The sequence below is a fragment of the Schistocerca gregaria genome, chromosome X (assembly GCF_023897955.1).
Source record: "Schistocerca gregaria isolate iqSchGreg1 chromosome X, iqSchGreg1.2, whole genome shotgun sequence".
NCBI lineage: Eukaryota > Metazoa > Arthropoda > Insecta > Orthoptera > Acrididae > Schistocerca > Schistocerca gregaria.
The window spans coordinates 728,130,073-728,202,161 of record NC_064931.1 but is presented as its reverse complement, the minus strand read 5'-3'; the positions used below and the strand labels follow the sequence as shown (position 1 = coordinate 728,202,161).

The 72,089-nt window shown below is 41.9% G+C and overlaps 1 protein-coding gene across 4 annotated transcripts; it reads left to right on the top strand.

Annotated features, from left to right (window-relative positions):
- The first annotated feature begins 50,953 nt into the window (after nucleotides 1-50,953).
- LOC126297584 (thymosin beta) lies at nucleotides 50,954-62,733 on the top strand. 4 transcript variants are annotated; one of them, XM_049988551.1, is made up of 7 exons: nucleotides 54,670-54,764; nucleotides 55,786-55,934; nucleotides 56,209-56,322; nucleotides 58,104-58,217; nucleotides 58,561-58,674; nucleotides 61,644-61,757; nucleotides 61,845-62,733. In XM_049988551.1, the coding sequence occupies exons 1-7, from the start codon at nucleotides 54,685-54,687 to the stop codon at nucleotides 61,868-61,870; spliced, it is 711 nt and encodes a 236-aa protein (XP_049844508.1). In that variant the 5' UTR covers nucleotides 54,670-54,684; the 3' UTR covers nucleotides 61,871-62,733. The 4 variants fall into 4 exon arrangements, with proteins under 4 accessions (XP_049844511.1, XP_049844509.1, XP_049844508.1 ...); XM_049988554.1 differs by lacking the exons at nucleotides 54,670-54,764; nucleotides 56,209-56,322 and adding an exon at nucleotides 50,954-50,979; XM_049988552.1 differs by lacking the exon at nucleotides 56,209-56,322 and having other exon boundaries at nucleotides 54,632-54,764.
- The last annotated feature ends 9,356 nt before the right edge of the window (nucleotides 62,734-72,089 follow it).

Here is a 72,089-nt window from a genome sequence, read left to right as displayed (position 1 = left end):
TCACGCCCCCAGTGCCAGTTCAAACCTCTGTATGTCATGCAGTCACAATCCAAATGCTCGCACTTTCTTGAAACTAAACATAGGAAAAGTAATGTTATTTTGTACCGTCATTTCAGCCCTGCCAGGCGTGATTATATCATTAACGACGATTGTGTGTGTTGATGCAGGAACTGCAATACAGTGTCCTTCACTCATGCATGCATATCTGAAGGACGCTGTACTGTAATAATTAATGCAGTTCCTGCATCGACAAAGACACTGAATTAAATATGCAATAAGACGAAAAGAAATTACACTTTTGTTCAATGACAGTTATTACGCTGACCTCATCGCTACTTACGTTGGCAACCAATATGTAACGTTATTCCAACAAATATTGCCTATGTTCGTCAGTGAAAATGGACTTCATATGTCACCTCAGCTTTGAGTGAACGGAATGTAACCTGCATAACACTGTGTGCGTGTTGTATGTGTGTCAGTTTCTCTATCATTTAAGCCCTCAAAAGACCGTTACATAAAAACATAAAACTAGCATTTGGATAAGCTATCTGACTGCGTTTTTGAACAAGAATTTACAAGTGATACAGAATATGACTTGTGTAGAGGCATTTACTGGATTAGATGGCTCAAATGGCTCTGAGCACTATGGGACACAACATCTTAGGTCATCAGTCCCCTAGAACTTAGAACTACTTAAACCTAACCAACCTAAGGACACCACACAACACCCAGCCATCACGAGGCAGAGAAAATCCCTGACCCCGCCGGGAATCGAACCCGGGAACCCGGGCGTGGGAAGCGAGAACGCTACCGCACGACCACGAGATGCGGGCACTGGGTTCGAGTACATGACATGTTGTGGTGTGTCAGTGTCTCTGTTTTGGCTCTACGTTTTGCACTCACCTCTTTTTCCATGTGGTTTACAGCAATTCGCAGCAGCATGCAGCAGCAGCGGCTAAAGCTTTTTGTTACTAAGAATGGATTTAATAAGAAGGAGTTTGCTTGGGTCCTGTTTACCGCTAAATAACTGTGACAAGAGATTTCATAAATTAAGTCTATTTAAAACTTCAGACTCGTCATGACCAATAATAGGTGTGGACAATTACAATGACACAGGTATCAATAATAGCTGAGTGCCAGATTAACAAATTATTTCAATTTCAAAATTACATTAACATTTAATAACCACACCATTTATTTATTAATTAGATGTGGATATAATTATTATTATTTAGAGGATAAGGAGGCTTGGTTACATCTACATCTACATCTACATGACTACTCTGCAATTCACATTTAAGTGCTTGGCAGAGGGTTCATCGAACCACAATCATACTATCTCTCTACTATTCCACTCCCGAACAGCGAGCGGGAAAAACGAACACCTAAACCTGTCTGTTCGAGCTCTGATTTCTCTTATTTTATTTTGATGATCATTCCTACCTATGTAGGTTGGGCTCAACAAAATATTTTCGCATTCGGAAGAGAAAGTTGGTGACTGAAATTTCGTAAAAAGGTCACGCCGCGACGAAAAACGTCTATGCTTTAATGACTTCCATCCCAACTCCTGTATCATATCTGCCACACTCTCTCCCCTATAACGTGATAATACAAAACGAGCTGCCCTTTTTTGCACCCTTTCGATGTCCTCCGTCAATCCCACCTGGTAAGGATCCCACACCGCGCAGCAATATTCTAACAGAGGACGAACGAGTGTAGTGTAAGCTGTCTCTTTAGTGGACTTGTCGCATCTTCTAAGTGTCCTGCCAATGAAACGCAACCTTTGGCTCGCCTTCCCGACAATATTATCTATGTGGTCCTTCCAACTGAAGTTGTTCGTAATTTTAACACCCAGGTACTTAGTTGAATTGACAGCCTTGAGAATTGTACTATTTATCGAGTAATCGAATTCCAACGGATTTCTTTTGGAACTCATGTGGATCATCTCACACTTTTCGTTATTTAGCGTCAACTGCCACCTGACACACCATACAGCAATCTTTTCTAAATCGCTTTGCAACTGATACTGGTCTTCGGATGACCTTACTAGACGGTAAATTACAGCATCATCTGCGAACAGTCTAAGAGAACTGCTCAGATTGTCACCCAGGTCATTTATATAGATCAGGAACAGTAGAGGTCCCAGGACGCTTCCCTGGGGAACACCTGATATCACTTCAGTTTTACTCGATGATTTGCCGTCTATTACTACGAACTGCGACCTTCCTGATAGGAAATCACGAATCTAGTCGCACAACTGAGACGATACCCCATAGCTCTGCAGCTTGATTAGAAGTCGCTTATGAGGAACGGTGTCAAAAGCTTTCCGGAAATCTAGAAATACGGAATCAACTTGAGATCCCCTGTCGATAGCGGCCATTACTTCGTGCGAATAAAGAGCTAGCTGCGTTGCACAAGAGCGATGTTTTCTGAAGCCATGCTGATTACGTGCCAATAGATCGTTCCCTTCGAGGTGATTCATAATGTTTGAATACAGTATATGCTCCAAAACCCTACTGCAAACCGACGTCAATGATATAGGTCTGTAGTTAAATGGATTACTCCTACTACCCTTCTTGAACACTGGTGCGACCTGCGCAATTTTCCAATCTGTAGGTACAGATCTATCGGTGAGCGAGCGGTTGTATATGAGTGCTAAGTAGGGAGCTATAGTATCAGCGTAATCTGAAAGGAACCTAATCGGTATACAATCTGGACCTGAAGACTTACCCCTATCAAGCGATTTGAGTTGCTTCGCAACCCCTAAGGTATCTACTTCTAAGAAACTCATGCTAGCAGATGTTCGTGTTTCAAATTCTGGAATATTCCATTCGTCTTCCCTGGTGAAGGAATTTCGGAAAACTGCGTTCAATAACTCCGCTTTAGCGGCACAGTCGTCGATAACAGTACCATCGGCACTGCGCAGCGAAGGTATTGACTGCGTCTTGCCGCTTGTGTACTTTACATACGACCAGAATTTCTTCGGATTTTCTACCAAATTTTGGGACAATGTTTCGTTGTGGAACCTATTAAAGGCATCTCGCATCGAAGTACGTGCCAAATTTCGCGCGTCTGTCAATTTTAGCCCATCTTCGGGATTTCGCGTTCTTCTGAACATCGCATGCTTTTTCCGTTGCCTCTGTAACAGCGTTCGAACCTTCTTTGTGTACCACGGGGGATCCGTTCCATCTCTTACCAATTTATGAGGTATGAATATCTCAATTGCTGTTGCTACTATATCTTTGAATTTGAGCCACATCTCGTCTACATTCGCATAGTCAGTTCGGAAGGAATGGAAATTGTCTTTTAGGAAGGCTTCTAGTGGCACTTTATCCGCTTTTTTAAATAAAATTATTTTACGTTTGTTTCTGATGGATTTGGAAGAAATGGTATTGAGCCTAGCTACAATGACCTTGTGATCACTAATTCCTGTATCAGTCATGATGCTCTCTATCAGCTCTGGATTGTTTGTGGCTAAGAGGTCAAGTGTGTTTTCGCAACCATTTACAATTCGCGTGGGTTCGTGGACTAACTGCTCGAAATAATTTTCGGAGAAAGCATTTAGGACAATCTCGGAAGACATTTTCTGCCTACCACCGGTTTTGAACAAGTATTTTTGCCAACATACCGAGGGTAGGTTGAAGTCCCCACCAACTATAACCGTATGAGTGGGGTATTTATTTGTTACGAGACTCAAACTTTCTCTGAACTGTTCCGCAACTGTATCATCGGAGTCTGGGGGTCGGTAGAAGGAGCCAATTATTAACTTAATTCGGCTGTTAAGTATAACCTCCACCCACACCAATTCGCACGGAGTATCTACTTCGACTTCACTACAAGCAAAACATGGGGTTATTGCAAACTCGGACTAATGATCACGAGCGTAACCCCGCATCTGCTTTTGCGCTATGCTTGCGAATTTTACCTTGAATTCCATCTTCAAGCCTAGTTAAGCCATTTAAATCTCTCCTGGCTGTATAAATAAAATCAGGCCTTGAGTGTGGTAGCCGGCCAGTATGGCAGAGCGGTTCTAGGCGCTTCAGTCTGGAACCGCGCAACCACTACGGTCGCAGATTCGAATCCTGCCTCGGGCATGGATGTGTGTGACGTCCTTAGGTCAGTTAGGTTTAAGTAGTTCTAAGTTCTAGGGAACTGATGACCTCAGATGATAAGTCCCATAGTGATCAGAGCCATTTGAACCATTTTTGAGTGTGGTAAGACCTGCCATCACCGACGTCAGGGCAGCGTGACACGTCTTCTGTCTCCGAGCTCTTCACCAACAATACTACTTCCACTTAGATTAGATTAGATTATATTAGATTAGTTTTTCGTTCCATAGATCCGTGTTGAGGAGATCCTCGTGGATGTGGAACATGTCACCATTTATATATATATATATATATATATATATATATATATATATATATATATATATATATATATATTTTAAGCTGAAATAACTATACTAATAGTATAAATATATACAACACATCATTTGCTTCTATTAAAAAATTCGTAAATGGAGTAGAAGGAGTTGGCCACTAGTAAGTCTTTCAGGCTCCTTTTAAAGTGATCTCTATTTGTAACTAAATTTTTTATGTTTGCTGTTAAATTATTGAAGATGAGTGTTACTGAGTAGTGGACCCCTTTTTGAACTAAAGTAAGTGCTTTTAAGTTCTTGTGCAGATTATTTTTGTTCCTGGTATTGTATGTATGAACTGAGCTGTTTGTTGGAAAAAGAGATATGTTATTTAGGACAAATTTGATTAAGGAGTAAATATACTGAGAGGCAGTAGTTAATATACCCAGTTCTTTGAAGAGGTTTCTACAAGACGTCCGTGAGTTTACTCCACAAATAATACGTATTATACGCTTTTGGACTCTGAAAACTTTTGCTTGACTTGAAGAGTTACAACAAAATATTATACCATACGACATTATGGAATGAAAGTAGGCAAAGTATGCAAGCTTTTTCACTTTTATGTCACCTATGTCTGCTAACACTCGAATTGCAAATACAGATTTGTTAAGGCGTTTCTGCAGTTCTGTGGTGTGCTCCTCCCAATTGAATTTATTATCAAGTTGCAATCCCAGGAATTTAAGACAGACCTCGTCTCACAACAATGCTTAGAATTACACTCCCATGTTTCGCCCTGAGATTTTTACTATCGATATCTGAAGGCTTATTTATTTCCAATTTTACACAATGCAAAGAATAGCATTAAGTTGGCTACATTGTTTTCCATGTAATGGAGGGTTCTGACACACTTCTTACATGGTTTCCTGGACATTCAAAAGGCGGGGCATGGTTCTTAACAGGATGTGTGATCAAAACGGACGGCACTGCAAAATCTGCAATGCGCTCCCATGATGGCCACAACATAGTAAGGAGTTGTGGTAGGGGCTCCATAATACGTCTCCTCAACGCATCCCACACGTGCTTGATTGGATTTAAGTCGAGGGAACGCCAGGCCAGTCCATCGTGGAATATCCTCGCATTCTGGGAGCTCCTCCACCTGCTTTGTTTGATGCAGTCGCGCATTCTCATCCACAAAACCGGAAGGAAGGAAGCTTCGGCTTAACGTCTCGTCGACATCGAGGTCATTACGGACGGAGCACAAGCTCCACCACGAATGCAGGTCTCAGTACTACAAGATACGTCAACCGACAAAGTAATTTCAGAGTGAGGAGTAAACGTATCAGACTCCTCGTCATCCTGGATACGACGTCCCTTATGTTGCACTGCGGACACTGCCGACTTGGCGACAATTTCAAGACCGTGATGCGAGGGTAAAGGCGGAAAGCCTGGAGCAGTAAACTGGGCGTCCCTCTCTTGTTCCATTGCACCCGGGAAGACGTGGCACCAACCTCGTGAGCGACACAAACGATATCAGCTAACATCAATTTTCTATGCTGTTCAAATGAAGACTAGAATACAAGTACCCGCCGCGGGCAATTAGATCTGAAGTGGCCACTTTCAGCGCAGAAAATGCATGTCCCTACTTGCCCACTACACATGATGTGAATGCGGTAACCACAGACTTGTAGATGGGAAGGAATGTTACGTTTAACTACCTTTTCCACTGAACGGATTCCGCTATAACATTGCAACCGGTGTTGAACGAACCAACGTTTGCGTCGTATACCCCTCACATCACCATAAGAGGGCAACACCTCCTTAAAGGGATCACACCCTGCCTATTTAACCCATGTTAATTAGGCAAGTATTTCACCCATTTCTGAATAAAACTATTTGATGCAGGACCTTAATATTTTTACTGTATGTTACATGATGCTAATAGAGTCAATTGTACTAAAATCTACTTTATCCATCTTATAGTTTTTAAGAAATACTTTTTTAAATTTATCAACAAAAATATTAAGTTTTTTCTTCAGATAATATTTTTTTGTGAAATTCCTTCTGGGGGAATATTAATAAATGTAGTATCAGAGGTGGCTTTTTATGTTATGCAGAGTCTCTGAAAATTTCATTCATTTATCTATGATAGTTTTTGATATAATGGTGTATATGTGCTGAAAATTTTAGTTAGCGGGAAATTGACTTTAAAGAAAAAGCAGTTAATTAAAACTGTCCTGGTGCATATGATGGCCTTTCTTTGGCTTCTAGCAGGTCTTCCAGTTTCTTTTTCACCTTCCTGGATGTTTGTCTTGCTTTCTTGGCCATATTAGTTGCAGACCTGTCTCCATCAACTATCCTCATTTTATCACAATGTTGCAGCCCAGTGATCATATTTTCATCAGGATTAATTCCCAGATTTTTCAGTATCAGACACTTTCCAATATTACCACAAGTGAATGTAATAACAGCATCATGAACTCCTAGTTTCATTGTACGCATGCCTACAAATACAGTTTTAGGAAGGAGGTTCCAAATGATGATGTTTAAACATTCATTTGGGTTCTGTGTCAGGATGAGCCAAGTCTCTGAAAATAGGTTTAATTGCTGTAATAACAGCAACAGGAGGAGAATGCTGGCGAGACTAAGATTCTCTAGTTGCCTGAGCCCCATTGTATTTGCACCACGAATTTTCTTCTGATGGACACAGTCCATTACATGGTTTATCATCAGTAGAGGACTTATTTAAGAATATGGCTCAAACATCTCTCTACATTGCCTCCAGATTGTCTTTTTCTCCTAATTGCTTGTCCATAGTATACCTGCAAGTTTTCTATTTCAGTTTTAGTTAACCGACCCTGTCTGGTCAACAATTTTCTATCTTCTAATTTTTTTCCTCTCATATCAACAGTTAGTTTTCTCAGCCTTGTTCCCAAACGTTTTTGAACATGGCCTACACATTCTATTTTTGCTAATAATGGCATCTCCATATGGCCTAGAGTTGACAGTGGGTGGGTTGACAGTGGGTGACAGAAAAGTGGGCGCGGCACATAAACACACGTGGTAAGAAAATGCTCTTTAAATGCCCTAAAAAAACTTTTTTCAGCAAAATCCTTTTCAGAGTGCTTAAATAAAACCTTAATCTATCGAAATATGATGAAAATCGAAAATCGATTTTTTCGACCTGAACCACGATGTGGTCCCCTTAAGTAAACTTCCAGCGGGAGACTGAACACTCGGACATTGATATAACCCAGTTTCTCGTTCGTGAGAGGCACCATACTTATGGAAACATCGCAATGCTTAAAGGGAACTTGAGAACCATAACGCAAAACAACCTATCTACTTGTAGTGGATAAAAAAGCTTTACGACAAAGACATAGTTATCGGGATCAAAACAGGCTGTATGAACCTGATTAGATGTTACATGAATTGTATCAACGACCCAACCATGAATCTCCAAAGGCCTGGCCTACACGGAACACGTCGATTTATAGAAACTAAAGCTGACTGTACCTTGGCTTGGAGTACACTTGGAACCCTAAGCGGACATTGTGAGCGAACTAAGCTGCTGCTAACGGACACACACAATAATTAATGCTACGGACGAAACAACGATGCGATATACACGACGACACAAGCAAGACTGAGGAAAGCTGCCCAGGTGAGCGCGACGGTGCGGTGAGACGATAAACTAACAACTTTCCCGTTCAGCGCTCTAGGCAGAACACCGCTAGAAGACTGGAACCAACATGTGTGAGATAGTTCAGCTGTAGGTTTTGATGACAGAGTTTTCGAGTATCAAAATATGCTACATAAATGAATGTATCTTTTTATTTTATTGTCATAGAAGCTAAAATCTTTCACACGGCTAGGAGACTGTACACCTGATACTGTGACATAAATTTCATTTTGATATCTCTACCAGTTCCTGAGAAAAAGTTATGTTAACAGTCGGATAGACAACCAAGTGATCCTAAAAGAGCTCCGTTTTTACCTATTGAGATACGGAAGGCTAAAAAAAGTGTCACAAATTCCTACAGTAAGTAGTGGTCAAAACTAGAAGAAAATTTCCTGTAATTGTAGGTTCAGTAGCCAATACCTGTTGAGATATGAGCGGATTTACTTCTGACAAGTAATGTCTAGTATTCGAGTATCACAAGAGGTGGCATAGCAAGTTACCAAGTTACCAAAATACGCACAAATGGGCAGATGCAAATCCTCGAGAAACCATGGAGATAAGGCATCGGTTTAGCTTCAGTATTTGGGCAGGAATTGTGGTTGCCATACTCAGAGAGTCATACTCTTTACTAAACAGGGAAACAGATGCTGTGTAGCAGGGATTTCTGGGCGATGAGTTACCAGCGCTACTGGAGAACGTCACCCTTGAAGAAAAACAACGACTGTGGTTTATGCACGTCGGAGAGAACGCCCCATTTGCTACGGATCATTCGACAGTACCTCACCGCAATGTTTCATGGGAGATAGAAATGTCAAGGGTTTCCGGTAGCATTGCATTTCCGTTCCCCGTACCTATATCCGTTGGCTTTCTGGCTATGGGGACATTTAAAGGCATTGGTGTATACTCGACCCGCCGACAACGTGCAAACGCTACAGGAGCGAGTGACCAGTGCATGATACGCAATCCGAATATAGCCAGCTGAATCTGAAAGAGTGCATCACTCACAGCAAAAAAGGCCTGAAGGATGTTTCAGGACGCGTGGAACCACATGCAGCACTGCCTATAGAGCCTACTTATACGTAACAGACAGATGGGAACGAGAGGACAGATTGGTCCATATCTCAACAAGTACTGGTTTCCGGACATGCCGTTATGGAAACGTTTTAAACACTCTATGTACAAGGATTACTATGGATTGATATGTAATGAGACGAACAAGTGAAATCATAATTAGGGAAAACGAATGGAAGACTTAGATTTATTGGGAGTAAAGTAAAAAAAGGAACTCCATGATCTGGCTCAGAAGACGCCGCGTTGTCGACTGGCGGCTGTGTCGTCTTCTGCCATATGGCGTCGTTTGGGTATCGAGGGGCAAGGAGTCACCACGCCGCTTTTAGCCTTCCATACCTTGTAGCCGCTACTTCTTAATCAAGTAGCTCCTAAACTGGCTTCAAGAGAGTGAGCATTCCCCATCGTAGTCCTCTAATCAAGGAAATATCCCTGGAAGTACCGGGAAATCAAACCTGTGTCTTCTACACTGCAGGCAGACATGTTGGTGTCTTAGATGTGGAGGCGAGCAGATTTACTGGGAGAATTCTCGGAAATTTGGAGGCATCTGTAAAGGAAATCGGATACAAGATGCTGGTGCGACCAGTTCTATAGCTCTGCTCTAGCGTTTGGCGTCCTTATCAAGACAGACGTCGAACCAATTGAGAGACACCTTACACGAATGGTAACAATCTACTCGTATATTCAAGCTTAACAGAAGTGCTCAAGACCCACACAAAAGCTTAACGGAAGTTCTCAAGGAACTTGGTTCAAATGGCTCTGAGCACTATGGGACTCAACTGCTGTGGTCATTAGTCCCCTAGAACTTAGAACTACTTAAACCTAACTAACCTAAGGACATCACACACATCCATGCCCGAGGCAGGATTCGAACCTGCGACCGTAGCAGTCGCATCAAGGAACTTAAATGCAAATCTCTGGAAGAATGCCGACCTCGTTCCCACTAATCCATGCTGCTTAAACTTAGAGAGTCGATGTACCCCGCCAGTCCAAAAAGATTTGAGACTGAATTAATACAAAATGGAAAACGTTAAAATGGAGGTTCAGTTGTTCCACATCGTCCTCTGCCACTGGAGTACAGCGCATAGAACGTTCATTCACCGATGTGAATCTTCAGAAAACTCCTTCTTTGGTACGGTCTTCAAATCGCGCGTCACATTGGTTTGAATCCCAGGTATGTAGTCGACAATTTCTTCACTTTGTCGTTTTGTGGTAGTTTCGTATTGAGGAGTTTCGTCGCCCGTGACGATTTTTTCCATAAAGGAATTGTCCGTGTTTTACATTTCAGAAAAGTCGTGGCTGGCGTTCACGCGTCGTTGTTTTTGCTCGAGATTTAAGGCGTCGCAGAACATACTCTTCACAAACTTTTCTCTCATTCAGAACATCCTACAGAATGTCTTGAACACTTGACTTAGACCATTACGATTTGTAACACAGCAACGAGGACACATTACGACCAACTGTCCACAACTTAAACTTCCGTTAGTGGCACACACCTCACATGTGCACGAATTTGCACTAGAGGGCAGTGCTCCCGCGGAGGTGGTACGTACCACTTCAGAAGCGTAGCACACCTAGTCACCTATTCTGAGTCAATGACATATTTGTTCACATTAGAATTCAATACAGCTCAACGAATTTCTTTGTGTAGGGTACCATAGCCACATGTTTGTTAATAGACATTTTGAAGGTTTCCACTTCGTCGGTATACACTTTATTAACCCTAGAATACTAAATCATCGTCAAACTTTCGATTGCAGTTGGTACCAATTCGCGGTTCCCGACAATCTGGTATTGTCAGTGTAGGATGTAAAACAGGACATTTTGTACTTATTTTGTATGTGACGTACCATTGGAGACCTTATAACTGTAACTAACTAGTGCATAAACTATAAAATTATGACTTTCTTCGAATAAAATATGGAATAGTAAAATGAACGATGGTTTAATAACAGTGTAACATTTGCCCCTCCCTCCCCCCCTTTTTAGTGTTCTATGGTTAAAGCTCACACGGTTGGCCGATATCGGCCTTACAGATCATATTCAAGTGCAGTAGACTTAAATATACTGGTATATCATCCGATTATTAAACGGTGAACATAGCAGATCTGAGAGTGAGAACATTCTCGCAAGCGTCAAAATTAAACGCAGAATGTTTAAAGTACAGTACAGTACTAGTCAGTTTTATCTACATCTACATCATACTGCTCAAGCGACCTGATTGTGCGTGGTGGAGGATACTTTTTGTACCACTAATTGGACTCTCCAAAGACCTGGCCTGCACGGAACGCGCCAATTATAGAAACTAAAGCTGAACGAGTGGGTAGACTGATTGTCGGTAAGTCTTTGTACTGACTCTAATTTCCCAAATTTTCTCCTCATAGTCATTACGCGAGGCGTATGTAGTGGGATGTAAGATGTTGCCAGACTCTTCCCGGAAATTGCTCTCTCGAAATTTCAGTAGTCAATCCCTCCGTGATGCGCAACGCGTTTCTTGTAATGTCTGCCGATGTAGTTTGTTGAGCATCTCCGTAACGCTCTTGTGCCGACTAAACGATACCGTGACGAAACTTACCGCTCTTCGTTGGATCCTCTCTATCTTTTCTATCTGTCCTGTCTGGTATGGATTCCAGATAGATGAACAACACTCAAGAATGGGTCGAAAAAGCTCCTTATAAGCCACTTCCTTCGTGGATGAGCTACATTTCCTTAAGATTATTGCTATGAATTTTAGTCTGGCATCTGCTTTTTCCACTATTTGTTTTATATGGCCATTTCACTTAAGGTAGCTCCAGATAGTTACTCCTAGACATTTTGTGGCATATACTGTTTCCAGCGGTTTGTCAACAGTGTAGCTATACGGTAGTGAGTTTCTTTTCCCATGTTTATTATTACTGTACTCAGTAAACATTTTGGTTTTAGTCTTGACGAATGTTCGTTACGTGCTCGCTCTCGGATCTGCAACCCCCACTGTTTAATTATCAGATAACAATGAAATAGCACAATTTTAGAGACTTTAGTGGTCTCGTACATATATGATTTTATGCACCGGGTGATCAAAAAGTCAGTATAAATTTGAAAACTGAATAAATCACGGAATAATGTAGATAGAGAGGTACAAATTGACACACATGCTTGGAATGGCATGGGGTTTTATTAGAACCAACATAACAAAGTAAGACAAAGCAAAGATTATGTTCTTAACAGGAAATGCTCAATATGTCCACCATCATTCCTCAACAATAGCTGTAGTCGAAGAATAATGTTGTGAACAGCACTGTAAAGCATGTCCGGAGTTATGGTGAGTTATTGGTGTCGGATGTTGTCTTTCAGCATCCCTAGAGATGTTGGTCGATCACGATGTACTTGCGACTTCAGGTAACCACAAAGCCAATAATCGCACGGACTGAGGTCTGGGGACCTGGGAGGCCAGGCATGACTAAAGTGGCGGCTGAGCACACGATCATCACCAAACGACGCGCGCAGGAGATCTTTCACGCGTCTAGCAATATGGGGCGGAGCGACATCTTGCACAAACATCGTACGTTCCAGAATGTGTTTATCAGCCAGGCTGGGGATGATTCCATTCTGTAACATATCGACGTACCTCTCACCCGTCAAGGTAGCGGTTACAAAACCAGAAACACGCATTTCCTCGAAGAAAAAAGGCCCGATAACGGTAGATGTGGTAAATCCACCCCATACCGTGACTTTCTCGTCGTGCAATGGAGTTTCCACGACAGTTCTAGGACTTTCGGTAGCCCAAATTCTGCAGTTGTGGGCGTTGACAGACCCTCGGAGGGTGAAATGAGCTTCGTCGGTCCACAACACGTTACTCAACCAGTCGTCATCTTCCACCATGTTTTGAAACGCCCACACCGCAAATGCCCTCCGCTTCAGTAAATAGCCAGGTAACAGTTCATGATACCGATGGATATTGTACGGATAGCATCGGAGGGTACGCCTCAGTGCCAGTGTATGGAATGCCGGTGCGACGTGCGACTGCACGAGCGCTGACTTGCCCGTGCATAGACGAACCCGCTACAGTCTACATTTCTTCCTGAACTGTCTCAGCAGCATTACGCCTTGTGCTCGGTCGGCCACTACGGGGTCTATCGTCTAAACAACGAGTGGCTTCGAACTTCGAAATCATTCTCGCCAAAGCTGCATTTGTCAACGGACCTTTACCCGTTCGAATCCCCTTCCTATGGCGATAGGATCGTAACGCTGAACTAGCACATTCTCCATTCTGATAACACAGCTTCACTAAAAGCGCCTTTTCAGGTAACGTCAACATGCTGCGACTGCTGGCGCATCTGAATCTCTCTCTCATTACACCTCCTTTTATACACGCATGCGCAGTCACTGACGTTTTGCTGTACAGCGCCATCTGTCAGACATTTTGTGAACTTTTTTTGTGCTAATAAAACCGCATGTCATTTCAAGCACGTGTGTCAGTTTTTACCTTTCTATCTACATTATTCCGTGATTTATTAAGTTTTCAAATTTATACTGACTTTTTGATCACCCGGTATGTAGACTGAAGCGGCTAGCGAAAATTCGTTCCAAGGCCGTGTATATATTACACTGCATTGACATCTACTCCTATTGAAATGGCCTGTAAGGCCAAAATCGACCGGTCATGTGATTTTTAATAAAGTGACTATTTGTCAACAACAGCCAAGGAGGGTGTCTTCAAAATGTCTTTTAGCGATAAAGTTTAGTATTTATACACAATCTGTTGCTTCCTACTTTATCCACGGGCTTACAAAGCGCCCAAACGCTTCAAAATTATTTTTACAGCTTAAAATTTATAAAGCACCTCAGAGGTGCAGCGCGACTGTAGATAGCAGAAAAACGGGTGCCCCTATCGGAGGGTTAACAGTAATTGCTCACAAGTGACTGTTCGAATGAACATCTGTTGTTTACAGCTCTGAGTTCAATCTGCCACTGTAGTGTAGTGCGCTGACATATGCTGATAAATAAAATCAGACTCGGAACTTTTTAGACGGAAGGTGAAGGGGGAAGAGCCTGGAACATCTGATACTTATGCCGCATTTCGTAATTAGGGATCATGAGAATAAGTTAGGATATTGAAGCATATAGAACAGACATTTTCCCTCCCTTCATACGTGAATAGGATAACTCTGATAGTCGCTAATATTGCTAGCAACTACTCCCCGTCATGTGCTGCACAGTGGCTTGTATGATACATAGGTAGACGTAAATTAGACTTCAGTCCAGAAACTTCATTAAATATTCAACGAGGTGGGTACACTGCAAGACGTACATTACGTAACTACTCATTAATACTTTTACTCCCCTGTACATGTCAGCTGCATGTGTTATTTGTGCCGTCCTAACCGTCGGTTTTTCACCAGGTGCTTTCTTTTTAGTTCTTCTCGAAGTTTTCGTGGCTCAGCAGCTGCCATAATCTACATGCACTCCTTACGTTCTATATCCTCGGGCTACGGTCTGCTTCGCGAAAAGTTTTCTGCATCTGTGTTCGTAGTATACCCTGCAGGTAGTCCGATACTACACCTCGGATAACATACCAACTCTTTACTTCTCTCTGTAATATTTCAGGCAGCCTACGTATACATGATGATACTCAACACATTCCATTAAAAAAATTGCCCCTAAGTACTTCGATTAATTTTCTATCATTCTCTTTTTTGCATCATTCTCGCGCATATATAGAAAATAATTTCGCTCACGTTATAGTCAGTCAACCTTACTAAAAATTCTGTTTTTTTTACATTAAATAGGCAGACAGAATAGATTAACGTTTAAATACATTTATTAGGCTGTTTGGTAACTAAAAGTCTCCACAGAAAAGGTTTCACTAGACTCAAAGTTACACGCAGAGAGGAGTATTCTAGGAGACGTTAGGATGTATCTGCCAATTGTTGTTGGATGTGTACTTCAGTAATAGATTTGTGTCACATACTACCTTAAGAAAAACGCCGTAGAGCATTAGAAGAATTGTAACGAATAGTTAGAACAGGAATGAATACTAATTGTCGCCTTCTGGAACTTATCTTGGTTGTCGATATCCCTTTTGTTAAAAGATTGTTCCGTAGATTATAAGTCCTGACTTTTAATGTTTCAGCCCGCTCCCCGGTAAATATAGGCAAATGCAAAATGTGTTTGCAGTGCGTTTTGTTAATATTTCGGTAGCTACAATTGTGACAAGAAAGAAGAATACGCGCGGTTAACAACGTGACTGGGACTCGAACCCGAAAAGCTAGCTATCGCTGGATTAAGGCGGCTGCTCGCAATAAGCACGATATAATGCCAGGTTTTCAGTTGTCCCTATAGTTTATTACGATGCATATTGAGTATATCTGAAAGGTATGTACTGGTGACATTTCATGTCACTGCATCTTCTGTGATTTCATCCTCATCGTTCCACTCACTTCATTTCTGTGTATGTAATTCATTCCACAAATGAATATTTTCCGTAGATGGGCGCAGAGCCACCGATACAGGAACATTTGATAGCCGAAATAATGGCTGGTTACTGTAAATCCTTTCACGGTAACATAGAAAGATTTTTTGCAGAAATAACAGTTGTTATCATATAGCGATTATCTTCTTAATTTACAGAGGTCCTGTCAAAACAAAATAAAGTAAGTTTCAATAAACCTAACAGACCAGTTTTTGTCGACATCTCAACCTACGCGAAACCTTTATACGCTATGTTTACACGTCAGAGGTGGCTGAACTCCACGCCTGAAGGAAACAGCCCGTTGTTTCGAGATACATGAACGATAATCGTCATTAATGAACGAATAATTGCACACGTGCTTCTGTAGCGCACGCCTCAACTGTGTGAGTCACGTCCCTAGAATAGAGTGCGTGCCAATTTCCTAAACCGGTTCTGATGCCAACGCGAAGATTACAAGGACAGCTAGTTACACTGGAAAACGTCTTCTGCTGCCTTGTAGAGCAAAGTCTACCGTTTGTGGAGCAGTTTCACTCGCGTTTTGCGGAACTATATGAAGCAGACTGCACTTGCCGCAGAGAAACTAGACAGATGTGGCGCCAAAGGAGCAATCTAGCGCCTTATAAGAGAAACTAGGACACTTGCATTGGAGAAACGGTACACGCCGATGTGCGCGCCAGATGCCTTTCACTCGGGCGCTATTTCGTCCTAAAGCCAAATGTCAACGAAAACGGAAATATGTTATCTCTCTGCAGGTCAAGCACGCCCCAAGTGGAATGGAAACTGTTTGCAAGGACATAAACTGCTGTGTTCGGTGACCCCTGTAGCTGACAGGTGTGTACAATCGTGACAGCTGTGTTGAAGAGGAATGAGTAGTTCTGCACATAGAAAGGTAGTAGCGGCCAGTGCCAGCATAAAAGATATTTCCAACTTAAATAAAACAAAGCCTAATCCATTCATTAGTCATGCCGAATCTTTCCTACTGTGATGTAATACAGCAGAGCACAAAACAGCGAACTCTCCAGAAGTCTTGAGTTATCAGCCCAGCTGACACATAGTCATCAAAATTCCAGTTTTCGTCATACGTACACATTTCTTGTTGTTTCTCTCTATCTCATTTTCTAATCTTACCCTGTTATTCCCCGAATCTATAAGCAGGGGATCAAATGGATAAAAAGGCGAGGTCTAGTAGAAATCCTTGGGTAATACAAGAGGTACTGAATTCAACTGATGAGAGGGGAAAATATAAACATGCGGTGAATGAAAAAGGCGAAAGGTAACACAAACGTCTAAAAAAATGAGATTGACCACAAGTGCAAAATGGCTAAACGGGAATGGCTAGACGACAATTGTACTGCTTAAAAAAGCATATATAACTGGTGGAAAGATTGATACTGCTTACAGGAAAATTAAAGAGGCCTTTGGAGAAGAGAGAAACAGCGGCTCGAATATCAAGAACTGAGACGGAGAACCGGTCTTAAGCAAGGAACGGAAAGATGAAAGGTGGAAGGAGTATATAGAGGGTTTATAAAAGGGAGACGTATTTGAGGGCAGTATTATAGAACTGGAAGAGGACGTACGTAGATGAAAGTTACTTGAGGGCAATATTATAGAAATGGAAGAGGACGTAGATGAAGCTGAGAGGGGACATATGATACTGGGAGAAGAATTCGACAGAGCTGTGAAAGACCTAAGTCGAAACAAGGATCCGGGAGTACACAACATTCCGCTAGAACTACTGATAGCCTTGGGAGACTCAGTCCTGACAAAACTCTTCCATCTGGTGAGCAAGACGTATGAGACAGGCGGAGTACCCTCAGACTTCAAGAAAAATGTAACAATTCCAATTCCCTAGAAAGTAAATGCTTACAAGCGTGAATTTACCGAACTATCAGTTTAATAAATCACGGTTGCAAAATATTAACACAAATTTCTTACAGAAGAGTGGAAAAATTGGTAAAGCCCGACCTCTGGGAAGACCGGTTTGGATTACAGAAAAATGTAGGAGCATGCGAGGAATACTGAGCCTACGACTTCTCTTAGAAGATACGAGTACGTTAAGGAAATGCAATCCTACATTTATAGCATTAGAGACTTAGAGAAAGCTTTTGACTATGTTAACTGGAGTACTCTGTTTTACATTCTGAGGTAGCAGGGGTAAAATACAGGGAGCGGAAGGTTATTTAGAAATTCTGCTGTACTTTCGCGAAAGAAACCGATTAATATGGCAACAAGGAGTCCTACATATTACTCAGAACTTGTCACTAACAACGTTTCTCTGAAGAAAAATAAACGTGGTGTTAAAATTAGGGGAAAATAAATCGCTAATTCTGTTGAAATTTCCGCGATACCCCAGTTATTTTTAATAACGAATGATATGGACTGGAACTGGGAAACGGATTTTATTTATATTTCTCAATAATCTAAGAAATATGAAAACAACTGACAGTACATAATGTGCTATCTTTACTTTCCTATACCTGTACAGAATTAAAGATTATACTTCTTCACCACAAATTTTTAGTTTGTCAAAGATATTGGTAACCTGTGTACACCTTTGAAATTCTTTGATCAATATCAGTTCACATCTCTCATTATTAAACACACTTTGTGCTGCAGGATTCCATTAAAGTTTCAACAGAACTAACGATTTATTTTCGACAGACTTCTTATTCCCTTTATTTTTCTTCAGAGAGATGTTATCAGTGCCGATTTTTTAGTAATACCTTAAGTTCCCTTGTTTCCACGTTCAGATCTGCTTCTTTCGCCAAAACACAGCAGAGTTTGTAAATATTCATGTCACTAACATTCTAATGTAGCAACTGATGGAAAGACAAGTCAATAGTTTATGAACATGCCCACTCTCACTATAACAATAAAATGAAATTTCTTCACACATGTTGTTCCAAACCCACAGTAATTCTCGTTTCATCAGATATCGACGGTGCTTTACTATCACATCATTTCATTGAAAAAATCTGTAGTCGTTTGAATATCGCTATAGATATGCAAGCTTCGCACATTAAAGATATGGCAAAATACTCTGTTTTTTGCGTGCTATCATTTGTCAAAATCTTGTTTCGATATATGAAACGGTTTACGAGAAACGAGGACTTCTGTGAATATTTTGTTCTGACTTTTTCGCTGGAGCGCGAGTTCAGAACGAAGCGCTTTATATATGATCCATTTTCTCAAGACTGGAAATATATATCAATATCCTTCAAAGTTTAAAGAAAAATTCAATATCTTAGGTACATTTCATATGCAGCAACATGTGACCTAACATGCACTGAACGAAAACTCATAGCGACCTCTATTTCTCACTGCAAACTTTCCAAAATTCTTGCCGTAGTTTACTTAATCCTAAAAAAAACGCAATAAATAGGACCATTAAGTAAATTATAGGCAGTTCACCATGAAGCTGACGAGTAAGGCTATAAGATGAGCGTAAATAATATTTTTGAACAAATGGTTTCTTTACGGTCGTTTGAGAAAGAATGGATTTGCCTCACCTGCACGAAAAAAATGTCGATAATGAGTAACAAATATATATGATTACGTTCTGCTACCCTCATCATCTCCGCTAATACACTGGTGTGCAAAACTTAAGGACGAAAGTAATTGTTCATAATGTGTCACTGCCAAGTACCGTAGCTCGATGAAACTTGGACTACATATATAAAGAAATGCTACACTATGGTACGAATGGTAGCTGGAAGAAATACACAAAAGGGAGAACAGAAATGATACTTTTATTCAAAAACAATAATTACAGTCACGTCACAGCGATTTACGATGGTCTGTGGACATTACAATAGGTAAGACATGGTTCTTAATAGTGTATGCGATCACCGCAGACTTCGAAGTATGCTCTGCAACGTGTTCACATGCTGACCACAAACTGGTAAAATTTCCTTGTGGTAGGACAGTCCATTCCTCCAGCAGTGTGGCTGATGCCTTGTGAACATGAAGAAATAGTCTCCCCAATGCATCCCACACGTCGCTCGACAGTATGTAACACGTGGGGGGGGGGGGGGGGGGGGGGGGAAGGGGAGGGGGGGGGGAGAATGGGCAGGTCAGTCCATTCACCACATAGCCTCACGTTCCAAGAATTCCTACACTGTGCTGTTCTGCACGGTCGCACCTGTCATTGATAAAAATGAAGTCAGGGTCGAATGCAGCCCTGAAAAGACGCACATGGGGACGGAGTACAGTGATACAGTAACGTTGACCAGTGTTGAGATCGTGTCCAAAGGTTTGGAGGTCAGTACAACCATGCAACATCATGTCTCCTCACACCATAAGACATGGAGCACCAAAATGTTCCTGGGTGCATTGTGTGTTCCCACCTCTTGTCATATGAGGTGACGTCTAGAATCACTACTCATACTGAATCTTCTCTCATCCGAGAAGAGCATGCGACCCTACTCCTTGTTGGTCCAGATCTTATGCTCGCCGGCCGCTGTGACCGAGCGGTTCTAGGCGCTTCAGTCCGGAACCGCGAGTCTGCTACGGTTGCAGGTTCGAATCCAGCCTCGGGCATGGATGTGTGTGATGTTCTTAGGTTAGTTATTTTCTAAATGGTTCAAATGGCTCTAAGCACTATGGGACTTAACATTTGAGGTCATTAGTCCCCTAGACTTAGAACTACTTAAACCTAACTAACCTTAGGACACCACACACATCCATGCCCGAGGCAGGATTCGAATCTGCGACCGTAGCAGCAGCGCGGTTCTGGACTGAAGCGCCCAGAACCTCTCGGCTACAGTGGCCGGCCGGTTAGTTAGGTTTAAATAGTTCTAAGTCTAGGGGACTGATGACCTCAGACGTTAAGTCCCATAGTGCTTAGAGCCATTTGAACCATTGGAACCTTATACTCTTGGCACCATCAACGATTGTACCACCAATGTACAGGTGACCTCTGAACACAAGGTACTGGTTTTCAAAGCGACCATCCACATGCAGCCACCATACCACTGTAGAGCGTGAGATCGTGTGGCTTGCAGCCCTGTTAAAAGTGGTTGCAACTGCATCTGATGCTAGGTGTGAGTCGCTTTATGATTATTGCGCTATGCATCAGTCACTGCTGTAGTTGACCATTGTCGGCCACCTCCTCTCCTTCGGGCAGCAGTGCCTGTGGTTCGGAACACTCCTCACGCATGGGAAACAATGCCGTGAGAGGTACCAAACTCCTGTATTACGCTCGTCACACTTTGTCCTTCTTCCAGTTTCCTGCTGATTCTTCCTCATTCGAAGACATCCAAATGTTGTCTCCAGGCCATACTTTAATGAAGAACACGACCACCCTGCACCGTAACTGTTTGCTGATTGAAACACACGGTCTTTTCACGTTCCTCGTGCTGAAGGACTAGAGCCATTTGGCGCTATAGTCAACCCATGAGACGCCCAGCTTTCTGTTCACAACTGGGAGACCTCTGACATCGTGCTCCCGCACTTTCATTCATTTCACCAAGTAGTTTATATGTTATAGTACTTGATCTGGCTCATCCTTAAATTTTGCAGAGCCATGTACCTACATGGTGGCTGCATTGAGAAGGCGAGCTGCATTGCTCCTGCACGTTTCGATGTATTCACCCTTTGAGATTTCTTATGTTGCTGGGAGAACGCTTTTTCAGCTATTGTTAATATACAACATTTGCAGCAGCGTATGCTACTTGAAAACTCTAAAATGGGCAGTTATACCATATCTGCATCGGGTATAAAAGAAGCATACACTGGGCTCCAAAGACAGTTTATAGATAGCGCTTGTGCCATCACCATAGATACCATCGAAAAAAATTAATAAGGTTATGATACTTGATGCTAAATCTTATAACCGCAGAGCAGTAACATTATTTGTTAATGTAAGTGGTGGTAACGAGTGTAATCTGCAGGTTCTGAACAGTGAATCATCTTTCAGTATTTTGAAATCATCCATTAAGTCACTGCTAATAGAGAATGATGACTAAGCCAAGTCGTCCTGAATGTTCTGGAACAAATTCTTTCCGAATTCGTCACAATGCTGCAGCTGGAAGACTGCGGATTCGATGAGGAGGAGGAGAGTGTTAATGCTTATTATTTGTTCGAGGTGCTTAAATCCAACACTGTGTCCAAGTTGCTTCTTAAAATTAATAGAAAAGTACAGAAGAGCGCCATAATTTGAACGCAACTATTATTTGTTTCCTAAACAAGTGACGCCCTTTTCATGTGATATTTAATATGGATTTGATAAGTTATTTAAGGATTTTAGAGTGATATGTTTATTTCTCAGTATGATTATTGTCATAATTATTTTGATTTTAGTGGGGAATATCAAATTGATGGACCTCGTCCAATTAAACTGCACTGTCAGGGTTTTAAAAGGGGACAAATGTAATAATTTTGACAGGGTGGTATATGTGTTTTTCTTTCTAAAATCCTTAGCAAAAAATTCACAGTCATTATGTCATAGTCACTGGGAGTATAATAGAACTGGGACTTCTTTGTTTGTATAAATCTCTGAAATTATCTTACTGACCGAGCTAAAATGGCTGCACACCTTCATATTTTTAAATCACGTCAGACGTATAAAACAACAGGCTAGTGTGTGTGGGAGGCGGAGGTGAGGTGGGGGGGGGAGTGGGGTAATAAAACTTTTTTGTAACAAATATTATTATTTTATTACATATTTTTATTATCTGTACAAGTCATTATCCACAGCAATATTTTGTGAATAATAGTTTTTATACACTTTATATTCACCGTTCGCCGATGACATCGTAATTCTGTCAGAGACAGCAAAGGACTTGGAAGAGCAGTTGAACGGAATGGATAGTGTCTTGAAAGGAGGATATAAGATGACCATCAACAAAAGCAAAACGAGGATAATGGAATGTAGTCGAATTAAGTCGGGTGATGCTGAGGGAATTAGATTAGGAAATGAGACACTTAAAGTAGTAAAGGAGTTTTGCTATTTGGGGAGCAAAATAACTGATGATGGCCGAAGTAGAGAGGATATAAAATGTAGACTGGCAATGGCAAGGAAAGCGTTTCTGACGAAGAGAAGTTTGTTAACATCGATTATAGATTTAAGTGTCAGGAAGTCATTTCTGAAAGTATTTGTACGGAATGTAGCCATGTATGGAAGTGAACCATGGACGATAAATAGTTTGAACAAGAAGAGAATAGAAGCTTTCGAAATGTGTTGCTACAGAAGAATGCTGAAGATTAGATGGGTAGATCACATAACTAATGAGGAAGAATTGAATAGGATTGGAGAGAAGAGAAGTTTGTGGCACAACTTGACCAGAAGAAGGGATCGGTTGGTAGGACATGTTCTGAGTCATCAAGGGATCACCAATTTAGTATTGGAGGGCAGCGTGGGGGGTAAAAATCGTAGAGGGAGACCAAGAGATGACTACACTAAGCAGATTCAGAAGGATGTAGGTTGCAGTAGGTACTGGGAGATGAAGAAGCTTGCACAGGATAGAGTAGCATGGAGAGCTACATCAAACCAGTTTCAGGACTGAAGACCACAACAACAACATTCACCGTCAAACTGATGGGAGCAACAATGTTCTTAGATCTTAAAAGTACACATTTTCCTTGTTTGGATTTAATATGTGTTGGAGTAATAGTAGTAGACTACATTACTGCATGAACACATGAATTCATACATTGGTCTAACTCCTCATCATGCACACTATGTTTGTACACATAGCTCACAAAATAATGCTTCAACAGACAGCCGCTAAAGACTCAGCCTGCCTATCACAGTCCATAATTCACTATTTAGAATACGTAAATTGACAAAACTTGAAGCATATATATAAATGCTCTGCAAAAAGTCTCCTGGTGTTAACTACAGTATTGGAGCTCCATACATGTCGATGATGAATACCTTCTTGGCAAATATGTAGATGACTGAAGGAGTATGGGACAGTTCATACTCTGTCATCATCTGATCATCAATGTATTCCATCATGTTGCATAGATGCTCCCACTCCATCCATTTCAACTGCACTTCAGTACCGCATTGAACATTCTCGGTGTTAATTATGACTTCATACTCACTGTCTGGTGCTATGCCAGCCACTTACGGTCAGCTGATAAGCAGTGATGAAGAGCAGTATACTGAATACGCTTGACAGTGGCTCGACAAGGGGCGATGCAGACAATGGAAACTCAATGAGTGGGAAAATTTGTGTGTCCTGCTCTGATATCACAGGTAGTGCCGACTTCTGCTCCAATGCACGGTACTGTTGCAGTGAGGGAGAAATGGCGATAATAAATGAAAACACATGTGCACAATGAATAATAATTCAGAGAGAGGAAAGGTTTAATATTACTTACATTCAGCTGTGTGAGTCAGTTTTTTACTCTCTCTGGAGGTGGCAGATCTCTGCTGACACTTAATGATGATACCGACCTTTTATTACGACGTATGGAGCATGATTGGCAAGTTCATCTCGTGGTTAGTATGCCCAGAAGCTATGAATGAGAGGCGGAAATAGGCAACTGCGACACAAAGCGAATTGGAACTATTTTGGACTGGAGGAGATCAGAAAAATCTCGGGCGGTCATTTTTAATTGTGATGGCCGTATTAGATCATAAATTGTAATAATGAAGATAAGGCTCTCTTCAAAAAACATCCAGCAGCCACACTGGGTTATAAATTATAGCGGTAAATATAGGAGTGACATAAACATAAAGGCAGCCATATTTGCTGATAAATTATAGAAATAAGATTAAATGACTGGGTAATAAATTAAATCCTAATTAAACACCAATATCTATCCTCCAACCAATAGGATACGCCTCAGGGCCATAAATTAGATCTGAAATAAATGTAGACCATGGCTCAAATAGTCTACAGGGAGAGAGGAAAGGGGGTGGGAGAGGGGAGACAGCGATGACAGGTGGGGATTATTTACATAAAAGTCATAAACCATTGGCATCAGACTGGCTCTGGCTCACTGCTGACGACTTGTTTGGTGATGACTCTGTAGCGTACGGTAAAGTGCCATCGTTGAGTCACACTGCGAGGGTGCAGGATGACTTGGAGAGCATTTCTACTTTTTCTGACAAATGTCAGCTTACCCAAATGTCGATAAATATAAGTTAATGCAGATGAGTATCCAAAACAATCATTTAATGTTTGAATACAGTATCACTGGCTTGTTGCTGGGTTCACTCACCTCAATCTAGGCGTAACGTTGCGAATCGTCATGAAATGGTACGAGCACGTAAAGTCAGTTGTAGGGAAGGCCAATGGCCGACTTAGATTTATTGGGAGAATTCAAGAAAATTGTAGCCCATCTATAAAGGAGATCGTGTACAGAGAGCTTGTCCGACTCATTCTTGAGCACTGCTCGATTGTTTGCGATCCCCACCAGCTCACATTACAGGAAAACATTGAAGCAATTCATAGGTGAGTTGCTAAATTTGTTACTGGTAGGTTCGATCAACACGCAAGTATTATGCAGAAGCTCCGTGAACTCAAATCGGAATCCCTGGAGAAAAAAATACGTTCTTTTTAAAAAGTTTTGAGAACTGACATTTGCAACAGACTAAATCGTTTCTGCTCCCACCAACGCACATCTCGCATAAGACCGTGAATACAAGACGATCGTTTTTCAGTCGCTCTGTTTACTAATGGAACTGTAAAGGGAATGACTAGGAGAGTTACAAGGTAACCTCCGCCAAGCATAGTGTGGAAACTTCAAAAATTTTAGATATCCATCTTGTTGAGAGCTTAAACTGGAAAAAAGTACATTTTAGAACTCCTAAAATAACTTAGCTCAGTCACATCTGCACTTTGCATCGTTTCATGTCTTGGGGAGAGACAAGTCAGTAAATTGATTTATTTCTTATGTTTTCATTCAATAATGTCGTATGGAATAATGTTCTAAGGTAGCTCATCTTCTTTAAGAACCTATGTCTTCACTGCTCATAAACGTGCCGTACGAATGATATCTGATGCTCATCCACGATCATCTTGTAAACCTCTTTTTAAGAAGTTGGGCATTCTGACTGCTGCTTCCCAGTACGTTTATTCCCTCATGAACTTTGTTATAAATAACTCACTGCAGTTCGAAGGGGACAATGATGTACATAATTGCAATACTAGAAGAGAAATGACATTCATTATTCCACATTAAGGTTGTCTTTAGCACAAAAACTGGTGCAAAATGCTGCAACTAAGCTTTGTGATCACTTACCCAAGAATATAAACCGTCTGGCAGACAGCAAGATAAAATTTTAAAACGAACTGGAAAAGTGTCTCGATTACAAATCCTTCTATTCTATAGAAGAATTACCGCTATTGTAGCAGGTAAAAGGTGACGGACAGGAATTACTAACTCGCATCTGTATCTCTAATAACAACAATAAAACTTATTAATATTCATCATGTAGCCATTGTCACAAAATGAGATCAGAATGTAAGATGACTCATTCCAAACATTATGATATATAGTGCAAATAATTCATGGAACCCGAAACTAACCAACTAACTGCAGGGTAACTTGGGGAGTATGAATGTACATGTAGCTGTAGAATAGAGTAGCTCACATACAGTCCGATAAAAAAATGTGACCAGCGCGAATGGTCAATATTCCTTCGCACTTGTCGACGGATTAAATGAGGTTATTGGCGAACTCCTGAGGGACACATTATCGTTTATCAAAAACGGAAATCATCTCTGGAACTGTCGTGAATGTCGCTAGTGCAGCTTCAATATGCCTTCTACAGACATTTCAATACTTGTCAGGTCCAAAGATCACACTAACCAGGGCATTTCCGTTAGTATCATCACCGTTTAGAAAAATTTTCTCCTGTTCCACTGTATGAGAACGAGAACTGTCGCCCGCAAAAAGAAAAAAGTCTCCAATGACATCAGCTTGTCATACAACCATCTCGTCTCTCCACTTTAAAACCGTCGGAGAATCGTTTCGGATTTCTGTGATTTGTCCGCGCCATTACGACATAGGCCCACCATGTAACCGTAATGTTGAATTGTCGTGTACAGATGTTGCGTTGTTTCATGTCCCACTCTTGTGCTGTTAATAAAGCACACACGATGGGCCTACGTACCTAAATCTCATCTTCATGGAAACAAGCGCAGACTGCTTGATGCGATATTTTACCTTCCGATGTAAGTTTGCGAAACTCGATGTTGTTGTTGTGCCGCTATTCTGGTCGGCTATGACAAAAAACTAACGATCTTTTCTCGCCGTGGCACCTCGTGGCTAAATTTGCATTGATCTTCTCCAAATACCTCCTGTTGTTTGAAAGTCATAAAATTACACTTGGGAGCTCTCCATTAGCATCTGCTGCTACGAGAGCAGCTTCTAAGATACAAATGACTAGTTACGCCATACATTACCATTGTTTACGTTGCTGAGACTTTGTACCGAGTTTGCTCTTATCGAAGTGAACATTACGCCGAACACCGATTATTCCTTTGTTATTTGAATGACTAGTGAATCATTATCAGCGCTGCTAAATTTTAAGGCCTAAGGGAGATACTGAGAACGACAGTGTATTCAAAACTTTTATTTCATCACAAAGAAAGACATTCCATGTTAAAGGTTATGACTGTATCATTTCTAATGCCTCACCACGAAACTGTGATATTTATGAACAAAACACATAGACACATTTCCCAAGGACTGGAAGAAAATCTTAATTTGATCTCTGTAGCAGTTCAGACCAAGAAACATGGTGAGGAACTTACAGCAGTGCAAGTGATCTGAATTCGAACTACTGTTCTCCCATTTGCGTGCCTCACAAAGTAGAAAATGAGAGTGTCTCATCGGCTTTTTCACTCAGTATTACGAAAAAGTCGCCCAAAATTTGAAGGACTGGGTATTAGAGTTTAAAGTTCTTTCGACATCTATGTAAACGAGGATGCGAACTAAATGGTAGCGCAGGGTATCTACATCTACATCTACATGACTACTCTGCAATTCACATTTAAGTGCTTGGCAGAGTGTTCATCTAACCACAATCATACTATCTCTCTACTATTCCACTCCCGAACAGCGAGCGGGAAAAACGAACACCTAAACCTTTCTGTTCGAGCTCTGATTTCTCTTATTTTATTTTGATGATCATTCCTACCTATGTAGGTTGGGCTCAACAAAATATTTTCGCATTCGGAAGAGAAAGTTGGTGACTGAAATTTCGTAAAAAGGTCTCGCCGCGACGAAAAACGTCTATGCTGTAATGACTTCCATCCCAACTCGTGTATCATATCTGCCACACTCTCTCCCCTATAACGTGATAATACAAAACGAGCTGCCCTTTTTTGCACCCTTTCGATGTCCTCCGTCAATCCCACCTGGTAAGGATCCCACACCGCGCAGCAATATTCTAACAGAGGACGAACGAGTGTAGTGTAAGCTGTCTCTTTAAGTGGACTTGTTGCATCTTCTAAGTGTCCTGCCAATGAAACGCAACCTTTGGCTCGCCTTCCCGACAATATTATCTATGTGGTCCTTCCAACTGAAGTTGTTCGTAATTTTAACACCCAGGTACTTAGTTGAATTGACAGCCTTGAGAATTGTACTATTTATCGAGTAATCGAATTCCAAAGGATTTCTTTTGGAACTCATGTGGATCATCTCACACTTTTCGTTATTTAGCGTCAACTGCCACCTGCCACACCATACAGCAATCTTTTCTAAATCGCTTTGCAACTGATACTGGTCTTCGGATGCCCTTACTAGACGGTAAATTACAGCATCATCTGCGAACAATCTAAGAGAACTGCTCAGGTTGTCACCCAGGTCATTTATATAGATCAGGAACAGCAGAGGTCCCAGGACGCTTCCCTGGGGAACACCTGATATCACTTCAGTTTTACTCGATGATTTGCCGTCTATTACTACGAACTGCGACCATCCTGACAGGAAATCACGAATCCAGTCGCACAACTGAGACGATACCCCATAGCTCCGCAGCTTGATTAGAAGTCGCTTGTGAGGAACGGTGTCAAAAGCTTTCCGGAAATCTAGAAATACGGAATCAACTTGAGATCCCCTGTCGATAGCGGCCATTACTTCGTGCGAATAAAGAGCTAGCTGCGTTGCACAAGAGCGATGTTTTCTGAAGCCATGCTGATTACGTGTCAATAGATCGTTCCCTTCGAGGTGATTCATAATGTTTGAATACAGTATATGCTCCAAAACCCTACTGCAAACCGACGTCAATGATATAGGTCTGTAGTTAAATGGATTACTCCTACTACCCTTCTTGAACACTGGTGCGACCTGCGCAATTTTCCAATCTGTAGGTACAGATCTATCGGTGAGCGAGCGGTTGTATATGAGTGCTAAGTAGGGAGCTATAGTATCAGCGTAATCTGAAAGGAACCTAATCGGTATACAATCTGGACCTGAAAAGTTGCCCGTATCAAGCGATTTGAGTTGCTTCGCAACCCCTAAGGTATCTACTTCTAAGAAACTCATGCCAGCAGATGTTCGTGTTTCAAATTCAGCGTGTTTTAAGGAATCCATGCTCTCTGTTATTTCCTGTCGCGTAATGTGGTAGAGAAGCACAGCGGTTTATGATGTATCTTTTCCCAGGAGATAGGGGCCGTAATGCAAAGAAAATAATTTTCGTGGTGATATCGTTAATTTAGCACATATGCCTATTATTAGCGGATCACGTGATCAACAATCCACTCTAGCTGTTTTCGGAATCACAGTTACTGATACGAAGTTTTTCCTCTGCTGTTCTACTGATTCTTAGTGCTGACAGTCCTCTTACATAGAAAAAAATGTTTGACATGGCAAGCGAAAATTTCGATACAGTCTCTTTTAGATCAGTCTAGTATCAAAAATGAAGGTTACAGACATAAACCTAAATATTAAATGCTCAAATTTAATATGAATTCACGTGTAATGATCCTACTAACGTAACACGGTTAAAACGCCATACACGCTCCCAACTTCCAAATGAAATGAAAAACTGTTAGAAACAAGGGCATCCGCAAGTTGGGGGGAGTGGGGGACTTCCCCCTCTTGGAATCTGGATACAGAATTTTTGTTCATCTCAGAATCCCCTCGAATTTCTAGCAGTCATTGCCTGCTACTCCACTAAACTGCAAATTTGACATTGCTGCTTTATCGGTGACTATTTACAGGAGGGAAAGTCAATTATTATCCGCAATTCACTTTTATTTTTGTTCATTTTGATAGTACTGTCGTTTTACGTTGATGACGCATGCTTTGTTTGTTTGTTGTTATATCTTTGCAATTTTCAAGCGACTAGGTTAGTTTCCTTATCGCTGGCGTGCTGTTAATCATGGCTGCTCCGCTCCCTATTTGCACCAAAGAAGAGCAACGTTCAGTGATCCGTTTTTCGTGGCCGGATGGCGTATCAGGGCCCGAAATTCATCGAAGACTCTTGGTACAGTACGGGAACACTGTTTTGCAACAACGGAGTGCCTACGAATGGACTGAAAAATTCCGAAATGGTCACACAAATATTACGCACGACGAAGGAGCCGGACGACCGTTTACCGCCACAAATGGAGAAACCATTGAGCGTTCACGTGAAATGATTCTCTTAGACAGACGATTAACTATTGACGAAGGGGCACATCGTCTGCAAATTAGTCACGGTTCTGCCTACGAAATCATCCACAACAGACTTGGGTTTCATAAAGTTTGTGCAAGATGGCTCCAAAAGAACCCACACAGTTCCTTAAACAAACGCGCTTGGACATCTGCAAAAAACATGTGGATCGCTATGGTAACGAATGGGACAACTTTTTAGACAGGATCATTACTGGTGACGAAACACGGATTCATCATTACGAGTCGGAGAGTAAACGGCAGAATATGGAATGGAAACATCCAATTTCGACGTGCAAGAAAAAGTTCAAGATTCAACCGTCCGCAGGAAAACTGATGCTTACGGTTTTTTGGGACGCACAAGGTCCAGTACTGGAACATTAGTGGGAAAGGGGCACAACGATAAACAGTGTACGTTAAAGTGAGATACTTACTGCCAGGCTAAAGCCTGCAATTGGAAGCAGACGCCAAGGATTGCTGTCAAAAGGTGTTGCGTTGTTGCACGACAATGCGCGTCCGCATACTGCTGCCCACATGCTGAAGCGCTCCAGAAACTCAAATTTGAAGTACTGGATGATCCTCCATATAGTCCCAATCTTGCCCCTTCTGGCTATCACTCAAACAGGCATTAAGGGGCCGTCGATTTGCCTCGGACGAAGCAGTGAAAGAAGCGGTGCATTACTGGCTCGCAGCTCAAGCGAGAACCTTCTTTTATGAGGGCATCACGAAGCTTGTACAACGATGGACCAAGTGCGTTAAAACGCACGATGTTCTTGTAAGTTTCCTATTTGATGACAATAAAATTTTATAACTGCTGTGTGGATGATAATTGACTTACCCTCGTATCTTTGGTTTTCTGTTCACGAACAATTATGACGATTCCTTGGTGCGGCTGCGGGTTCGGCGCTGATATGCAGTCAAGATGAATAGGAACCGTTGTACAATCGTGCCGAAATAGTGTCTTCAATGTCTTTGTATCGCTTTCCCGTTAATGCCTTATCCATCCGCAGAAAGGAACTGGTCCAACACTAGCGCGTGGATTCCGTCGCCGACGCTCAATATGGCGGCAGTATAGGTGCCGGTAGTTCGTCCCCAATTCTCCCCTCGACCCACAACGGGGCCACAACATTAGTTTAACATTTGCTGTGGAAAGAGAAAGCCTGTGATGGCTCACTGATTCTGCAATCAGTTTTAAACGCCAGAGCTATTGTTGTGCACTCGAAAGAACACAGCCATGCCTTTTGTAGGTGTGTATGTCTAAACTTAATCCCAAATACACTATTCAAGAAAAACAAAATATCATATTCTGCGCTAGAAAACATTGAAAAAATGTGAAATTTCAAGGTAGAAAAAATGTGCTCTCCAGGATTGGGACCTTGTCAAAGGTCTATTATGATGATGATGTATGCTTTGTGGGGTGCTCGGCTGCGCGGTTATCAGCGCCCGTACAAACGCCCAACCTTTGCTCAGTCATATCTTGCCACTTTCATGAATGATGATGAAATGATGAGGCTAACACAAACACGCAGTCATCTCGAGGGAGGTGAAAATCCCTGACCCCGTCGGGAATCGAACCCGGGACCCCGTTACTAGGAAGCGAGAACGCTTACGGGAGACCACGAGTTGGGTACGTCAAAGCCTGTGGGTACAACATGGCACCATATGTAGTCACAGAATTCTGCATTCCAGTTGGCATGCATCACCATAATGTGACAAACTGCGGAGACGATGATTACCTTGGTGCGGTCCCATGTTGCTAAAAGATTTTACTGGCCACTTTGAGGATGGTTTTGGGAGGTTTCTCACATTCGTCTAGTCGTAAGCTATGCCTGTCGGCACTAAAGAACATAAATATTGAAATTAATGAAAAAATCAATTAATATGAACAGATGTCAAGTTTTATATAAAAACAAAGTGTTATAGATGGGATCAGAATTTAATAGGCATTGTTTAAAGTTTATTTCCTGCTCCTCCACTTCGACAAGTATTAATGGTGCATTCTTGTAGATATCCAGCAGGATTTTTCTCAGTCATTCTGACTTTTTTTCGAATTTCAGATTTTTAATTTTCATTTTCATCCTAACATTATGGGAGTATAACTGGATTATTTTTGTGAATATTTTCTATGTTTACTTCGGAACTCTTTGATTATCCTGAATTAAATCATATGAGGATGTAATCTTTGAATGAAAAATGTGGCATCCGTGTTCATGTTGATAACACAAAAAGATGTACTTTGTATATACGATTGAAATTTGCTTACCGTTTAGGTACCAAAGTAATCTACTTCAAAAATAGTAGCTAGATAACTCTCAGTATTTTGACATACAATAATTTTTGTGTATTTCCTGTTAAATTTAACCGGCCGCGGTGACCGAGCGATTCTAGGCGCTTCCGTCCGGAACCGCGCGACTGCTACGGTCGCAGGTTCGAATCCTGCCTCGGGCACGGAAGTGTGTGACGTCCTTAGGTTAGTTAGGTTTAAGTAGTTCTAAGTTCTAGGAGACTGATGACCTCAGAAGTTAAGTCCCATAGTGCTCAGGGCCATTTGAACCATTTTGTTAAATTTAGTTTTAGAAGAACGACGCGTTTTTAAAGTCAGTTACGTAAAAACTAGACAGTTTTGAATCTCCCCCCCCCCCCCCCTGGAAAAAATTCTGCAGACGACCATTGCTGGAATTATTCAAAACGAACAAGGTGCCAGAACCCGCCAGTCGCTGGATGTCACATTAAATGCTCTGCGGAGTTAGTACTTCTGCTAACTCATATTTACAGAGAATTGCCGCACAGGTAAGTGACTGGAAAAGCACGTACGTCGTCACTACTGTTGATAAAAAGGATAAAATACCGGACACACATACATAGTGTGCGTTTTTGCCATTTCCTAGAACTTATTCTGAGTTTGAAAGTATTAAGATTACTCGAGAAAAAAGAACTTACCGTTATCTGCTCTTTTGAGGCGACCATCCAAAGTTGACCAGATTTCTCACTGTGATTTGATACGAATTTTCCGTGCGACCAATAAGGATAGAAAGTAAGTTTTCGCGAATTTAGGACTGATCAGTATCAGCTGGAACAGGACCGATATCTGGAACTTCTTCGCATTCATTATCAGTCCCAGCTATTTTGTCCATCAGTGCAGTGAACACAGCTCGACATTACTGCGAGCGAAGGCAGTACTGCTAACCTCAGATTTTGTACTCGAGTGAACCTGGAGGTCGTTCGCATGAATATGGAAGTGGTTGTTACAGGAACACAGTGCTAAGAAAATGCCAGCAACTTACAGTATGCAACACAATCAATTGCGGAAACTAACAGGGGTAAAATATACGGCAGTAAAAGTAAAATGTTCAAGTAAATATGGGTCCACAAATGAGCCGTCCACTATCAAATATACTCCGAGACAAAAAAAAAAAAAAAAAAAAAAAACGACGCGCCACAAAGAAATCATCCGAATGGGACAGAAATCGGTAACTGTGCAGTACATGTACAGAAAAACAACTAATTACAATTTCAGTAAATTCGGAGATTTGTTCAAGAGCAAGAGCACAAGTTAGGCAAGTCCACCTCTGGCCCCTACGCAGACAGTTATTCGGCTTGGCATTGATGACAGAATTGTGGAATATCCTCCTAGTGGATATCGTGCCAAATTCTGTTCCATTGACCCGTTTGATCGTCAATATCTCCAGCTGGTTGGAGGGACTCATCCATATTGCTCCAAACGTTCTTAACTAGGGAGAGCCCCGGCGACCTTGCCGGCCAAGGTGGAGTTTGGCAGGGCCGGAGCTCTGAGCGCCTCTCTGACAACTGGCTAGTCCATATATTCTGTCATCTCTCTGGGACGACCGCTTCCTTCTTGATGTTCTGTTCGACCATGGATCAACCATTCCTACCAACACTGTCGAATAGTGGCATCGCTCCTATTCAAACGTCGGGAGATTCGCCGATTACTCCAACCGGCTTCTTTGAGCCCAACTACAAGCCCTCTCTGAAATGTCGACATCTGTGTATACTGTTCATGCGCCTGTCTGCGAAGTATAGTCGGTGTCCAAGTGAGTACACAGAATGAAATTCGCGAAGACTTTTTATGCGATGGTATCCACATGCCCCTGTTTACTACCCTCGTCAGCTGCGTTGTCGAACTGCGCTGCAGCGTCGCAATCATCCATCGGCCGCCAAAGTTTACAGTTTTGCATATTTCGTCGATACCTGCATGATTATGACTTTGTGACCAATTCGGATAACTCCTTCCTGCTGCGTCCTTCTTTCTTTTTTTTTTTTTTTTGTCATAGAGTGTATTCTCCTAGTTAGTAGAAACGTATTTCAGAAGCAAACATTTCGATTAGTCCCACACCTAATTTTAACTATAGCCTACCTTAACATGAAATACAACACTGCTCAGCAGGTTGCATGTGACAATTTACTGTACACTCGAATCTGCTGTACAAAGTATTCCGCAAATCCTCCACGCATTTTAATGCAGTTCTGCTCTCGTCTCTGCAGTGATCTACGAATTCTTTCGAACTTCCCCAAATCACTTCATAAGTGTTGACAAGACTGCACAGTTCGCTGCTCCAGTTCTTTACCGGAGTGTTGTACACGTCACTTTTGAGCTCACCTAAGACTGAGTCCTAGTGAAATTCACGAGAAAACTCGTGTTTAGAAAATTATAGAAGGGGAAATTATGTAAAATACTCAGAGGTCACTCATCTATATTACAGGATTTTTCGTTTCCTTTGTTTGTGAATCAATCTTTCCGAATCAATTAGCCGGCCGCTGTGGACGAGCAGTTCTAGGCGCTTTAGTCCGGAACCGCAATGTTGCTACGGTCGCAGGTTCGAATCATGCCTCGGGCATGGATGTGAGTGATGTCCTTAGGTTAGTTAGGTTTAAGTAGTTCTAAGTCTTGGGGACTGATGATCTCAGATGTTAAGTCCCTTACTGCTTAGAGCCATTTTTTTCGAATCATTTACGAGGAAAAACGGGAAATTGCAAACTACAGAAGTAAACACCGACCAATTTTATCCATCGGTGATTAAAAGGATATGAAGTAGATGACATAGTAGGCAGATTAGAACAGCGAGAACGATACACTCTGAGTGAAGAATGAACTACAATATCTGATCAAAAGTATGCGGACCTCTTACGTATTATGGAATTGACCACAAGTAGTCATCGGAGGAGGACACACCGTTATAAAAGTAGGTGGGAAGTACAGTGTTGTTGGCAGAGAATCAGTAACAAATGGTTCAAAAGGCTCTGAGCACTATGGGACTTAACTTCTGAGGTCATCAGTCCCCTAGAACTTAGAACTACTTAAACCTAACTAACCTAAGGACATCACACACATCCATGCCCGAGGGAGCATTCGAACCTGCCACCGTAACGCTTGCGCGGTTCCAGACTGAAGCGCCTAGAACCGCACGGACACTCCGACCGGCAAGCAGTAACACCAGAATGGGTCGGTGAGGAGAGGCCAGTGACTACGTATCTGGACTAGACATCGGATGTCACCTGTGCAAGAAGTCCATCATGGTCATTGCAACCCTTCTAAAGCTGCCCAAGTCTACTGATGGTGACGTGACTGTGACGTGAAATACCAAAGGAACGACTGCAGCTAAACTAAGACCAAACAGACATCATGTACTGACGGACAGGGATTGTCAAACATTACGGAAGATGGTTGTGCAAATTGCAATAAATCAGCAGACTCAGTCATTTGTGAGTTCCAAAGTGCTACCAGCAGAATGAGATTTTCACTCTGCAGATGATAGAGCTCCTGCCCGCGGAAGGCAAAGGTCCCGAGTTCGAATCTCGGTCCGGCACACAGTTTTAATCTGCCAGGAAGTTTCATATCAGCGCACACTCCGCTGCAGAGTGAAAATCTCACTCTGGAAACATCCCCCATGCTGTGGCTAAGCCATGTCTCCGGAATATCCTTTCTTCCGGGAGTGCTAGTTCTGCAAGTTTCGCAGGAGAGCTTCTGTGAAGTTTGGAAGGTAGGAGACGAGGTACTGGCAGAATTGAAGCTGTGATGACAGGTCGTGAGTCGATCTTGGGTAGCTCAGGTGGCAGAGCACTTGCCCGCGAAAGGCAAAGGTCCCGAGTTCGAGTCTCGGTCAGGCACACAGTTTTAATCTGCCAGGAAGTTATATATCATTGCTACCAGCAGTTCAAATAGCACAAAGCAACTATCAAAAGACAATGCAGCGATTGGTAGCTGGACTGAACCAAAGAAGGGTACATTGATTTCGAAGCTTCCTGGCAGATTAAAATTGCGTACCAGACCGAGGCTCGCGCCCGTTGTCTTATCTTTCGAGGGCTATGCGCTTACCATCTGAACACTCCTGTGCACACTCCTCCGTAGAGTGAATCCCCTAAGCTTTGGCTAAACTGTTTCTCCACAATATCCTTTCTTCTAGGAGAGCTAGTCCAGTACGGTGAGCAGAAGAGTTCCTGTGAAGCTTGGAAAGTAGGAGTGACTTACTGTCAGCAATGAAGCTGTGATGGTAGCGGTGGGTGAGGGGAAGGGTCGTGAGGCGTGCCTGGGTAGCTGGAGTTTGATGTGATATAAAAGGCATTCTTCTTATATTAATTTGCAAAGCCGCGCGGGATTAGCTGTGCGGCTGGTCCCGGCGTAGGTTCGAGTCCACCCTCGGGCATGGGTGTGTGTTTGTCCTTAGGATAATTTAAGGTAAGTAGTGTGTAAGCTTAGGGACTGATGACCTTAGCAGTTAAGTCCCATAAGATTTCACACACTTTTTTTTTAATTTGCAAAAAATGTAAAACTACTGCTAGTGGCTACAACGGAAGTTCTCTGAACTAGTAAGATATAAAAATGCGTGAGAAGAGGCAGGAATAGCAAAAGAAAAAATCATCTTTCTTCAGGATAATACACCTGCCTACAAAGGTGATTTGGTAAAGTGAAACTGATAGTTTAAGTTATAAACTGTTCGAATATGTGCCCCAAATGGCTCCAGGCGCTATGGGACTTACCATCTAAGGTCATCAGTCCCCTAGACTTAGAACTACTTAAACCTAATCAACCGAAGGTCATCACGCTCATCCATGCCCGAGGCAGGATTCGAATCTGCGACCGTAGCAGCAGCGCGGTTCCGGACCGAAGCGCCTAGAACCGCTCGGCCTCAGCGGCCGGCAATATGTGCCCCATCCACCACATTTAGACCCCCCTCTGTCTTCCACTTGATCCCATACGTCAAGAATTTGGCGACTGGAAAACTTTCTGAGTCCAATGAAAAATTATGGCTGCTGCAGATGAATTTTTACTTGACCTACCAGAATTAAACTTCAAGGGAACACACTCGATGAATATAGGCTGAACAAAATTAATTGAGCTAAGGGGATTACATGGAAAAGTAAGTGCATTGTTGACCCTAAAAGCAACGATTTTGGTTGCGGGACCTAGTAATTCCCTCCTCACCGTCGCACACATTCTCATACTACTGACTCTGTCGCAGAGAACGTACACTTCCAGGAAGGCAACGTGACATGCGCACGGCTATAAGTATTCGACAGCGGTTGGAAGAGGACAGTTAACTCCTGACCCTGTAATTACCCTAACGTGAAGCCATTTGCATATCTGTGGGACCACCTCGGTGAGTCATTTGCCCCGCATTCTCCGCAGCTATGACAGCACTTCGTTGAGTCACTTCTGGCCCTCCTAACCGCCGTCGATGCCGCGCTTGGCGATTGCTCCTGATAACAGCTGCACAACTTCGTGACTCAGAGGACTATCTGGCCTCGTGCTTTTCAGACCACAGTAACTGAAAAAGCCACCATTTGCAGTTTAAATGCCTACTACTACTATCCACTGCTACGTAGAACTGACCTTAGCTCTGGGAACGACAACAAAACAAATGTATTTAAACGGCTTTTCACTTCATTATAAACTTATACCATTCTCGGGATGGGTCGTTTGTGTAAAGCTTCGACAGTGAGTTCACAGATAACCCAAGTTCGATACTGCCCAGGAGCACTGTCTCGGTTTGGCCTCTGAATATACACGTTGTTACATTTTTATGAATATTCATCGACTATGATTTAATGATTCTGCCTGACTTTTCCCGAACTGTAACGTTAAAAACAAGGGAGAGAAAGTAAGAATTCAACGTCCCATAGACATTGAGGTCGTTAGAGCGTAGCACAAGCGCAGTCGCAGAAGCTTGGGAAGACAAATAGGGTGTGAATTTGCCAAAGGGACCTAGAATTTTTCTGAAGTAGTTAAAAAAAATTTACAGAAAATATAAATCTGACTGACTTAACGGATGCGTGAAATTCGTTCTTTCTTAAGCTGAATCCACTGTCGTAATCACTACACCATCTCCCTGGACAGAATATCAGAGATTATTCAACTTGATTCAGATACAGTAGTAAGGTGCAGTGCACAAGTAGAGGTTGTTTTGTCATACCTGGAGCAACGGCATTATGAGTGCAGAGTTTGCTCCTGTGCACGGTTTATAGCCAGTTCACTGAATGCAATTGAAAACCAGCAAGAGATTTCCACCGAACATACCCATAAAATACAAGGACATGCAGATAAAAGAGGTTGACAGTATTCAATTCTTGGTACTAAAACTCGACAGTAAATTGAGATAGGAGGAACATACAATAGAACTGCTGAAATGCCTAAACAAATATTTGTTTACAATCCAAATATTGTCATAGATAGGCTAGGTAAAAATAAAAAGCAGGCATCATTTGCTTATTTTAATTGCATTACGTCGCACAGTGTCACATTTTGGGATATCTCATAAAGCAAACCTAAAGTCTTAAGGTTCCAAAAATGTGTAAAACGAATTATTTTGCAGTGAACTGAACGTCTTGCGGAAGGCTATTGACTACTGCTTCTGAGTATCTTGCTTCCTTAATTAAACGCCGACGTCGATAACGTATGTGACTTTCAAATCAACAACTTCATGCTCCGAATCATACCAGGTATAAGAACAATCTTCACGAAGACTGTAACTCCATTCCTGTGGTGCAGCAAGGTGTCCATTATTCAGGAACACACTTTTTCAATAGCGTGCCAGAATTCAGGAATTACATATCATTCACGTTATGTAATATAGCTTGTAATACATGAAGTGATTGGTTATGCAAAGAAATTCACCAGTGAAGTAGAAGAGTTGGCCCTCAATAACTCCTTAAGTTCCCCATAAACTGCACTGTATTAGCAACCAAACTTTTTATGGTTTCCGGCTATATCCAATCCTCTAATGAATGATCTGGGCCCGGTTAATGCCGGGTGGGTATAATTTAAGTGCAGCTGCTCACAGTGATCCATTGTGGGCTGCAATTATCGTACGGCAGCGAAACTCAGTAGATATGCTAATGAGTTAATGCGGAACCGATTTAAGCTGGAAAACAAATTAGTTCCAGTTGTGGCTACCGGGTGCAAATTTGGCTCTGTACGCTATTTGTATGATGGTATAACACCCACGCTGTCGTTTGACAAGTCATAATGTGAGTGTTTATTATTGTTATCGAGAAGAGAGACCGTGCGCTGTTATTTAAGCTGTCTTATGTGGGTGGCAGCAGTTATAGTGCTGCACTCAGAGAGTAGCGCCAACTGATAGGTATTGGAGAGTCCCGATGACATTAAGTGGTTTAAAGAAGATGTTAAGAAATTCGAAAACATGGGTGAGCTCAATGTGGCACCTGGAGGAGGAAGACGTCCTGTACCGGTTGAAGTTATTGACAAGGTTACTGTTGCTGTAACTGACCATGCGGCATCTGCCCCGGATAGTGCTGCTGTTCGTGCAGTGTCACGAAAATTGTCCATTCCATGGTCAACAGTATAGAAAATTTTGCGGTCTATTTTACACTTGCACCCATACAAGATCCTCACGGTGCAGCAACCGAAATCTTATGATCCGCAGCAATGTTCTGAATTTGCTCTTCGGTTTCTGGCTCGGATCGAAGTAGATGACACGGGGCTGGACTATACTCGATGGAGTGACGAGGCTCATTTTACGCTACGGGGTGCAGTGAAGACACAGAACTGCCGAGTTTCGGTCACTCTTCACGAAGAACCATTGCATTGCCATATCTGACTGTGGTGTGGATTCACAAGTCCTTTATTCTCAGCTCGTTTTCTTTGAAGAGAATACATCCAGAAGGTCTGTCAGGTGTACCGTGCGTTTGCCCATTATCGAAACCTCCTCGTACAGCATGTCATCCCTGCTTTGGAAAAACGCAGCTGTGTGGAATCCACTATTCTCATGCAAGACGGGGCAGCACCTCATGTCCCTCTCCCAGTGAAAGATCTGTTTAATGCAACTTTCCACAAACGTGTTATCTCTAGACGTTTCCCAGATCCATGGGCTGTAGGATCACCTGATCTGAATCCATGTGACTTTTGGCTCTGGTGATATCTGAAAGAACGCGTTTACCAGGGACACGTTCGGTCTCTGCCTGATCTGAAGGCCAGTGTAAAGGAACACGTTGCTCAAATTCCATCGAAACTGCCGCGATCAACTGTTGATCACGTCGTTTAACTGATGCAGCACCTCATCAAAGTCTCCAGTGCTCTTATTGAAAGCCAACCGGTGTGGACGAGCGGCTCTAGGCGCTTCAGTCTGGAACCGCGCGATCGCTACGGTCGCAGGTTCGAATTCTGCCTCGGGCGTGGATGTGTGTGGTGTCCGTAGGTTAGTTAGGTTTAAGTAGTTCTAAGTTCTAGGGGACTAATGACCTACATCTACATCTACATACATACTCCGCAATCCACCATACGGCGCGTGGCGGAGCGTACCTCGTACCACAACTAGCATCTTCTCTCCCTGTTCCACTCCCAAAGAGAACGAGGGAAAAATGACTGCCTATATGCCTCTGTACGAGCCCTAATCTCTCTTATCTTATCTTTGTGGTCTTTCCGCGAAATGTACGATGGCGGCAGTAAAATTGTACTGCAGTCAGCCTCAAATGCTGGTTCCCTAAATTTCCTCAGGAGCGATTCACGAAAAGAACGCCTCCTTTCCTCTAGAAACTACTACCCGAGTTCCTGAAGCATTTCCGTAACAACCGCGTGATGATCAAACCTACTGGTAACAAATCTAGCAGCCCGCCTCTGAATTGCTTCTATGTCCTCCCTCAATCCGACCTGATAGGGATCCCAAACGCTCGAGCAGTACTCAAAAATAGGTCAAATTAGTGTTTTATAAGCGGTCTCCTTTACAGATGAATCACATCTTCCCAAAATTCTACCAATGAACCGAAGACGACTATCCGCCTTCCCCACAACTGCCATTACATGCTTATCCCACTTCATATCGCTCTGCAATGTTACGCCCAAATATTTAATCGACGTGACCTTGTCAAGCGCTACACCACTAGTGGAGTATTCAAACATTACAGGATTCTTTTTCCTATTCACCTGCATTAATTTACATTTATCTATATTTAGAGTTAGCTGCCATTCTTTACACCAATCACAAATCCTGTCCAAGTCATCTTGTATCCTCCTACAGTCGCTCAACGACGACACCTTCCCGTACACCACAGCATCATCAGCAAACAGCCTATCCAAAAGATCATTTATGTAGATAGAAAACAACAGCGGACCTACCACACTTCCCTGGGGCACTCCAGATGATACCCCCACCTCCGATGAACACTGACCATCGAGGACAACGTACTGGATTCTATTACTTAAGAAGTCTTCGAGCCACTCACATGCATGGGAAACAATCCCATATGCTCGTACCTTAGTTAGGAGTCTGCAGTGGGGCACCGAGTCAAACGCTTTCCGGAAGTCAAGGGATATGGTATCCGTCTGATATCCTTCATCCATGGTTCGCAAGATATCATGTGAAAAAAGGGCGAGTTGCGTTTCGCAGGGGCGATGCTTTCTAAAGCCGTGCTGATGCATGGACAGCAACTGTCTCAAGGAAATTCATTATATTCGAACTGAGAATATGTTCGTGAATCCTGCAACAAACCGATGTTAAGGATATTGGTCTGTAATTTTGAGGATCTGTCCTTCTACCCTTCTTATATACAGGCGTCACCTGCGCTTTTTCCCAGTCGCTCGGGACTTTGCGTTCGGCAAGAGATTCGCGATAAATGCAAGCTAAGTAAGGAGCCAATGTAGTAGAGTATTCTCTGTAAAACCGAATTGGAATCCCATCAGGACCCGGCGATTTATTTATTTTCAACCCATGCAGCTGCTTCACAACCCCAGGGATGTCTATCACTATGTCCTCCATACGGGAACCTGTACGAGACTCAAACGGCGGTATATTTGTACGATCCTCCTGCGTGATAGATTTCTCCCATAGAGCTCGGAGCCATCTTATTAAACAAAATGTGCGAGTGGCGATCAGTGATAAAATCAACATAATGCCTTTCTCACTTGTTTGACCTTTCCCGCCCACGTCCCTTTCCTAATCAATTACATATTGAAACAATTCTACGAGGTCTGTTCAAAAAATTCCGAAACTTTGCCCACGAAATTTTTCTACCTTACCTTTTACTTACTGTGCATAGACTCCTTAGAACTACTCTCCTCTAGAACTGATACACCGCTCCCAACGCCGTTTCCACTTCCGGGAGCTGTCTTGGTACGCCTCTTGCTGGATCGCGCGAAGATGTAGATGTAGATGTAAATGTAGAAGCGCCATCTGCGAATTTTCTTTTGTCTCGTCTATCGCTGCAAATCTTCAACCTTTCAAAGGGCTTTTTAACTCTGGAAGTAAAAAAAAAAAGAAAAAAGTACGTAGGAACCAGGTCTGAAGAGTGCGGTGGGCGAGGCAGCATAGTGATTTCGTTTTTAGTGCAACAGTCACGCACCAACAGGGATGAATGTGCGGGCGCGTTATCGTGATGCAAGGGCCATGAATTGTCTCGGCACTCTTCAGGTCGTTTCCTTCTCATTATCTAGCAGGCGTCGCAAAACTCGACGACCCTCCTTGAGAACTAGGACTACCTGTGCTCTTTTCCAATCGTTCGGAACCTTCCGTTCCTCTAGAGATTGCGGTACACGGCTGTTAGAAGGGGGGCACGTTCTTTCTCGTACTCTGTGTAGAATCGAATTGGTATCCCGTCAGGTGCTGTGGACTTTCCTCTGTTGAGTGATTTCAGTTGCTTTTCTATTCCTTGGACACTTATTTCGATGTCAGCAATTTTTTCGTTCGTGCGAGGATTTAGAGAAGGAACTGCAGTGCGGTCTTCCTCTGTGAAACAGCTTTGGAAAAAGGTGTTTAGTATTTCAGCTTAACGCGTGTCATCCTCTGTTTCAATGTCATCATCATCCCAGAGTGTCTGGATATGCTGTGTCGATCCACTTACTGATTTAAAGTAAGACCAGAACTTCCTAGGATTTTCTGTCAAGTCGGTACACAGAATTTTACTTTCGAATTCACTGAACGCTTCACACATAGCCCTCCTTACGCTAACTTTGACATCGTTTAGCTTCTGTTTGTCTGAGAGGTTCTGGCTGCGTTTAAACTTCCAGTGAAGCTGCATCCCCACTTGCGCGATCCAAAAGCTCTTCACAGATTGCGAGACGAAAGCCTTTCTGGTCTTGACTCATGAGCCGTGGGATGAACTTGGCGGCAACACGATGCGTTCCCAGATGCTGTGTCAAGGTTTCATGACGTGACCCAGCTGAAATGTTACATTCTTCAGCAGTCTCTCGGACAGTCTGTCTTGATTGGCACCCACAATTTTGTTGACGTTCCTGAAATGAGCGTCGTCGGTAGACGTCGGAGGGCGTCCTGAACGTGGGTCATCTTTAACTTCCGCCCGGTCATTTTTGAACCATGTGAAACATTATTAACACCAAGTACGGCTTTAAGCACTCATCACCGTAGGCTTCCTGCATCATTTGGTATGTCTCTCTAAAAGTTTTCCTGCGTTTCATCCAAAATTTAATGCACACGCGTTGCTGTTCTAGTTCTGCCGTCTCGAAATTCGCAAACTGTACGACACAACGTTCTACTCAATACAGAAATGAACAATAATTAACAGACATATAACAAAGAAACTTCTAGCAGTTACACATTAAACACAGAAGTGTGCAGGGATGACAACCGCATTTCGCTCCATCACACCATTGGCGTGAAATTACGAATGCTCCGGAATGTTCTGAAAAGACCTCGTGTAAGTCGTTCTTGCATTCACAGCGCCAGATTTACACCTAGTGGCCAAAATTGGGACATTTTTTTCCAGCGTAAATCGGTTTACATTAACGCATTATAATATCTACCAAATTTTGCTACCATACGATAATAACTGGACCTCTGATCGTAGCTGCACTTCAGTTTTAAACCCCCAGTACTTGGATGGGTGACCGGCTAAGCAAAACCTCAGTGCAACAGTGCAATTTGTTTGTTAGTTGAAACCTGTCATCTTCAGGAAGAAGTGTTACAAGGTTCGTTCGCTATACTGCACGCTTCACCATGGGAGAGTGTCACAGAGATGCTGGAAAAATATTGGTCTGGCAGGCGCTTGAAGATAGCCACAAACTATCCTATGAAATCAAATGAAACTATATGGTTTCAGAGACCTTTTTAAATCTCAGACATCCCACGAAAACTACAGGGTGATTACAATTAAAGTTAAACTTTCATACCGCCGTATAAATAACACCACTGGTCAGAATGACGTCAAATTGCAACGGAATATTATCGGAGAAGGGGGAAAACGTATGGCAGAAGAAAAATAAATAGTTACAAAATGTAGCAATAGATGGCGCTGTAAGCGTCATAATTTAATAGTGGTCGACTACAAATGACAAATGAATCATACAACATTGCCTAAGGTGTACGTTTGACATTAAACAAACTGTGTTACTCAGTGTGCATGGGTGTAGGGGTGTGATACTGTTAGTTACGTAAGACCACCCACCACGTCAAGGTCATATCAAATCAGATGCGTACAATCGGTTTTTATTTGTCCTGAGGCCAAAAACCGCACAAAAAGCATCAATTAAAATCAAATCGGATTATTAATTTCCGTGTGTCTGGCGCAAAACATGTTCAATATGCTGTACACCATTTTCTGCAACAAGTTGGAATTGAGAAAGATCATGTTCCACAACTGATCGAAGTGTTTCTGGGGTTACGTTCAGAATGTATTGCGCAATGCGTGCCTTAAATGCAACAAATTTTGCAATCTGAACACATCTTTCAGATAGCCCAACAGCCAGAAGTCACACGGATTAACATCAGGTGATCGGGATGGGCAGGCTGTAGGGAAATGGCGGCTGATAATTTTAGCGTTTCGAAAGTGGCGCTTCAGCAGCTGCTTAACTGGATTTGCAATGTGCAGAGGTGTGCCATCTTATATAAAAATGATCCCATCAACACATCCACGCTGTTGGAGAGCTGGAATGACGTGGTTGCGCAAAAGACACTCATAGCGCTTACCAGTGACGGTCCAGGTAATACGACCGGAAATACCTGTCTCTTCGAAAACATATGGCCCTATGATAAATCCACACCACACAGTGACATTTTCAGGGTAAAGTGGTACTGGTTGATTTGGGTGTGGATTTTCCATTTCCCATATTCGACTATTCTGTGTATTGACATATCCTGTCAGTTGGAAGTGGGCTTCGTCTGTCCACATAATCTTCCACGGCCAGTCATTGTCCACTTCTAAGCGAGCAAGAAATTCTAAAGCAACGGTCTCTCTAGCTGGCAGGCCAACAGGAAGCAATTCGTGCACATGGGTAATTTCGAATGGCTAGCAACGAAGAATGTATCGTAGGATTTTCTGCGCCGTTCTCACGGGTATGTCCAATGTTCTGGCAGTTGTCCGTGCACTATACGTTTGCACACCACCACTCATTTCCTCCTGCATTGCTGTGGCCACAGCTTCCCCTGCCCAAATTCGTTTCCTCCCTCTACCAGATTGCACACCAAAATAACCCGTCTTTTGGAATTTCCAAATCATTTTCCCCAGACCCACGGCAGGCAGCGGACCAACGCCTTTTTTCAAACCGTTCAGTGTCCGGAACTTCTCCAGAGCGACGTGTGCAGTCATCATTCTTGTAATACAGTTTTACAAGCACAGCGCGATTCTGCATGTGAGACAGTCATGGCGAACGTCGCAGACGCGAAAGGAGAGAAAGCCGTGTACCCGGCGTGTTTATAGCAACTTCAATGGGCCGTGCGCATGACAGGTGTTTTCATTTACGCATTCTCACACGTACAGTGCTATTTATTGATGAATTTTCCCACTATTTTTGTTCCTGCCATACGTTTTTCCCCCTTCTCCGATAATATTCCGTTGCAATTTGACGTCATTTTGACCAGTGGTGTTATTTATACAGCATTTGAAAATTTAATTGTAATCACCCCGTATATTAGAAACCTTCTGGAGCCAACTTTAAGTGAGGAATCAAGGATATACCTCAACCCTCTACATATCATGATGAAAACATTGGACTAATTACAGCACGTACAGAGGCGTTGCAGCAATCATTCTTCCCACGGTGCATGCGTGAGTGGAACGGGAGAAAGCCCTGATAACTGTTGCAGGAGGGGGGGGGGGGGGGGGGGGGTACTCGCCGTAGTGCAATTCACAGTGGTTTGAAGAGTATAGACGTATGTTATCACGCTCGGTCTCTACATTATAACGCGTTAACCTGCATTTCCTTTATATCATTCTCAAACCTAAAATCGATATGTACAGTAGTTTTTGTTGGAAGAGCTATAAAAGAAAGGAACAACTCCACATGGCACCAAAATTAAACCTCATAGCGGGATACTGCAACAGAGCAAACACGTCTCACATATGGAGCAGTAGTGAAAAAGGCAGAAGTATCAAAATTAAAAAGAAAGAACAGGGCCTATTTGGAGTACGACCAACGTCGCTAATTCCATGATGAGATAACGGTAGGCGCTGATCCAAGGGAGGGGGAAGAATCATGCGGGTCATGTTCCCTCTCTTCCAAAAAAATCAATAGCACTGTACTAATCACTGACGTAAACAAGTTATTACGATTATATTAAAACATTTTATATATTTTGTTTTTATTAAATGTAGAATCCAAGACACGTGGCACGTAAATGTGGCTGCGGCTGTATCTTGAAAGGGAGGGGGAGGGATGAAGGGGGAAGACAGGAGTGAGACCCTCTCCCTCTAGAATCGAACTCTGGATCCGCGTCTGATATAACGGGGGTGATGCTACAAGTAGAAAGACATAAATATAGTGATCACCACCACAGAAATTTTATCTAATCAAAGTTTTGTAGCATATCTTCCTGAATTTCCTCTTCCTCTATTCACTTCTGGCTCAACATATGGTACTTAAAGTCAAGTTTCTGGCGGTGTTTTATTCGCCTAACGTTCTCCTGATTTCAAACTGTCAGCAGTTACTAAAAACGTTACTGACAAGCAAAATGTAAGAATGTTGCCGTAGATTTTACAGTCCCTTTGACCTGTCAGTAGTCTACGGAATATGGTTAAAATGGCTCTGAGCACTATGGGACTTAATAGCTGGGGTCATCAGTCCCCTAGAACTTAGAACTACTTAAACCTAACTAACCTAAGGACATCACACACATCCATGCCCGAGGCAGGATTCGAACCTGCGACCGTAACGGTCGCTCGGTTCCAGACTGAAGCGCGTAGAACCGCTCGACCACAACGGCCGGCTATTATATATATATATATATATATATATATATATATATATATATATATATATATGTGTGTGTGTGTGTGTGTGTGTGTGTGTGTGACGTCTGCTCTTTTGAAAAACATTTTTGATCCAATAGCTGTTAAGAATTATGACACAAAGGCATTATAGACCTTGGCTGCGAGTGGGTATTGATTGAAATCGGTGGAGAAAAGTTTTATATTTGTGCCGGACTGGGATTCAAACCCTGTCTCCTGCTTACTAGGCAGATGCTCTTATCACTGAGTCATTCAGACACAGTGGTCATTGCAACTGCACGGATACCCTAACGCTCCCCCCGTCAGACCCAAATTCTCAACTTATCCACACACTATAAATGTAGTGCCCCTGCCCATTATCCTCATTACTCTCCGCATTTCGCCGATTCCTATAAGAAGTCGAGCCTGGTGTGCAACTGCACTGAAGAGGTCATGGGCCGTCTCGCCTGAATTACATTATACCATTCTTCATCCAGCAGACATTATGAAATTAAGACACAAAGGAATTACAGACCTTGGCCGGGAACGGACAGTGATTGAAATGAATGCAGAAAATTGAGAATCTGTGCCGGACCGGGATTCGAACCCGAGTCTTCCGCTTACTAAGGCAGATGCTCTGAACCCTGGGCTATCCAGATACAGTGGTTGCAACTGCACAGCAGATCACTGTATCTGGGTGGCTCAGTGTTAAGAGCATCTGCCTAGTAAGCGGGAAGTCCGGGTTCTAATTCCGGTCCGGCGCAAATTTTCAACTTTCCTCACTGATTTCAATCAATGACCGCTCATAGCCAAGGTGTTTTACTCCTTTGTGTCTTAATAAGGAAAATATGTCACTTGGATGATTCATGCGCAGCAACGAAGATTGTGTACTCCGTCAAATACGAAAAGAAAAATGGTGGACGAAGTTGCTGTGAGTAAGATTTTGGTGCCATCTTACTAGATTCATATGAAAAGCAGCAGTTTCGCTCCAGACGAGGCAATAGTCGGATTTATTGGTCACGGAGAGTAACTCTCTCCCTCCTTTCCAACGTCCACGGCCGATGTGTGCTTATGGAGGGGACGCGCTTCTACTCAATACGAACTCACCCCTGCCGTGCTTCCTCTGCGTCATGCCGGCTTTCCCCTCGTCTCACGCAAAGTTCCCTGCTCAAACGCCCACAGAGAGAGCTAACTGACCTTCGCACACGAATCTCGTGAGGCAAAAATGAATGACAGGTTTGGTAGCGCTCCTCAAATACACCTTTTCAGTCAACTTCGTGTGGGATGGAGTTCGATAATGACTCCGACGGTAATTAAGTCCCTAAACGTACGGTAAGACTCTGAATCGTCTTAGTCTCTGCTGAGAAATCGCTGGGCTGATTATCAGCGAACATTCAAACTTTGTGCCGAACTAGGACTCAAAAACCGAAACTGGACCTTTCAAGGGCAGTACAGTCCCTTAGATTGAAAGCAATCAAATACTCAATGCGGGCTAAGATATTTTCATTCTGGAATCCCTTTGCTTACAGAAGTGCCAGGCCTGCTCAAAAGTCTCTCTCCGCCAAACACACTGATCCTGGTATCGAAATTTTGCCTCATTATTCTGTTAACTGCTGCTTGGCAGCTGATAGTTAACAAAACGGAACGAGAAGTGATGTAGTCGATCGACTGTTTGAACTGTCCATCCATTCGTATATAAACGCATCTTTTTCCCGTCTGCATCTGTAGTTCCGTTGACATTACACTTTATATTAAATATCAGAACTGGTCGTTAGGCGGTATGGAGTGGTCACAGAATTGCTTCTAGTCTCTCGACTACTCTTAAAACGCTGTGAATACGACCTGCACACGGTACAGATGGTTGTTCGAACTCCGCGATTGTGTGGACAGCTTCCTCAGATCGCCTCGCGGAGTAGTTGATAACTTTCACTCAGGTCAGTGGCCTCTTCTCAACGGCCTCCGAGCCGGTACACATGGTGTGTTCAGCTTGTATCTACAGACAATATAGTTACCACTTTTTATGTAGATAATATGTCATCTGTGCAGTTAACACAATAGACTGGCGCTCTGCCCTTGAATTCCTACTCTATAGTTGCATATTACGCAGCTTCGGCTCCTTTACTACGTATCATAAATAAATACAATGCGTGATAAACGACGGATGATAATTCGTTTTTAGTCAGTCGTCGTAAAAATAAAATTTACATGGTATGCGATGAAACAATGACGGAGGAGGATGTGACAACATACAATTTCCATTCTTTTTTGTATCATTTTCCATGTTTTTCTACTTGCGACAGACATCTTTGGTACGTTAACTATATGTCGTTCTGAATGTGGACTCTTTCGATTAAATCATTGCGTTGCTTGTCCCTGTTTTTAAAATAATCCAAGACACTATGAATCGAAGGGCTCTGTTAACTCTCTACGCCCTTCCCAGTGTATTCTGAACGCCGTATCAGCTTGTGTTCTATCCTAACCAAGAGACAGTTTTATTTCAACAGGTAGCTGGATAGTGTTGGGTAACAGGCTGCACCGCAGTAATGTCAGTATCACGCCGATTGAATATTAGGGGCTTCCGAAGCAAACTATTGTAAATTAAAAATAAATAGTTGATTACAGATACCCTATCCGTAATCCTGTAATGTAAATGATGAATTCGTGTAATTGTGAAACATATATCTTTTAATATTTATTTGTTTCAAATTATCATTTTCTGTTTTAAGCAGACTCAAACCGCCAAGTGTCGTACTGCAGTGTTCTATCTGCACAATTGCGCTAAACGACGACACTGGGACGACTGTTACACGGGCTGTTGAACAAACATATGTAAAAGCACATGTTCTTGGCCATCTGAAGATAAGTGGTTACCCACTAGAAACTAGTTACACGATGCAAATAAACGATAACACCAAAAATGACGTTTGCGATGATTTTATTAATAGCTAAAACGTTTGGATTCTCATTCGAAGCTTATATGCGCTGGCTTTGTCGGTTGGTGAAGTGAGCTGCTGCAGCCCCCTCCACGACGCTGCCATTCCATCCCTCCCCTTCGATCAGTCCCCCCTCCAGGCTGTGTGAGTCACAGGTCTCTGTGCCTACTGCCTGCCGCTTAGTTGTCAGTCCGCTGCAGCCAGTTGTCGGAGAAGGAGCGCTTTGGAAGCTCTAGTCAAGCTACACACGTCCTAGCCACGTTTAGACTTTGTCTTCGCTTTGCCGCTGTAGTAATTCAGTTTGGTGAGTATTTGAGCATTTAAAATATTAGTTTTGTACATTTGTATGTGAAAAAGCCTAGAATTTTTCATTTTGATGAAGGGAAACGTCTGGCTACCAATTTTAGGGTGTGGTTTTTCCATGCTTGTTGGAGTGGCTAGACGCACAAAAAGTGAATTCTTACTGTGGTGTAATAAAATATATGGTACACCCGTGAGAACTAAATCCATATATTAAAGCAGATGGAATTAAAATTTAATATCTTTTATTTTAGTTTGTAACTACAAGTTTATATGTAGCTGTGCAAAGCTTGGTGTATTGCAGTTTTACTTTTTATAGGTATAAATATGAAGCGTTATAGCTCTTAAGTGATAATTTATTAGAAGTCCACTAGTTCGAATGTTGCTGAGAACTCGCCAGTCGAAGCACTGGGTAACTTAAGTGTAGTTTGAACAGAGTAAGAGTTAGAAAAATCTTGTCCCTGACTTAGTATCGTGAACGATACTGCGTTTAGCTGTTTGTAATTACTACGCATGATTCAAAGAAACTTGACTTCTTGCCTTCACCCCCCCCCCCCCCCCCTCCCCCCGCGCCTTCCTCCTCTGCCTCCTAAGATATACTGTACTAAGAAAACAGGAAGTGTTTCCGGTGTACGATGAACGTTAAGAAACGGGATAATGGCGGAGGCAGCTGTGAAGTCTACCTCCCCTTCAGCCAGCACACGGACACCACACTTTAGTTCGTAAGGTTTCCTAACTGGCGATCGAATGGGCTGTTGGCATTAGTGAAAGTTTACTATAGTAAAGCCATCAAGACTTGGTTAGTTAACTCTGCGGAACGACAGTAGAGGTTATTTACGTAGTTTAATCGTGGATGAACTAGAAAGGGCAGTTCATACAGTGAGCAGTTGTGGATGGATGGTAGTAAGGCCCCCCTCAAAAGAGAAGACAAAGAATGTGATCATTTGCTGTTTAGGATTAAATTGTGTTGAGGGGTGTAACTGGTTTTGCTTTATAGTAGCAGAGATTGCATATATTGACGTAAAGATGTACTTGTGTCTATGTAACCCAAGATTGTTTATAATGCAACGAGGTCGTACTTTTTCTTTACACAGCAAATGAATAGTGTTTTCCAGATATCACATGGCGGTTTATGGGGCGTAGTGGCTTGCGTCCTGTTTATTATTCCTAACCTCCAAATGCAGTAAAATACCGGGGAGTTACTAACTTTGGTGCAGACTGGTGCTTTCGCGAGTAATTGGCTTAGAATTTCACCGCGTGCGATATGAAGTAGGGGAACTGAGGCTGGTGATGCAGATAGGTCTTGTAGTCCAGATTCTCTAACTTAATATGGGAATGAGGTCGTAAAGGTGTACATTTTTCTGCGACAGCTGTAACTTCACAGTGTGACTGTAAGCTGACGTGTCAATGCAGCACCGGAGGGCCTGCTAGGCAATACGAAATTGTTGCAGTGCGCAACGTATACCATGGAGGTATACAGTAGTAGCATGGCACTCTGAAGCAGCATGGAAATCGCGTTGGGAAAATTTGTATTTGTAACTTTTCCTTTTCGCAATCTAACATTCGTGACCTCTGCTAGGTGCAATCTGCTCCTCTTAATTCTTTCGAACGGGTAGGTTCGAAATTTTTGCTGTAGCGTAACAAATTGCTATTGTAACGGGTCGTGTGGCGGTGCGTCCGTGTAATTGCAGCAAGCGCGGCGCGACCCGCCGGCGTCATCGACCTTGGGGAAACTTGAACTCAGCTGCGCATTTTTGTTCGTATCGCCACCTTTAGGGCATTCACGCCGCCTACTGTTTTAGTGACTCCGTCATAAGAATTGTCATTTCTGTGGGCGTCTGCGCTTAATTCTTTCGCGCCCTCAATCAGATTCAGGTAGTGTTCTACAGTCGTGTTTATAAGTTCCTCATATTTGCATGAATATCTTTGGTCTCACGACCTCGTGCTAAAGTGCAGCTGTGTGTGTGTGTAAAGAAATCGTCTACCATTTCCGCGAGTTATCGGCCTAAATTTAAGACGGTAATTAGCGGTGGGAAGTAATCTCGTTAAATCAAAATGTTCCACGACTATGTTGCCAGTATTCCCATTCGATAAGACATCGTGGAATGCTGACGGTGTGCCTGCTGATTTCCGGGTTCTGTTTCCCCCTTTTGTTCGTGTTTTACCACACTGTAAGGTTGTAAAGCACCTCAATTTACAACTGATGTTCAGCACTTTATAGAACCGCCATGTGCCTGAACTGCCACAGGAGCTATTAAGATGATTTGTTAGGGCAGATTCTACAGATACAGAAAAGGTGTGGGCCATAACTGACGTGGGACTGTGGAGGCGGTAAAGGTGTGTGGGGTAGCCAGGTGGTTGCATGGAGATTGCTTGGCGCATATGGAAACGGGAGCAGCTGCCACTACGTAGGCGTGCAGGCCGGTTGCCATAAACGGCAGCTGCTGAGCCGTCGCGCCCTAATATAGCAGCGAGCGCTGAAAGGCAGGCGCTGTGGCGCGCGGACATGCAGATGGAACAGGTGATCAGAGGATGAGTTAACGCTGTTGGGTCCTTCTTTCCAACAGCGGCGCCATACGCATTAGGCAATGGACACATCTTGTGGTTCTAGATTACCGAAGCACTTTGCCTACAGGTCCAGTCTGCCGAATAATCAGCGATTGCCCCAGCAGTTTCGAAGTTCCAGTACTCGGAATGTCATTTTACGTTTCCAGAATATTCTCCTAACATGTGGCACCTTTAGAAACTATCGCAATCCCTTCTCCCGATCACGATGGCATCGGAGAAAGACTTACTGTACGCTGCAGGTCGCGGGGTCACGTAGGTTTTCGCTACGGGGCAAGCCGTCCATTTATGTAAGGAATGATACGGAATGTGCGTGCGGAGGTATTAGTATCTTTGTATAACGTTGTCCTCTATATTCAAAAGGTAGAGCTAAGCAGTCACCTGCCGTGGCTGCGCAGTACTTTTGTAGTTTGGCGTCAGTCAAGAACGTAACCTTTCGCAATGTTTCGCTGCTTTTTTTCTGTGTACTCAACAGCAAACGCGGCTAGTCGAAGTTTCGAAAAAGTTACGATCAGACATGTAGCTGCGCTCCAACCGAGCGGCTAGTTTGGGATCCGGTTGTATAAATACTGGTGACGTCACAGTGGCACAACATACGGAATCACTAAGAACTGCTCGGCGCGGTGCGTCCATCCTTGACCCTTCAGAAAGCCGTTTCCAACTTCATTGATGTCTTGACAGTGAAGCGTGAAAATGATTAATCATCAAATCCCTTGTACCTCACTTATCCAACTAAGTACAGGTCATGCGCTATGAACTTGAAATATCCTGAGACCATCGGCGTGCAAATTAGTGAACCTCTTCCGTATGGACAGGGAAAGTGTTATGAAGATAGCGCTCAAATTAGGTCCGAGCGCTTTGTCTGTTTCGAAGCGATTTTTGCGAAGTCGGTGACACTGGCTTTTCTAGTAGCAGTGCATACCAGCAGCTTTTTACTAGGTTTTGAAGTTCGTGTGCCTTTTTTTTACCACTTCGTAGTATCTTTTAGATGTGGTTACTTCAGTAGTAGTTAGCGAAATTAAGCTTGGTGGGGATGAAATTAAGGCGGGTGTCGGCTCTTGCCTATTGATCGCAGCGGGCCCTGTGCACTTCCCGCAAAGTCAACGGCCGCAGTAACGATTGTGTGGTGTGGCCTTCGCAAGCTATGCCCGTGGCGCCAGCTGCCGGCATGGCCCGCGCAACCTATGAAACCTATGGTGCTATGCCGAGTTTAGCAAGGACGTAGTAAATAATTTGAGGTGCAAGCTTTCGTATATAAATGACTAGGTGTCAGAAGCAATACTATGGTTTATCGCTCAGGACACTGTAGCATTTAAGAAGCTTGTGTTCATTCAGAATGCGTATAAATTCCATAGTTGTGAAATTCGAACTCCCTCGAATGTGGACAATGGAGGGTATCAATTGTAGTAGAATGCGCAAACTGGTTATTACTGGCCACATTAGAGGCACTCTCTCCCAGAAATCGAAAGAACTAAAAGGATGATGTAATGCACTGAACACTTAGGTTTAGACTAATAAATATTTTTTGATAAAGAAGTGTGCCATGAAGATACACAGATTTAGTCATTCGAGCCAGATTTTTTTTGTGGAGGAGGGGAGCTAGTAATGCTGTAAGCTGAATATTACAGTAATGCAGTTTAGTACATTGTTTGCAATGACATTGGGAGATGAAGAGCCTCAGTTTACACAAATTTGTACTGTTACTTACTGTATTCTTTGAAGGTGGTTGAAATGTTTGTAGCTCACTGGTTCATTGGCAGTTATGTTGACATTATTAAATATTAGCTTATGAATTAACTCAAAGCAAATTTGTCACTTCCATAAATGACAAAATGATGGAACTATTAACTGTAAGTAGATCAGCTGTGCCTCCTGTCCCTTTCATAGAGGAAAAGGTGATCACTAGTGCACAAAATGCTACAGCAGGTTGCAGAAATCTATTTTGCAAATAAATGACACTGAAAAGTTGGGGCTATTGTTGCTTCAGCCTACAGAATACAAATAAATAAGAAATGTTGAACACTGTTATAAACTGTTAACATTAGGTGGTCTTCTTAAAACATGCCTTGTCTATATTAGTCGTCATTGCTAAGTTATTAGGAGTATGTATTGCCACTTCATTGATTTTTCACTCCTTCATTTGAACAGAATGTTGCCTTTCTGAATTTGATTATTTCATCATTTTTTTTATTTTGTTTCACTACTAAGATTTGTATGAAAACATTAAATACTTTGAAACCTGCAGCATTTTAGTGATGGCCAACCCAGCAAGTCCATCCTTGAAGGATCTCCCAAAAGTTGCTCCAGACTTTAAAAGTGAACTGGAAGGTTTCAAGCCAGACAAGATGAAAAAGGCAGAGACTCATGAAAAAAATGTTCTGCCTACTGCTGAAGGTAAGATATCACTTGATTAGGCTAAGAAATATTAGGCATTATTCTGTAGTTAGAGGTATTGTATACATTTGTTATATGGAAGGTACTGCAAATTGGATAACACTTCAGTTAAAAAATGAGTGTTACTGATGCTTCTGGTTTTTAGTGTGTGTGTGTGTGTGTGTGTGTGTGTGTGTGTGTGTGTGTGTGTGTGTGTGTGTGTGTGTGTGTGTCAGTCCAGTGCATTCAAACAATAGATTAGAGGCATGTTTTTCAATACTTGTTTATGAATTAGATGTGAAACAGGAGAAGCAACACTCGGAACTTATTCAGGGAGTCGAGAACTTTAAACCCGAGAGGTTAAAGAGGACAAATACTCAGGAAAAAATAGTCCTTCCTAATGCTGAAGGTAAGTTGTTGGTTTCACAAGCAGCCATTTTGCTTCCATGCTTTGAGCCCATTGCGTCTCTGCTTAAGCACTGCCCTGGAGGAGACTGCTCTAATACAATGATTCAAATTTTTCTTTTTAATATTGGAGGAAAATTGACAAGCAAGTCAAAATGTTACTCACTACGTTAATCCTGGTTAAAATTATAGTGTACTAAGAAAGTTCAGTGGTACTACTTTAACTGGAGGTTCAGTATACCTCTGAACATGGGACTTCGGTACTACTTTCAATACAAGAAATTGTCTGCTTTCTTGGAGTTCCACCTGTTTCTCCCACAGAATAACACATTCCATTAAGATATGTGGAAGAAGTGTTGGAAGGTGCAATATTTGGTTATTTATATGGGATGTAACAGGTAAAGCTAATTAATGCATGTTTTGCATAGCTAACATAACTGCTGAACAGCTTATTTTGACTGCAAGGTACTAGAGATTGTAAAGGTAAGTACCCATCTAGGGATATAACATTCTAAGAATTTGGTTGGTTAATTCACACAAATTTGGCACCTTTTCATAAACTTAAGCTATGTTAGACAACATTAATTGTAACTGTGCAGCAGTACTTTGAAGGTACCTGCCACTGAAATATTAATTTCTATGTTAATGGCATCTGCTAGTATTTTGTTTGGTCTAAAACAGTTAAAAATGAAATTTTTTGTGATGTAGCAAAGGTATGTGTAATGTTAGTAATGAAATGCTCTTGAAAATTGGCTTCCCCTATTTCTCATAGCAGAAATGAAGGCTAGCTCCATGAAAAGATAGCACCTTACTCGTCTGCAAGAGATGTGACAGTGTTTCAAAATTTGCATAAAGTAGTGAAAGTACATACTTTCACAATATGTAAGATTGTATTGTAAAGTTACCTAAATATTAAAAGAAATGTTTGTGTTCAGCAAAATAAAGTACTTAGTTACAAAACTGCCTCACAAGTATCCATAAACATCAATTAAAATATTAATACTAGTGTTGAGAAATTTTGTGGTTTGTTCAGTCTGTTACTTTTTCTGAAAAGTGATCTAATAGAAACTGTTATAAAATGTCATTTTACTCTGGTAAAAGAACTTCATCAATAACTAATGAACATTGTTAGCATCATTCAGTACCACAGAGACAATACATATAGAGCCAGTATTGTTTCCCCTTTAGCAGTGTGGTTGGTGGTTGCCTCATACTGCCATTAATATGAAAATGGCAGTCACACTGCACATAACTTTATACACAAGTGTGTTGCTGTTGATATTTAACCCTGCCATTATTTAAGTTAACCATGTGGGGTATTTGACTGCTTATATGCTAATTCTGGCATAACTGGTGGTGCTTGCCTGTAAAACACTGTGAAGGAGTGTCAGTGTGCTTAAATAGGTTTAACTATTGCTGTTATACACAAGAATCCTTGCTGTGTTTTGAAATGTGCATATTGTGTATGCTTTCTGAAATACTGGAGCGGATTCTACTGAAACAGTCAATAACCTTAATGCTCCGAAAGTTGATCACATTTCAAAACTGTGAATATAAAAATTAATATAGCTTTAAATTTCAGACACTGTCAAAATTGTAATATTTTGTGGATTATGAAGTTCTAAAAATAAAAATGCTTGTGGGGTTTACTGCTTTTCACACCATTTACAGTTGTCTATTTTAATACAGAATACCCCAAAAACTCACAATGTAACTGCAAATAGAATAATTTTCAGTATTTAAAGTTGGGTCTTGATGCTCTAATGTTTACTATAAATTTTGCAGATGTGGCCACTGAGAAGACACAGAAGGCTTTGTTGCAGGGTGTTGAAAAATTTGACACAGGAAAACTAAAACACACAGAAACCCAAGAGAAAAATCCCCTTCCTGATAAAGATGGTACGTCTTAAAAGTTTCTTAGCATGTTTATATGGTCTTGAACACTGTGCATGAAATTCTTTTAAAATTAAATTTCTGCTGTAGAAAGCTTAGCAATAAAGCTCTATTTGTAACAAGAATATAAAGAAAAGCCTTTTACATTAATTGCTACTATCTATGAATGCCATAGCTGTGTGTGTTCATTCATGCTTGTTTTGTAGTTAAAAGCTCTGAGAAACTGTTCTTATTTAAGTATTCATAAACAACAAGGGAATCTTGCTTAAAGCTATTAACAGATAATTTGCAGTGTTTTGCAAGCTTGTTTTTTCTGCATGTTTAACATTGGCTTTGAAACCTTTGGCAGTTGTTAGACAGGAGAAAGTTCACCAGAATTTACTGGAAGGTGTGGAACATTTTGACAAATCTTCGATGAAACACACACAAACACAAGAAAAGAATCCTCTGCCAGATCCAGAAGGTGGGTAGTTATTTATGTTACAGGTAAAAACTCATACCTGTGCCATTACTTACTGGTTTTGGGATAAGGCTTTGCAATGCACTGTCACCAGGGTACAATTCCTGTGTCATTCCTTAATGTGGTAATCACTGTGCAGCAGAATTAAAAGATAGCTTTTCAAAACCCTGTAATTGTCTCCTAATTGTGGTGTATAAGTCTGAAATTTGACTCAAAGATGCCTACAACCTTCCTCTGTGATGGTGCGAAAGTGTGGCATCCAGTGACATCACCCTTGGGCTTGGCAACATGTCAAACAGCAAGGTGTCTACAGCTCAAGAGCTCATGTGAGCTGTAAGGTAGGTTGGTGTCACATTATCACCAAATTTCACCACAATTCTGCCCAATGCCACTGTGGACATTTTATAAGTTTATCACAGCCCAATATCCACATTTCACATTTCTTTTTGATGTCTGTGTGATGGAAGTCATAACTTCATCACCCAGACTTGAAAACTCTTGGTTCTCTTACTGGTGGATGAGGAAAAATGTCGGGCACACTGCCACTCAGTTGCTACAAAAGGCCTCGGGGGGGGGGGGGGGGTAGCATGAAGGGTGTCAATGAAACCATCCCTTTCCCCGAGGAGTTGATTGCTACACCTCAAACACTTAAGACACCCTCTGATGTTTTAACCCTTCTGATGGCACTGTGGGGCTGGATCACCATTGAATGTGTTTGCACCCCTTTGGAGTGCAGTGAAACTACAATTTTTGCCTTTGTATTCAGGATGAAACCAGTAGGGACTGCTCAAAACCATTCAACAAAATTTGAATGAGATCTGAACCAGTAAAGATACATGTGCTTTTTCAGCCCTACTGTGGTGTGGTGATGCAGGAATTCAATATTAATATGTGCATGAATAAAATGGCAATGTCTCTAATAGCCTCCAGTTTGGCAAAACCTTTGGTGCACCCCTTCACCTTTGTTGAGCACGTTAGAAATGTGTTGTCAAACTAAGGCCTTTTTGTGGAGGTTCTGGGTGGTGGTGTGTCTAAAATGTTTTCATTGGCTGCCTGTAAGAAAAGTGTAATGCTGGGTTTCATAGTTCTGACCTCTGTTGCAGACACACTAGGAGAGGATATTTGGTGACAATGTGATAACTTTATACCATCTTAAGCTGACATGACCTTCCTTGTCCCCCTCCCCTGCACATGTTGACACCTTGCTGTTACATGTCAAAGTGCGAAGGTGAAGTTGTAGGGTAAAGTAATTTTGCACCATTACAGGAGGTTGTTGGCACCTTTAGAGTCCAATTTCAAACTTACACACCACAATAGGGGAGAGGGTGTGCAGTTACAGGGTTTTGAAACTAGTGACCCTTTAATTTTGTTGTGAAGTGGAGTGGCTAGGTTCTGTGCTTAGTGCTGCATACACTAAGATGTCTCCCCAAAAACCTTTAGATATGCACAAAAATTTTATGGAAAAATGTTTTCATGTGGACAAATTTTACTTGTAAAGGAATATTCTTGGGCAATTGGATCACTGTTTCTCTGTATACTTGGCTATAAATGGGCCTATAAGAGTAGATACTACAGTTAACGGAAATAAGTATTTCATTTTTTGCTTTCTTTTGTAATGGTGATGGGTATGCAGTTGCCAGTAATCTGCATGATGAAAGTAAACTACCCAAACTCTAATCAACTGTGTTGATATCTGTAGCTGTAACCTTTTTTCTCCTCCATGATTTTGGTATGGATGCAGCTTCATGCAATTATTGTTGCTCATAGCAGCAGTAACAGTCCTCAGACTGCTGCCCATATGTCAGTCAGTGCAGAAATAGGTTTCCTGCAGTGCTATGACCATAGGAACAAAATTTTGACTGTACTGTAAAGCAAAATATCTTTCATAGATATTTGTATTTGCACCCAAGAATTGAGTAGTATCATGTAAATCTTACTGTGTGTAAACATGAAGTAGCTTTCCTTCAAAGAACATATGAAGTTCTGAGCATACTCGTCCTTTAATGGAGTCACTTCGGTGCTGTCTGGATTTCAATGTCCCCATGGAGGTTTTCTTGCTTACCTGTAGGAAAAAAATTGTTGGGGCATGATGATGATTTGCTGCTGCAACAGAAAAGTTTGGACATTGTACACTACTTTAGCTCTTCTCCACATTTAAGAGTTGGCCTTTGGATCATCTTGTGGTTCTTCACACTGCACGACAAATTTCTTAGTGTCCTCCACTATAGCTTTTGCCTGGTTAACTAAGGCCATTGTTTCTGCACTTCGGTCAATACATACATATTGCTTCTTTACTTTGGAGTATTGAATATCTAAAGTTTTGCATGGCATCTGTGAGGCTTTTAATAAATGCATGATTTTTGCATTCAACAATTCAAATTTTTTAAGGTATGAAGCTGCATGTGATGTTACCTTAAATTCCTACTTTCACAGGATGTAGATAGATTAACTTTCACCATGTGGTATAAAATTAATTTATCAATGAATATATTTGTTAAGTGTCTTTTTCACAATATTGTAGGTAAGTTCTTAATCTGGTTGGTCACTAACATCTCAAATAATATTTAGATTCCAGAATATACATTCTTCGCAACAGGTGGCAGACACTCGTAACTTCCTTTTCACAGAAGATAAATGAGTACGTAAATGTTAATTGTTTCTCAGCTAAACTGAGACAATTTCCCATTGTATTGTGCTTCTGCTTTGAGCAGGATTTTCTTATAATTATTTAAATAGTAGCGATGAACAGGTTCTCTCCTGCTGTAAAATGTAAATGTTGAATGATGTTAATTTCTGAAAACATTGCTTGACTTCATAACCCATCCTGCTATATTTAAAGTCAGCAGTGCTTCATAAAAGTTGCCAGAAATTTGAAATGAAACAAGAGTACATATGAGTATGGCTGTTGTGCTCCAAAATTTGTGTGGAATCACATAAAATTGTTGAATTTAATGATTAAAATTCTTTTAAAGCAATCCAACAAGAGAAAGGAAAGCAAAATCTGATTGCTGGAATTGAGAACTTTGATACAAGCAAACTGAAACATACAGAAACTCAGGAGAAAAATCCACTGCCAACAAAAGAAGGTAGGACATGGATTATAACTTGGATTATTCACAATGTCTAACCCACTGGTGTTCATAACCTTAATGCAATGTTATGTTTATTTGCAGCTATTGATGAAGAAAAGAAGGCATAAACATGAAACTGTGTAACAAAGACTGAGCTGTTACAGACTCGGCTCAATTGGGATCACATTTTTATCGTTTTTTGCTACACTTCACTATTTATAGAATTTTTTTATTGTCCGGCCATTAAACAACGAAAATTTTGTATTATGTGCTTCCACTTAAATTGCTGGTACAATAGTAAAGGAGACTTCCACTAAGACATTAAAGAAGTCATGAGAGCAGTTTGTGATGTCTTAATGTAATGTCCTAATGCTGAAGCTGGTCAGAACTGTAACGAGATTGTGATGTTTAAAAAAATAGGCCTTTAGTTTGTAAAACTGGGATGCAGTGGTACTAATGATAATCAGTGATATTATATAATGTATGTCTTATTTTGTAAACATACACCTAAGTTTTTTTTATAATCAACAGTAAATGCTTTATACGACTTTTGGAATATAGAACATTTCAAATGTAGAATACTTACTATTCATTTGTATAAAAGCGATATCCAGAAGGTTATGTGCAACACTATCCCCTGAAACTAAAATGTAGTGGGATAGTGATAAAATACAGAATTGCTCAATTTTGTAAGAATTTATTTTGAAAGGAACTATCTTTGTTAAATTTTTCCAGTATTTCTTTATACATTCCACCATTCATGATAGCAAACTTCAAAGGTTTTTCCACAGAATTGTGCAAGACAGATTTGTTGCTTTAATCATGTGCTAACTGTGTGAATGTGTTGAAAACTTTTGGCTTTTAATCATGAAGTCTTTCTTTTTGTGGGAATGTGGCAGTATTTAAATGTGGTGCGATGCATACTTTTGCACTTCATGAGCAGTTATGTCAGCTGCCAATAAATTTTGTGTGAATAAAAGTTGGAACTTTGTCCAAATGTATGAATTTCCTGAATGTCCCACTACTCCCTATTGATCTGGAAGATATTTGATTGGATCTTTCTTAACCTCAATAAATTAAACCAAATGAGTTGGGCACCTGTGCTCAATGCAATATCGGCCTTCTAGTAAAACAGTTACATCCAAACTAACTTCACCAAACACAGCAGTAATTACACTGATGAGCTTAAAACGTTGTGTGTTCGAGGAACTCGTCTGGTATTATGCAAGGTTGGATATGAATAATTGCAGATCAATTTAAGTGTTCATGTGTTTCTAGTTACAAAAGAATAAACCACCAAAAAATACAAATGGTGCAATGTGAAGAATACAAAGTACATATTTTGAAACAGAAAAAGTTGTGTGAAAATCACATAATGGGTCTCTTTGGGGTTGTGTATTGTTTTATGTTGACAATGCAGCTACAATCATATTCAGCTGACATGTATTGCAAATTCTATGCAATTTTAAAATTTAAATGATTAAGTGTTCCTGAAGTACCAAACATTTTCATTAAAGATTACTGAAAGTGTATGTATAAAGTGACTAGAGCAGGTCATATACTGTGTGTCCATTGTAAGTTAACTGGTTTCTCACAGTTCCAATAAGGATCTGCAAACATCTCCCTGTAATTAGATTGCTTAAAGGGCTTCATTTGTAGGGTGAGTGTTTTATTCCAGATTTCCTGTTGTGTATATAAATGTTATCTTTGTATCCTAATGCTGCAGAATCAAAATTGTCTTACCTCAGTTCATTTGGAACTGTGTAATCTTTACCCTGAACATTGCTGAAAGCAAATATCCTATCAGAGCAGTGAAAGAATAAGGATTTTTATAAGGTTTCCATTTCTACAGAGTTTGCTGTAGATGCATTTTCCTAATTATTCTGAGATAGAAGAGAAAGTGTGTGAACTAATGTAGCAGTTCAGTGGTCAAAACAATGAAAACATTCATAATGTAAGGCCAATTCAACTTAGGTTTCTCATCAGATTATGAATGCCCATAATTATTTTTTGGGACACACAAATTAGTTTTTAGTTGAGGTGTATCTGTGAAAGTTAATCACAAACCTTTAGAGTAATTAAACTGTCTTTGTCTAGTAATGATTTGCCAAACACCAGACCTCATGGGATTCCAAATTTCAATTTTCCTCCACTTTGGCTTTCATCACGTAGCACAATAATGCAGTGCTCTATTCTTACAAATGTAAGGCTACAGTCATGTCAGTAATGATGTAATCTTTGCTTCCCAACATGGTCATTACAAAAGTGAGGGCACAGAATACTAACTACTGAAATTAAACAAGCAAAAACTGCCATAACCACTTAGCTCTAAGGTAACTGAAAAGTTTGCGTTGGATACAGAGAAAAATGTTTGTGTCAGAAAAACAAATGTTCTGTAATCAGATAATTCCTTAACTCTTAAAGTTTTAGAAGGTACCCCTTTGGTCAATGATTGCAATGATTATCTCAAAAAGGTCTCTTACATCCACATGGTGGACTGTCAATGTTTATATTGCAGGTTAAGTGCTTAATTAAAATTAGTTTTAAGGATTGAAATAGCATTTCCAGGTAACTACCCTGGCTCCCCATTTTAAAGGAAAATAGTTTCAAATTGCCTGGAGACGAAAGAAATTATGAGCTACTTTCACTGAACTGAATCCATTGTTCCTGAATGCCCCTATTATTTCTTTGAATAATTATCACCACAATTTAGTTGGATGTTTTCATCATAGGAGCCATTATTATGTCCAATGCAAGACAGACTTAGATAAAAAGTTAATGTAATATCGTCTATCACTTGTTGCTTTCCTTGTTGGAATAACAAAAATAACAAATGGTGTTCTGTGTGAAAAACAAATGTGATTGCTGTTGCTCATTTTGCAAATTGGACTTGAATCAAATTGAGACTTACCACTGTTGGAATCTGCAGTAAAACAGGCTTGAATTCTTTTATGATCAGCTGTTTTTATGTGACTGTGAAATGGTACAATGCAAAGGAGGCCACCCCCCTCTTCCCATTCAATTTTCATCAGACTGTCTTGTGTGAGAATGTGACTTCCACTGATAGGTCTAATGGTTGAAGTACAGGGTGGTTATAATTAAACTTTCACTACTTGAGCCAGTGTAGATGGAAATCTATTTAATGTATGGATAACTGACATTTTTACAAATGTTAAGACTGTGTGTTGCAGAATTTGATTCATGACTTGCCTCAAAGTATTGGTAGTGGTATGGCAATGTAGGATTGAAACAAAATCTTAAGTCTGCATCACAGCTGTAGTCAGTTAGGTGAGTGGGGATTTACTCATAAAGCAGTTTCATCAAAACAGCAATAATAGTTAATCTGCTCGCTGGTATTGAAGTGTTAAAGGAACAGAGGTCCTTCTGCACCAGGGCCAATATGAAATGGAAGTTCAAATTAACTGGTGATTTGGGTGTTCCTCCTGGGAGAGCCCAATGACCAATTGGTAAACAAATTTTTGGAGCTAATGTTGCCATGGTTCAGAATGCTGGACACAATGTGCAGTCTTCAAGCAGTGCACGAGTTGTCAAGACAGCTCAACATTCCATGGTACACACTTCGAAGAAGGAAGGGGGGGGAGGGGGAGGGGGAGGGAGGAGAATTGTGGAGTGGTATCTATAGTGCAGATGGTTGTCACATTAAGCAACCTTTGTGACCTGGAGTGTAAACATGGTACACAATTAAGATGTTACCATTGGAAAGCAGATGTGCCTGTTGTCTTTAATTCAAGCAATAAAAGGTGTAGCAATCTGTAACAAATGTTAATTGCATGTCCATATTTTGGTCACAGTGACTGAAATCTGGATATACAATAAACATTGTTTGTGACCAATTGCTGTGCCCTTTACTATTTGAAATGTTTCTTTTGACAATTTGTCATTCCTCTTCCACATGTTCTTACAAATGTTTCCACAGTTTCATTGTGATGTCTTTCATGAGGAGCCCTCTCAAGTAGTGAATATTTAATAACAACCACCCTCTACATTCATTGTACCAGGTAGAATCAGATATCTGTACATCTTTGTCAGGTTAGTTGAAAACATAACTCACAATGATTTGGAATTGTCTAATATGTGACCAAAATCCCAGAAGAAAGTAGTTTGATTTTACAAAACAGAAACACAAAGGGGGGAAAAAATCAGTTGGCCACAAGATTTCCTGCAGAGAAAATTACCTGTAGAATAAGTGGGCCGAAGTTTCCTGTCATCTGAAAGGGAAACAACCATTCTGAACTGTAGGCATTGTAAAGCAAGTGTGTAAGTCTGTACAGGGACTGGACATCTCCACTTTGTTATTAAGTTAACTTGTTTCCTTCAATTGGTGCACAAAGCAGTTACTTGTATATTTTTTGGTTTTTACCCATAGACACTAGCTGATGATTTTTCAGCTCGGATTACTGGGTGTGTCATAAAAATTTATACGGATAGACTGAATGTTGTAACTGCATTTACCATGTTACTTAAAATACAATGTATAGACAAAGGCACAATAAAGAAAAAATTAAAAATCTTATGTAGTGTTTGTTACAACAGCAGTATACTGTCATACTGTATAAACCATTTTTGAGATACTGCTAATTGCTTCTCTTCCTTTTTTTTAACACTGTATACCATCTCTCCCCCCCCCCTTTCCCCATGTCAAATGCTTATCTGTAAAAGTGCCTAAAAATTTTTGTGCTACTCATTTCTTCAATTGCTTCTTTACTGTAATACTTACATTATACATTTCACTGTTTTGTTTGAAACACTACGGACATTGCTTTAGACTGATTTATAAAAAGATTGTTTTAGATACTTGCTTGCATTTTCAGTATTCAGGAGTGCTACCTTTTCAAGCTGATCCTTTCTCAATTGCACAGATAACTATCATACATTGTAAGTTTCTGATTTATAGTCTGCAAAATCATTTACATAGAGAATAAACAGTACTACTATAAGAATATAACTATGGCACACCATGTCTGCTTGTTTGTAACTAAGATCTGTGATTGTTTTCCTCTCTATTAGGTCTCATTTCTATGCACAGTTTCTTATTAGAAATGTGAAATTTAATTACATTGCAGCGTTTCCCTCGAATACCATACTGATAGTTTCTCCATCAGCTTGGGATGATTTGTGCAGCCAAATGCTGTAGCAATGTCCATGAAGATCCTGCCAGTCTTCTGTTGCCTGTCAAGTGAACTGGACAAGTTCAGCTGAATATGTTGTCTTCAATGTTTACTTCCATTCTCTGGAACTATGTTGTAGCAAGCATAGTATTTTAGTTATAAATGGAAAGTCCAGGTTGGAATATCAAGTTATGAAAAGGATTGTGACTAATTGTAGAGATGACATGTTGAGTTGCAGACAGGCCCAACAAATAGATTGTTACTCACTAAGCTTTTGGACAAAATGTTCATCAGACAAGGAAGGAAAACACACTCTCAGAAGCAGGCACACCTCACACACACGATCACAGTATCTAGCCCATGTGGATAGACTGCAGCTCTTCTGGTGAACTAAAGGAGCAATCTAGAGTGGGGCAGCAAAAAAAAAAAGGGGGGGAGGGGGAGAGAGAGAGGGAGAGGGAGAGGGAGAGGGAGAGCATTGTCCAGCACTGTGTGCAGAGACTAGAAGGTGGCAGGACAATGCTGCCAGGTGCAGTGTTGGGAGTCTGGAGAGGGGAGGAGGAAAGAAATAGTAGAGCAAAGATGGAAAACTTCGGCCCTTATTGACCAACACCTCTAACCAATTTCCAAAAATCTAGCCTTCCACATCAGAGATACCAACCCCTTCCTTCACTGACTCTCCACCATCCCCCCACCCCTTTACCTCCTGGAGCCTTAATCATGACTGTTGATGCAACTTCCCTCATGTGCATGGCTTTGCCACCATTGAATATTGGGAGATTTAATGCCCTTCAGACTCCAAACCCACTACCTCATTCTTCATATGCCTTACTAACTATATCAAACAATGGAAAATCCAGGATGGAATGTAACAGAGCTGAAACTACACTGCGAGCAGCAGCACCAGTGCATGATGGCAGTGGCGACTCGATGGGAGTGAGGAGGAGGCTGGGGTGGGGAGGGGGAAGGATAGTATGGTGGGAGTGGCAGCAGTAAAGTGTTGCAGTTTAGATGGAGGACAGGAGAGAAGGTGTAGAGGGGGGAGGGGGTAAGTAGCAGAAAGGAGAGAAATGAAAAGAAATTAAAAGACTGGGTGTGGTGGTGAAATGATGGCTGTGTAGTGCTGGAACTTTATCCTAACAAATACATCTGTGACACTGTTATGGAGCATCTAGACTTCCTAGCCTCCTAAAACCCCAAATCCTTGGTCTAGTTCAGGTTCATTGAGGATATCTTCATGATCCGGACTTGGGGCCAAGATGCCCTGTCCTCATTTCTTCACAACCTCAAGACTCCTTCAGCTGATCCTACTCAACCCAGCATGCCACCATCTTGGACGTTGACCACCTTCTCTCTGATGGCTCCACCCACACCTCTGTCCACATGTAAACCAACAGTACCTGCATTTTAATAGCTGCCATTCCACACCAAAAAATCCCTCCTACAAAGCCTGTCCAACCAGGGACAATGTGTCTGCAGTAATATGAACTCCTGTAGCCTGTATGCTGGAGGTATCACAAATACCTACACACAGGTAGGCCCCAAACTAAGTCCACATACAAATTTCCCCTGCCATATCCCCACACACCCACAAACCTCCCACCAATCCCAAGAAACAGCTACAGAGGAGCACTGCTTTCGCCACCCGGTACCACCCTGGACTGGAACAACTGAACTACATCCTTCCTGATTATCTGTCAGACCCCTCCCAAAGTGGTGCTCCATTGCCCGCCCAACCTCCACAACATACTAGTCCATCCCTATGCCACTCCCAATCTCAGCCCCCTTGTCACAGAGCTCATATTCCTGTGGTAGACCCAGGTCCAGCGCATGTCCAATCAACCCACTGAAGACTTCCTATTCCAGTCCTGCAATAAGCTTATCTTACCCCATAAAAGGTGGGGCCACCCGTGAAAGCAGCCATTGCACAGCTTTTTGTGTCAGTATGGCTCCCAAACAGCTGTCCGTCAGGATTAACAGCCACTTCCAAATTATGGTTGAAAGCAAAGTGTGCCACAATGTGCAGCTGGACATGATATGCTTAACATAACTAGCGGCTTCACAACCTGGGCCATCCGGATCATCCTCCTCCTCCTCCTCCTCCTCCTCCTCCTCCTCCCCCCCCCCCCCCCCCCACCCTCTCCCCGCCAACTTTTCTGAACTGCGCAGATGGGAGTTATCCTTGAAACACATTATCCGCTCCTGAAATTATCCTGGTCTCAACCTACAGTAAACTGCACTCCCCACACCCTCCACCCACCAGTTTCGTCCCTTCTGTCCTATCATACTTTTTCAATTCACACACCCTTACTTCATTGTGTGCTGGTATCTACCAACACATTCTCAAGTCTTTTCCCCACTCTGATCCTCTCCTTTCTACATCTACATCCATACTACGCAGGCCACCTGACGGTGTGTGGCTGAGGGTACTTTGAATACCTCTATTGGTTTTCCGTTCTATTCCAGTCTCGTATTATTCATGGAGAGAAAGATTGTCAGTATGCCTCTGTGTGGGCTCTAATCTCTCTGACTTTATCCTCATGGTCTCTTCGCAAGATACACGTAGTAGGGAGCAATATACTGCTTGACTCCTCAGTAAAGGTATGTTCTCAAAACTTCAACAAAAGCCTGTACCGAGCTACTGAGCGTCTCTCTTGCAGAGTCTTTCACTGGAGTTTATCTATCATGTTGGTAACACTTTAGTGATTACTAAATGATCCTGTAACTAAGTGCTCTGCTCTCCGTTGGATCTTCCCTATCTCTTCTATTAACACTATCTGGTATGGATCCCACACCGGTGAGCAGTATTCAAGCAGTGGGCGAACAAGAGTCTGTAACCTACTTCCTTTGTTTTCGGATTGCATTTCCCTAGGATTCTTCCAATGAATCTGTCTTGCATCTGCTTTACTGACAATTAATTTTATATGGTCATTCCATTTTAAATCACTCCTAATGCCTACTCCCAGATCATTTATGGAATTAACTGCTTCCAGTTGATGACCTGCTATATTGTAGCTAAATGATAAAGGATCTTTCTTTCTATGTATTCGCAGCACATTACACTTACCTACATTGAGATTCAATTGCCACTCCGTGCACCATGTGTCTATTCATTGCAGACCCTCCTGCATTTCAGTACAATTTTCCATTGTTACAACCTCTCGATATACTACAGCATCATCTACAAAGAGCCTCAGTGAACTTCCGATGTTATCCACAAGGTCTATAATTTTGTGAATAGCAACAGTCCTACGACACTCCCCTGCAACACACCTGAAATCACTCTTACTTTTGAAGACTTCTCTCCATTGAGAATGACATGTTGCATTCTGTTATTCAGGAACTCTTCAATCCAATCACACAATTGGTCTGATAGTCCATATGCTCTTACTTTGACCACTAAATGACTCTGGGGAACTGTATCAAACACCTTGTGGAAGTCAAGAAACATGGCATCTACCTGGGAACCCATGTCTGTCGCCCTCTGAGTCTCGTGTACGAATAGCGCGAGCTTGGTTTCACACGATAGTCTTTTTCAAAACCCATACTGATTCCTACAGAGTGGATTTGTAGCCTCCAGAAAAGTCATTATACTCGAACATAATACGTGTTTCAAAATTCTACAACTGGTTGACGTTAGAGATATAGGTCTATAGTTCTGCACATCTGTTCGACGTCCCTTCTTGAAAAAGAGGACGACCTGTGCCCCTTTCCAATCTTTTGGAATGCTACGCTCTTCTAGAGACCTACGGTACACTGCTGCAAGAAGGGGGGCAAGTTCCTTTGCATACTCTGTAAAATCAAACTGGTATCCCATCAGGTCCAGCGGCCTTTGCTCTTTTAAGCGATTTTAGTTGTTTTTCTATCCCTCTGTCATCTATTTTGATATCTACCATTTTGTCATCTGTGCAACAATCTAGAGAAGAAACTACAGTGCAGTCATACTCTGTGAAACAGCTTTGGAAAGAGACATTTAGTATTTCGGCCTTTAGTCTGTCATCCTTTGTTTCAATACCATTTTGGTCACAGTGAGTCTGGACATTTTGTTTTGATCCACCTACCGCTTTGACATACGACCAAAATTTCTTAGAATCTTCTGCCAAGTCAGTACATAGAACTTTACTTTCGAATTCGTTGAATGCCTATCGCATAGCCCTCCTCGCACTACATTTCGCTTCATGTAATTTTTGTTTGTCTGCAAGGCTTTGGATATGTTTGTCTGCTGTGAAGTTCCCTTTGCTCTAGCTCGGTTGTTGTACCATGGTGGCTCTTTCCCATCTCTTATGATCTTGCTAGGCACATCTAATGTGTGTTGTACGACAGTTTTGAACATTGTCCACTGATCCTCAACACTATATGTGCTTCAAATAAAACTTTTGTGTTGAGCCATCGAGGACTCTGAAATCTGCTTTTTGTCACTTTTGCTAAACAGAAAAATCTTCCTACCTTTTTTAATATTTCTATTTATGGCTGAAATCATTGATGCAATAACTGCTTTATGATCACTGATTCCCTGTTCTGCGTTAACTGTTTGAATTACACTCCTGGAAATGGAAAAAAGAACACATTGACACCGGTGTGTCAGACCCACCATACTTGTTCCGGACACTGCGAGAGGGCTGTACAAGCAATGATCACACGCACGGCACAGCGGGCACACTAGGAACCGCGGTGTTGGCCGTCAAATGGCGCTAGCTGCGCAGCATTTCTGCACCGCCGCCGTCAGTGTCAGTCAGTTTGCCGTGGCATACGGAGCTCCATCGCAGTCTTTAACACTGGTAGCATGCCGCGACAGCGTGGATGTGAACCGTATGTGCAGTTGACGGACTTTGAGCGAGGGCGTATAGTGGGCATGCGGGAGGCCGGGTGGACATACCGCCGAATTGCTCAACATGTGGGGCGTGAGGTCTGCACAGTACATAGATGTTGTCGCCAGTGGTCGGCGGAAGGTGCACGTGCCCGTCGACCTGGGACCGGACCGCAGCGACGCACGGATGCACGCCAAGACCGTAGGATCCTACGCAGTGCCGTAGGGGACCGCACCGCCACTTCCCAGCAAATTAGGGACACTGTTGCTCCTGGGGTATCGGCGAGGACCATTCACAACCATCTCCATGAAGCTGGGCTACGGTCCCGCACACCGTTAGGCCGTCTTCTGCTCACACCCCAACATCGTGCAGCCCGCCTACAGTGGTGTCGCGACAGGCGTGAATGGAGG

Coding starts and splice junctions, on each gene's coding strand:
- LOC126297584 (XM_049988551.1), top strand. CDS start 54,685: ATGCCCGTGGCGCCAGCTGCCGGCATGGCCCGCGCAACCTATGAAACC. Junction 58,218..58,560: donor TCCCCTTCCTGATAAAGATG/GTACGTCTTAAA, acceptor AACCTTTGGCAG/TTGTTAGACAGGAGAAAGTT. Junction 61,758..61,844: donor TCCACTGCCAACAAAAGAAG/GTAGGACATGGA, acceptor GTTTATTTGCAG/CTATTGATGAAGAAAAGAAG.